Source organism: Ipomoea triloba, chromosome 12 (assembly GCF_003576645.1).
Source record: "Ipomoea triloba cultivar NCNSP0323 chromosome 12, ASM357664v1".
Taxonomy (NCBI): Eukaryota; Viridiplantae; Streptophyta; class Magnoliopsida; order Solanales; family Convolvulaceae; genus Ipomoea; species Ipomoea triloba.
The window spans coordinates 6025489-6094171 of NC_044927.1; the positions used below are offsets into that span (position 1 = coordinate 6025489).

The 68683-nt window shown below is 34.2% G+C and overlaps 9 protein-coding genes across 22 annotated transcripts in view; 7 read left to right on the top strand and 2 right to left on the bottom strand.

The window, feature by feature from the left end:
* The first annotated feature begins 2421 nt into the window (after positions 1-2421).
* LOC115999943 (DNA primase small subunit-like) lies at positions 2422-7231 on the top strand. 2 transcript variants are annotated; one of them, XM_031239914.1, is made up of 17 exons: positions 2422-2525; positions 2717-2828; positions 3215-3265; positions 3368-3543; positions 3700-3774; positions 3866-3977; positions 4530-4614; positions 4710-4761; positions 4843-4904; positions 4998-5113; positions 5213-5325; positions 5705-5773; positions 5935-5992; positions 6176-6249; positions 6642-6690; positions 6778-6857; positions 7000-7231. In XM_031239914.1, exons 2-17 carry the CDS (start codon positions 2747-2749, stop codon positions 7060-7062), a joined length of 1317 nt encoding a protein of 438 aa, XP_031095774.1. In that variant the 5' UTR covers positions 2422-2525; positions 2717-2746; the 3' UTR covers positions 7063-7231. The 2 variants fall into 2 exon arrangements, with proteins under 2 accessions (XP_031095774.1, XP_031095775.1); XM_031239915.1 differs by having other exon boundaries at positions 2438-2525; positions 2710-2828.
* Positions 7232-8865: 1634 nt separating this feature from the next.
* LOC115998699 (ABC transporter B family member 26, chloroplastic-like) lies at positions 8866-16506 on the top strand. Of its 3 annotated transcripts, XR_004093947.1 has the most exons (19): positions 8866-9396; positions 9626-9753; positions 10119-10206; positions 10332-10454; positions 10565-10668; positions 11490-11544; positions 11623-11693; positions 11846-11948; positions 12052-12262; positions 12543-12610; positions 13086-13142; positions 13250-13324; positions 13411-13485; positions 13570-13851; positions 14312-14385; positions 14476-14536; positions 14637-14811; positions 15878-15953; positions 16263-16506. XR_004093947.1 is itself a non-coding variant. In XM_031238334.1 (17 exons), the coding sequence occupies exons 1-17, from the start codon at positions 8935-8937 to the stop codon at positions 14715-14717; spliced, it is 2118 nt and encodes a 705-aa protein (XP_031094194.1). In that variant the 5' UTR covers positions 8866-8934; the 3' UTR covers positions 14718-14963. The 3 variants fall into 3 exon arrangements, 1 of the variants encoding a protein (XP_031094194.1); XR_004093946.1 differs by lacking the exon at positions 16263-16506 and having other exon boundaries at positions 15878-15996; XM_031238334.1 differs by lacking the exons at positions 15878-15953; positions 16263-16506 and having other exon boundaries at positions 14637-14963.
* Positions 16507-18814: 2308 nt separating this feature from the next.
* LOC116000190 (altered inheritance of mitochondria protein 32) lies at positions 18815-21195 on the top strand. Its single transcript, XM_031240221.1, has 5 exons — positions 18815-19192; positions 19367-19452; positions 19754-20056; positions 20215-20298; positions 20628-21195. Exons 1-5 carry the CDS (start codon positions 18941-18943, stop codon positions 20956-20958), a joined length of 1056 nt encoding a protein of 351 aa, XP_031096081.1. The 5' UTR covers positions 18815-18940; the 3' UTR covers positions 20959-21195.
* Positions 21196-23293: 2098 nt separating this feature from the next.
* LOC115998705 (pentatricopeptide repeat-containing protein At1g04840-like) lies at positions 23294-27494 on the bottom strand. 4 transcript variants are annotated; one of them, XM_031238343.1, is made up of 6 exons: positions 26221-27494; positions 25197-26135; positions 24856-25061; positions 24502-24565; positions 24108-24331; positions 23294-23554 (listed from the first exon to the last, which is right to left on the bottom strand). In XM_031238343.1, exons 1-2 carry the CDS (start codon positions 27419-27421, stop codon positions 25303-25305), a joined length of 2034 nt encoding a protein of 677 aa, XP_031094203.1. In that variant the 5' UTR covers positions 27422-27494; the 3' UTR covers positions 23294-23554; positions 24108-24331; positions 24502-24565; positions 24856-25061; positions 25197-25302. The 4 variants fall into 4 exon arrangements, with proteins under 4 accessions (XP_031094203.1, XP_031094205.1, XP_031094204.1 ...); XM_031238345.1 differs by lacking the exon at positions 23294-23554 and having other exon boundaries at positions 23673-24187; positions 24261-24331; XM_031238344.1 differs by lacking the exon at positions 23294-23554 and having other exon boundaries at positions 23673-24331; positions 24856-25010.
* Positions 27495-45222: 17728 nt separating this feature from the next.
* LOC115998508 (ribosomal RNA-processing protein 8) lies at positions 45223-47601 on the top strand. Its single transcript, XM_031238091.1, has 9 exons — positions 45223-45468; positions 45537-45598; positions 45776-45827; positions 46210-46324; positions 46447-46541; positions 46698-46804; positions 46882-46996; positions 47079-47123; positions 47251-47601. Exons 1-9 carry the CDS (start codon positions 45274-45276, stop codon positions 47320-47322), a joined length of 858 nt encoding a protein of 285 aa, XP_031093951.1. The 5' UTR covers positions 45223-45273; the 3' UTR covers positions 47323-47601.
* Positions 47602-48756: 1155 nt separating this feature from the next.
* Positions 48757-54376, bottom strand: LOC115998254 (probable lipid II flippase MurJ). Of its 7 annotated transcripts, XM_031237765.1 has the most exons (21): positions 54041-54376; positions 53878-53939; positions 53719-53783; positions 53544-53587; positions 53008-53050; positions 52628-52688; positions 52478-52545; positions 52125-52176; positions 51970-52034; positions 51803-51869; positions 51667-51712; positions 51528-51586; positions 51310-51390; positions 51015-51126; positions 50767-50855; positions 50616-50672; positions 50378-50501; positions 50104-50270; positions 49956-50028; positions 49553-49682; positions 48757-49468 (listed from the first exon to the last, which is right to left on the bottom strand). In XM_031237765.1, the coding sequence occupies exons 1-21, from the start codon at positions 54285-54287 to the stop codon at positions 49306-49308; spliced, it is 1875 nt and encodes a 624-aa protein (XP_031093625.1). In that variant the 5' UTR covers positions 54288-54376; the 3' UTR covers positions 48757-49305. The 7 variants fall into 7 exon arrangements, with proteins under 7 accessions (XP_031093625.1, XP_031093626.1, XP_031093623.1 ...); XM_031237766.1 differs by lacking the exon at positions 52478-52545 and having other exon boundaries at positions 52628-52677; positions 53544-53567; XM_031237763.1 differs by having other exon boundaries at positions 52478-52677; positions 53544-53567.
* Positions 54377-57775: 3399 nt separating this feature from the next.
* LOC115998897 lies at positions 57776-58203 on the top strand. The gene is made up of 2 exons (XM_031238567.1): positions 57776-57836; positions 57932-58203. The coding sequence occupies exons 1-2, from the start codon at positions 57776-57778 to the stop codon at positions 58201-58203; spliced, it is 333 nt and encodes a 110-aa protein (XP_031094427.1).
* Positions 58204-61922: 3719 nt separating this feature from the next.
* Positions 61923-65072, top strand: LOC116000341 (serine/threonine-protein kinase STY13-like). 2 transcript variants are annotated; one of them, XM_031240408.1, is made up of 6 exons: positions 61923-62509; positions 63171-63303; positions 63476-63671; positions 64154-64278; positions 64377-64535; positions 64663-65072. In XM_031240408.1, the coding sequence occupies exons 1-6, from the start codon at positions 62406-62408 to the stop codon at positions 64975-64977; spliced, it is 1032 nt and encodes a 343-aa protein (XP_031096268.1). In that variant the 5' UTR covers positions 61923-62405; the 3' UTR covers positions 64978-65072. The 2 variants fall into 2 exon arrangements, with proteins under 2 accessions (XP_031096268.1, XP_031096267.1); XM_031240407.1 differs by having other exon boundaries at positions 61927-62523.
* Positions 65073-66448: 1376 nt separating this feature from the next.
* LOC116000382 (glucuronokinase 1) overlaps positions 66449-68683 on the top strand; it is a 3877-nt gene continuing 1642 nt past the window's right edge. The window contains exons 1-4 of the mRNA XM_031240461.1: positions 66449-66896; positions 67903-68052; positions 68187-68375; positions 68480-68596. Of these exons, the coding sequence (XP_031096321.1) occupies positions 66690-66896; positions 67903-68052; positions 68187-68375; positions 68480-68596 (663 nt within the window). The 5' untranslated portion in view covers positions 66449-66689. The remainder of the gene's footprint in view (positions 66897-67902; positions 68053-68186; positions 68376-68479; positions 68597-68683) is intronic.

The window sequence follows — 68683 nt, forward strand, 5'->3', positions numbered from 1 at the left end:
AAAAATTAACCCCACAAATTGGAGGCCATGTGCCGTCGTCTTGACAGAACATGCTAGCCGGCTCTGTAGTTTTTTAAATGCACTACCACATTTTCTGATTGACCAATTGCATATTTACATTAACCAATCAAAGAGTTATGCATTAATTAAATTTTAAAATGTTATCATGACACATGCTCTCTGAATCTAGCATATTAGTCGCTCCATTGTGCACTTTGGGAGATCTTCATATTCACATCATCACTTATCTTATATGTTGTACTAATTTATTATTGTATATAGTTGAAGTTGTCACATGTTATATATCTCAACACTCTTCTTGGTTATTTTGTACTCAACTTTATAAAGCTTGGTTGTGCTAGATTAGTAATAAGTTAATACCATTTATATTATGGCCTTGCTTGGTAAATGGTCGTTAGTAGATTGAGTTAGAAAGTATGATTAGTTGATAACATTATCTGATTGTAGAAAGGTTTTTGGTAAATTAGTTGTTAGCTGATAGTTGTTTGATATAATTTCTTTTCTCAAAAAGCTAATTGAAAAAGTTGATTTGAGTAGCCTTTTGAATGTTAGTATTTTGGAGTTACAAAAAGCTTATTAACTAAATACTTATATTGATTTTTTAACCAAGTCAACAACTAATAGTGGTCAAATAAGTCAAAATTGACTGATATGCTGATTATTTACTAAACAAGCTAAGGCCAATATCTCATATCTACCACTCCGATCCTTGTAGTGTAAACACAAATGTTTATTTATCAATTTAAATTATGCTATCAATATCTACCGTCATATAAACTATATATAAACATGTAATCTTCCTTAACATATGATAATATTGATTAAAAATTTTAAGCACTTTGTATATATTAAGGTTACTTTACTTACTCAAACACATTATAAAATTTGATTATGGTTAGTTGTAAACGGTGGTCAATAATACATAAGTTATATATTATTGTAAGTTCGGCCTATTCTAGCTCTGTATTTCGGGATAGTAAATGGTAATGCCTTGATTGCAAGTTCGGCCTATTCTAGCTCTGTATTTCGGGATAGTAAATGGTAATGCCTTGATTGCAATGTTGTACGACCAAATAGTAAAATGTATGAAAGTAAATAATGGAGCGTGAAAGCAAAATGAGAAAAACTCAAGAGAGAAATGCTAGATCTCTATTTCATTGATAACTGTACTATATTTGTATACAACTGAATACTCTGTACATTCACTTGAAAATAGGGGAAAGTTGTTAAGTGGAATAATGGCCACCAAGTGCATTGATATTTAATTATGTATAACACCTCCTTTGGCCATTAACAAATCATATTCAGAACTCGTTAAAAACCCTACTAGAAAAACCTTGTGGGAAATACCTAGTCAGGAAAAAGAGTACACAAAATATGTAACATAATGTGTTACACCAGTCGCCTCATTACAAACCTTAGCCCCATTTTATATTCATTTTTAGTTGACTGCTAGTCCATGATACAAATTGCCAATTCTAATACCTTATTCCGTTCTCGGACTCTCAGCTTCTGCTTCTCCACGCCACAAACGACAATTCACCACTTTTCCCTCATCTTTCACCGCCTCTGCGCCTCACGCTCTCCACCCTCAACGACACTCCAATCAGGCGGTCACCCCCTCACGCCCTCCATCCTTCACCCTCATTTCTCAATCGTCACATCCTCATGCATACGGTCAGACCTCACTTCATTGACTCAGTCATCTCAATGGCGACTATATGGGACTCAGGAACTCATCGACTCTACGAACCTCGCCTTAGCCTTGCCCCTCAGCCAATCAACCCTCTTCGACTCAGCTTCACTAAGTCACTGTAAATCCCAGGCTCAAGGTAAATTTTTATTTTTACATATTAAAATTAAAAGGGATTTCATACATTATATGTTGTTCTTGCTGTGACTCTCTGGATTTCATATATTAAGTTTTTGCATATTTCACACAAAATTGTATTGTGCTCACTGGACTCTGTTGTTAGTGTTTAAAAATTAATTATGGAGTCTGGTCAGTGTGTTATTGTGTTTGAAAATTTTAAATTTTCTTTAATTGCTCATTAATATTTTAAGTAAATTTTTGAGAAATAACCAAATGAGTTATTCTGTTTATATCATTGTGTTTGAGAAAATTAATCATAGAGTCTCAAATATTGCACAATAAATATTTTAATTATTAATTATGGAATAATTATGGAATAATTTATCAATCTTTCGATTTTCCACAACCAACATAATGGATCAATTGGTTATAACATTTACTTAGGTGGTTATGACATTAAAACATTCTAATTGATTTTTCCGTTTACTGACAAGAATTTTACTCTATAAAAAATCCATTATCAGTTTTAATTATAAACTCAAATTATGTTCACTTAAAAGGTCCATTTCTGGCCCAAAATTTTCCCGCAAAAATGCAACAAGGATAAAATTGCCGCCATTTACATTTCCCGCCATTCCAATTAACGCCGAGTCGACCACCGCCCGCCGTCGAGAAGCTCTCCCCTTGCAGAGTAAGCTTGTTTGTTGTTTCCCCACTTATGCAAATATATACGACCTTTAACAGTTCTACTATTAGCTGTAAATACATAACTATATTTTGCCCGGAACTCAATTTTGATTTTCCCAGGTTTTCATGTAGCTAGGGTTTGTCGATCTGATAACCTAATTATCCATTTTTCATTAAATTTCTTTTAGAAAACAGGATACTTGTTGATTTGTGGAGTTCTTTAAGATGACAACTGAAGAAGTTGGATGTCAGCAAGATACTTCGTTCCCTGATGGCTTCAACGCTAATTATCTCAAAGTTTATTATGGTAATTTAGGTCATATTATTTAGTCAGCTATGAATTACTTGAAATTAGGATAAATTTATGTTTGAAGAAAATTTTTGAATTTTGTGGTTAGTGTTTATGAAACAAAGTATTTTACACCAACAATCCTATAAAATTTCAAAGGAAAAAGTTGACTAATTCAAAATTTGAGAGATGGAGAATTTCCGAGTAAACTAACTTTGTTACCTTATATTGGTGTGACCTTGATCCCCCTTCCCTTGGTTTTGGTATGTGTTGTTACTTCATTTTTATTTTTAAACCTTAATTCATCACTATTTAAACATTTGTACATTCTACATTTTTTTTTTCTTTTGCAATTTCTTTTCTATCTATCTTATATTACCCTCACTGTAGTTTTTGTATGGCAGGAAGGCTTTTTCCATATGTTGATATGTTTAAATGGTTGTCATATGGAAATGGTATTTTCTAATTTGCTTGAGCAGCATAGGCTATTCATACTCTATTATTCTTTCTTTTTTGTTTAATATACCTGACTGTTTGTCTTCTATGGAATTTTCTAGATGGAAAGCATCCTGGTTGTGACCAGTCCTATTTTGGACGTAGGGAATTTTCGTTCACTTTAGATAATAACATATATCTGCGGTTTCAATCGTTCAATAGTGCTTCTGACTTGGAAAATGCCATCAAGGAGAAGTGTCCATTCAAAATTGATATTGGAGCTGTTTATAACGTTGATGTATTATTTCTATACTTGTTTCTACTTGTAATAGGGTTTTTCTTCTATTCTTCTCTCTTTGTTACAAGAAAGGGGAATTCTTTTTAGTTATAACCCTCTGTGCTTGTAAAAATATAGGTCCTCTTTAACATATCTTCTTTTACTCCTGTATTGCAGCCTGCAAAAAGGCATGCCTACGCACAAGGTGATAACAATTTCACACCATTAGAGAGAGAGCTAGTTTTTGATATAGTAAGCTCTTTAAATGTCAATTGACAACCTCCTTATTACTATGTCAAGCCAATGGATTTTTCTTGATATCACATCCATCTTTTTACTGCAGGATATATCGGACTATGATGATGTTAGGTATTGTTGCTCAGGAGCTGATGTTTGCTCAAACTGCTGGCCACTTATGACAGTTGCTATTAAAGTCATTGATACTTCCCTAAGAGGTATGCATATATTTTATAAACTGAACACACTATATCTTACTGCAATTTGTTTCATTGAACCAAATGCTAAACTGAGAGGAAACGACTATTATGCCAAATCATGATTGTAGACCTTTATAAGTTGCAACATCTCATTCCTTGCAGTTTTCTTACATGCTCTTGTCGATAGCAATTGTTAAAATATACACTTTACCCGACATGTTCACAATAATTACGAAGTACAAACCATCCCCTGCTCACCAATCTTGTTGCTTTTTGTTGAGGACTTAAAGCTTTGTGCTTCTATTTAGTTGTGGTTTTCAATCAGATAAGAGTTATTATGTTTTAGTCTATATTGACAGCATTCATCTAACAGTGTAGAAGCTTCCTCATTGTTATTTTCAATGTCTTCAATTCATTTCATTTTCATTCTTGTAGATTAGTTGTGAACAAGAACTGAACTGTGTTTAAATTACCTGATAATATGGTCCAACGCTATTATGGCACAAGTTTTATTTGCAAGCACAATGATGCGCATAAATACAAATCTAGATTTATATGTTTTTTCTACAGAGGACTTTGGATTCAATCACATTCTCTGGGTGTACAGTGGCCGGCGTGGTGTCCATTGTTGGGTTTGTGATCTAAAAGCTAGAAGGTAATGCTGCTACATGGGGAACTCTAAATTTAATCATTATGATGCAATTTTCTGCAAATTTGGATGTGTAAACTTAACTGCTATTTTATGACCAGGTTGAATAATGAACAAAGGGCTGCTGTTGCTGATTACTTTCGTGTCTACAAGGTTCTTTAAATCTGTTTTAGATGGCAATGGTAAAATTTATGATACCATATGGAATTACAGAAAATTTTCTTGAAATTTCAGGGCAATGAGAATAGCAATCGAAAAGTTTCTCTCATGGGTCCTGCACTTCACCCTTTCCTAGTGTAAGAGTGATTATCTCTTTTTTTATGTTATATGCTTCTTCTTGATTTTAGGTTTAGCTCCATTCTCTTTTGACTCTCATTAAACCTATGCAGGAGATCATACACGGAAGTCTTAAGGGATTTTTTTGAGAACAAATTGCTTTTGAGTCAAAATTTGTTCTCAAGCCAGGAAAGATGCGAAAAGATACTGGAAATGATTCCTGATGAGCGTATGCATGTTTACCTTTTCACAAATCAATCTCAAGTTACAAAGAACTTTATAGCTACTTTTCATTTCTCTTTGAATAAATTGAAGGTGATTGTTGCAGATATTGTATCTGAGCTCCGGGCAAAGTGGCAGGAAAACAAACGTGTGAAAGATGACATTAATGTTTTTAGATGGGAACAACTAAAACATCTGCTGCAATCTGGTAAACACAAGGTATATACTTCAGGTCAACATTCTCTTTAAAATGACATGAACATATATCTTGTATTTTCTGACCTACTGTCAACATTTTTATTTTATTTTCCCACTCTTTAGTGTGACAATGTTACTGCTGCAGTCTACATAACTGTTTTTTTTTTTTTTTTTAATTATTATTTTTTAAATGCATTTATTGAACAAAATCTAGAGGCCGAAGCACTTACATAACTGTTGTTGAAAACACTTATTCTCTTTTAATCTCAATTTCTTCCTTGGACTTCACATTAGTCTTATATAAGCTCATCAAATTCAAGGTGTCACATTTTCTTTCGAGTTTCTATTATTCTCAGGTTGATTTCTGTTTTTCTGAATCTGCTGTAATTTAACATTTCAGGCCCAGGGAATTCGTAGATGTGTTGAAGAGATTGTGTTTTCTTTTACCTACCCTAGGCTTGATATGGAGGTTTATTTTCTCATCATTCGACTGCTTGATCTCTTTTTTCTACGTGCAATTGCAGGATATTAAGATATGATAATTTTTCCAAGCAATAAAATAGGATTGACTTATACTCTGTATCCTTTTGATATATTGGTACATAACCCTAACGTGCAAGCAACATCCAGGTTTCAAGACACTTGAATCATCTACTGAAAGCACCATTCTGTGTGCACCCCCAAACAGGTTCTCTATTTTGATTTTGATTTTTTATTTTTTTATTTCCTTCTGTTGATTTTCTTTTGCCATGAGCGTACAACATAAAAAAAGTGCAAAACTTGAATCCTTTGATCTTCCCTCATTTTCAGATTTTTTTTTGGTCTGTATAATCTTTTAGGTTGCATTTTGATTCTTTGCTTTTTTCTCTAGGCCGTGTCTGCATTCCCATTGACCCTAACGAATGTGAGGAATTTGATCCCTGTGATGCGCCAACTCTTTCCCGGGTATGTTTTGTTATTTTGATAGTATCTATTGCCACTTAGTATTGTAGATATAATCCTCATTGGATTCAATAAAAAAATTGGTTGGCCATTAGGGGGAGAACGCTAATCTGACTATTCAAAGAACACATAAAATAATGTGTTTTAACTTTCTCCTCCATTGGGAGTAAGCTTATTTACTTAGCTAACAAATTAGATTATGTACAAGAGAACTTCAATATCTTGCTGTAGCTTGACATGTTACTATGAAGGTTGGCCGCTACATTAGTACATTGTTAAGAAAAAAAATGCTACATGTGATTATAATATATCAAGATACAATGCCAGCTGCTACAAAAAATGTTATCTATCATTTGTGTTTTATATTCTTCAATGTCCCATTGTTCTATATGCAGCTTCTTGGAGAACTTAACATGGGAGGTTTTAGAGCCGATATGGATAGTGGTATGCCCCTTAATCTATATTATAAATTCAGTGCTCTATTCTAACCACTGAAATTTTGCCTTTACATTCTTGTGTTTCATATTCCAGAATGGGACGGAACCTCCCTTGGGAAATCTGTTAGATATTTCAGACAATCCTTCTTGCAACCACTGCTAAAATCCTGCAAGGTATATTCCTCTCTTCTTCACTAGTGGATCTAGAGATGTGTTGGTTTTGATGATTGACGTAGTTTCTTAAGGTGTGTGATCAAGCAAAAACAAACAGGTCGGTCTTATAGAAACACTACTAAACCAGTTTGTAACTGTGCAGGAGGATATAGAAAGTTGTTATAGCGCCAAAATTCAGCAGGGAAAGAACTCGCTAAGTTGGTAGTGATTTCTATCTGGCCTCCATCTTCTTTCTTCTCTTTTAGTGTAGGAATTTGCTGTAATGTTATAACGCCTGTCAGGTATCCATGTGCTCTAATATGTATGTAATGTCAAGAAGTCAAGAAATCTGTAATATGCCCTCAAATCACTGAATACGTTGGTTTTTTTCTTCACAGGTGCCAAAGCTTTAGGCCCATGTTATTGAGTGTGTTAGTGGTAATCAAATGGATTAGTTCTAAGCTAATTAATTATAAAGACTGACTTTTTGAGTGTAAAACCAGTGGTTTTATGCGTCTGCATTTGGCATCCACTTGCTGTATTTATAGATGCAGAGAATAAGGGAATTCCCTAATCTTTATCTTCATCAACTACTGTTTTACCTCCCTAACCTTATATTTCCGGAATTCACTTTGTGATGTTGATGACATTGTCAAACCTCTGAGGTGAATTATTGGGAAACTAATGATTGAAAATGCCAAATAATTGAATTAGGAAGTGGCTTCCGGGTAGTCAAAACACTTTGAAATGCATTGTTAAGTATTTCTAAAAGTATTCGTATGTGCAGCTTAACTGGTCACATGGATAAAATTTGGGATTAAAAATCAGGGATTGAGTTTCACCAACGACACTGTGGGGGCAACCTATCAAAGTGAGGGGCTCTTTGTGCCTTCATGTTCAGTTGATCATGCTTAGATGAGCAATATTGCCTCTCATGAGAAATATCAGGAGTGCACTACGTGTTAGTGTGCAGTGCACTTTGTATTGCACCACTCAATGGGTTTATTGAACTCACCGTGTTTTTTTACTTTTTGGTGCTGCACCATATCACTCATAACTCATAAGTGCATTAGAGAGACCTATAACTCTATAAGTGGACCTTACACCAGCATTTATGCATCATTCATCAACAATTAGTGCACCACCGAAATATACATAGTGCATATATTATAAAAATGTCTCTGTATTTTTTTCTTCATTTTGATTGATTTTCAACCACTTAGTGGTGCACCATAGAGTATCACATAATGTACCATAGAACACTCATAAGTGCACCACACATCAACACTTAGTGGACTACTAAAATATACATGGTTGACAAAATTATAAAGTTATCACCGCATTTTTTCTCCTCTTCATTGAGTTCCATCTGTATGATCTGAGTTTATCCTATGGTTCTGATGTCTGCATGGAAGAGCAACACCGTATATGAACCAAATTTTTAATATATATATAATAAAAAAGTGGTACCGAATAAAAAATAGTCACATTGAATTTTCACGTCATCCAAAATGGAGTTGGGCTCACAAATTAGAAAGGTATGGGCCACTATAAGGGGAAGGGGAGAAGGGTTGTAAATACCCTTATTTCTTACTCATTATTCTATGATCATAGTCCACACATTTGTATGAACTACAAATAAAAAGTATATTTTTAATATATTAAAAATATGTTATTTGTATACATAAAGTACATTATTTGAAAGTACATAATTTTTTATATATTATCAAATAATATACATTCAGTACATAATAATTTACTTTTAGTATATTAAAAATGTATATTACATTCATAGTCCATACAGCTATGTTGATCATGGTCCATACACCGCACAATAATTTACCCTTATTTCTATTTCCTCAGTATTTTTTTTTATTATTATTACTTAATGTGTTAAAAAAACAATAAATTATCTTCATCAGATTCTTAAAAAATATATCAATTGAGAAGCAGTAAAATAGTATGTTTCCGCTTACGAATTCACAAAGCATACCAACGTACAAAACTACAAACCAATAATGAACCTGATCAATGGGATCATAACACCTTCATCCCATCGTTTTGGCAAAAGCAAAGAGATCCAAAACACTTGTTGGAAATGGCCATTTCGATGCTCAATCTGTATACACGTACCTGTCGTCAACATTTCCAGAATAGTGTTTCTTTTCCAGTCATCTCCAAACCGTCAAACTTCAGCATCAAAACTGAACTCAGGTTCCCCTATTCCCTCACAATTCAAGATACTAGGATTAGGTTTCGCGGCTTCATTTGTAGTTCAAATTCTACTCTAGAGAACGACATCTTGGTCCCAACCGGACACGGGAACACCTGGAAAAGTGAAAATGAGATTCTTGGCAGTTTGCGGAGGTGGGCCGATTTTATCAATTCCGTGTTGCCGGGAGGATGTTGGTGGAGTTTAAGCGATTGCAAAGAAGAAGATGATTATCCGAATGCGGAAAAGCCGATTACTGGTTTGAATGCTGTTTGTAGAATGTGGGAATTTATAGCGGATGATAAATGGGCAATATACACGGGGTTTGGTGCTTTAACTGTTGCTGCGGTACGTACATTATTCTGCTGATAGTACATCTATGATTTTTGTCCACCCGGTTTAAATAAAGTTGAGGCTCTTTGTCACATTAGTTCTCTGATTGGGTTTATTTAGGTTTTCCAAATGAATCTCAGGTTTTTCTACTGTATTTGCTGTCTGCATGGAAACATAATTGAATGATAGTTTGGGTTTTGGAATCCTCTGTATTTCCTTGTAATAATTTCTATCCATCTCTCAGCTTGCAGAAATCAGAATTCCAAGTGTATTGGCAGCATCCATCTTTTCGGCACAGAGAGGCGAAACTATGTTGTTGTACAGAAACTTGAAGCTCTTGGTTTTGCTATCTTTAATCTCAGGAATATGCAGGTTGCTCATTTCCTTTCCTCTATTTAGTATACCATGTTGAATTGAAAATTTTCTGTCAAAGTTCTTTCGGCTTTGTGCATATTATGTCATGCTGGTTATTCAACCCAATTAAATGCTGGAAAATGATAATGGGCTAACCATAAGAGGGGAGTGAAAATTTTCTTTTTGCTATATGCTTTCTGAGTTTCTGTAACTCAGTATGAGGATGCAGTATGTTGCTTGTTCCATTACAATGTATCTCAGTTATTACTTCTAGCTATATTCTTTTTCTTCATCAAGATTTTTGGTTGAGAATAGCCTTTTGATGAGACAATTGATGTAGTTCAGATTTAACATATCTTCACTGACTTTTATCTGAATTTTAGTGGGTTGCGGCGTGGCTCCTTGGGATATGCGAATACTGCAATGCTTAAGAATCTAAGAAAAAGGTTGTTTGGTTCTGTTCTTTCTCAGGTTTGAGTCTTGTAACTTGAGTTTTGATATCAAAATTGTGGATCTTAATATCTTATATTACCACCTATTCAAACAAATTTCTTTGATGTTCGTTCGTTTAGATAGTGATCTTGTCTTTCTTGCAGGATATATCCTTTTTTGACAGACGGCCGGTCGGTGAATTGACAAGCAGGCTTGGAACAGATTGCCAACGACTATCAAACACTATTGGAAACGATATACATATGATGGTGAGAAGTGCAATTCAGGTAGGCAATATAGTTAATCCATCTTTAAGTCTACACCTTATATTACAAAGTTTGTGACATGGTTTACTTGTTATGTATGTCTAACCTCCTTTTTGGAGTACAAATTTCAGGGAACAGGTGCATTGATCCACTTAATGACTTTGTCATTGCCACTTGCCTTATCAACAATAATTATATGCTTTGTCCTATCAACCATCTTTCTTGTCTATAGCCGGTATGTTTCAATACTTGTTTTGCTTTACTAAACTAAAAAACTTTCCTTTTATTGTGATCTTTTTGTGGCGTCATTCACTTGCAAGTCTAGCATTGTGGCAGTAGGGTCAATTGACCCATTGATTTTAACTGCAAGTTTTTTTATATTGAATGGGGTGAAAATGTCAAATTGCATTATGCATATGAAGCTCAAGGATTTCAATGTTCATTTCAATAAAATGAATAATTAGACTACTTTTTTGTATCAAATTTTCAATCAATTCATCTATTACATCATGGATTTGTTATTAACTGAGAACTTTTGTTTCAAATGGAACTTCTAGTCTTGCAAAATAATTTGTGTAAACAAGATTACAAGAAAGAACATTTTGTATCATCTTGTATATTGAATTGTGAAGTTGGTATTAATATCACAATTGCAACTGCAGCAATTGTAAGTCAACTTTCTTATATCCGTTTCATTAAGAACAGATTGCACAACAAAATGGGACATCAATGGCTAAATGATAGATTGATTTCCTTGTAAAGTGTATTGAGAAACAAGTCCTTAACAACTTCAGCAACAAAACTATTATTCAGTGGTTACAAAATATGAAAAAAGAAAAAAGAAAAAAGAAATTTTGTTGACATTTGTAAAAACTCCTGTCTTAATTTTAGTACAGAAATAAATCAAACTTCACTTTTTCTAATTTCAAAAAATATATATATCAATGTATGCAGTGACCGAGTGATGATTGTAAGATTTTGACCCTACTAAACCAAAATTCTGCAGTTTTCACCAGTGCCATTAAACTATTTTCAACATTTATAAAACTCCTGTAGGTACCAAAAGAAAGCAGCAAAGGTTACACAAGAATTCACTGCTCTTACTGTTGAGGTAAGCTTTAGATCTTTGCACTTTATTTTTTGTATTCTTTTGTTAGTGTGTGATTCTTATCTTCCCCGAATAATCTAGGTTGCTCAAGAAGCATTTTCTTTGGTGAGAACAATCCGTACTTATGGAATGGAAAGAGAGGAGGAACAAAGGTATTGATTTTAAAATAAAATTTCCTGTTTGGTTTCTATAACTCCATAAATATCCATTACTTGCAATACTTAAGCATAAGAAGCTAGAAATTGCTTTCACTTTTGTTGACAGGTAATCATTTCTTATTAAGTTATATCACCTTTTTTATTAGGTTTAAGCATTGCCTACAGAGCCTAGCTTCTGTTGGGATGAGAGAAAGTGTTGCATATGGATTTTGGAATCTCAGTTTCAATGGTTTATACCGCTCAACACAGGTAAGCTATTTCCGAATCTGGCGTCTACCACATACATGCCCCATACGTCATGAAGTTGCCCAATATTTAGTTTTCTGTATTTATCTTAGATGATATTTTTTAGGTTTTTGCAGTCATGTTGGGAGGAATGTTTATAATGACCGGTCACATTTCAGCTGAGCAACTTACAAAATATGTTTTGTACTGTGAATGGTTAATTTTTGCTGCTTGGAGGGTCCAGGACAACATGTCATCGTTTCTCCAGTCCGTTGGAGCCTGTGAAAAGGTTTTTCAGTTGTTGGATCTCTTTCCAAGTGATCAACACCTGTCTCAAGGCAAGTACTCCATGTCTCCATCCCACCTCGCTCTGTCTGATAAGTGGTAATGGTGGTTGAATTGAGATATTATAGTAAAATGAGCTTCTCCTGGATACACATGCAAAATTTTGGATAATTGCATTATTGTGATAAATTACCCTTTGGACTTGACCTAGTTAGTTTGCATATTATTTTTCAATCACTAGTTATAACAGAATATTTCTCTAACGATATTTTCTCTTTAGTTTGTGCTTTGTTGACAAAGGGCCGTTATCAATGGTGTTACTGTGTTTTGCAGTAGTGAAAAGGCTAACAAGAAGTATACAGTTTGTGAATGTGTCCTTTCAGTACCCCTCCAGAAAAATGGTACATCTTCTGTTACTTCTCATAATGATGTCAAGAAGCATTTCTCCACAATTTTGTGTAGCTTTGGCCCAAGTTACTGTCAACAGAAAGTCCATACCTAGATATAAGTGCTTGTTTCTGTAACTTAAATATTGTGTAGTATAGGATTATGCAAATGTGACTTGAAAGTGTTCTGGTAACAATGTTGAAGAAGGCGCTAGTCGGGTGCCTAGGCCTAGGCGGGCTAGTAACAATAATTAGAAAAACACAGCAGTGTACACATTGCACACCTAAAAAAAAAAATCACTCGGCCGAGTTTGGCCGACTCAGACGCCAAGTTTCCCAACTCGAGCGCCTAGGCTGCCTAGTCGGCCGACTAATATCCGCCTAAGGGTAAAATCCCCTCGGCCTTGAGGTGTCTAAGTAGCTGCCTAGGCCGATTTTTACAACACTGTCTGGTAGTTCTTCAATGTTAATCTTCTAAACATTTGGACAGGTGCCCTGCCTGAAAAATGTCAGTTTCTCAATTCAAGCTAATGAAGTAACTGCAATTGTAAGAAACTTAGCTCCTACCAACAATTATGTAACAATGCTGAATTTAGAAGCATTTCATTTTCAAGATAATTGTAGTAATGGCAAATCCTTGAATTTGTTGCAAAGGTTGGTGCCAGTGGTAGTGGGAAAAGTACGTTAATCAACCTTTTGCTTCGCCTCTATGAACCAACTGATGGCCAAGTAAGCTATTCTTCTATTGTGTGCAATAACTCTAGGATGGACTTCTTTCCTTGTTCTTAAATTTATGGTTGCCTTGTGGATAATAGATCATGATTGATGATTTTGCGCTTAGAGAGCTGGACATAAACTGGCTGAGAAGAAACATTGGATATGTTGGACAGGTTAGTTTGATTTGAGAGAGATATGGGATGATTGAAAGCGAGAAGCTAAGGAAGTTTTGATATCTGAAAAATGTATATTAGCAGGAGCCTCACCTTTTCCATTTGGATATCAAGTCAAACATAAGTTATGGGTGCTCCAAATCTGCAACTCGGGAAGACATAGAACAGGCTGCAAAGCAGGCATACGCACATGAATTCATATGTTCACTTCCCCATGGCTATGACACAATTGTGGATGATCATCTGTTAAGTGGAGGCCAAAAGCAACGCATTGTCCTTGCCAGGGCCATTCTTAGAGACCCTGCTATTTTGATCCTTGATGAGGCTACTAGTGCACTGGATGCAGAAAGTGAATACTACATCAAGGTATATCTTTTGTTTTGTAATTCTCTAAAGGAAGGAGGGGCTTATTGGGCTATACATAAACAAAAGGAAAAAAAGTTCAAATTATTCACCTAATTACACACAAAAATGCAATTGGATCATCCAACTAAAAAACAGTGCAAAAGTACAGTGCAATTAGATTCTTGAACTGTCCAAAGTTATACAATTCGACAAAATTTGACCTGTTGCTTAGATAATTGTTGATGTGGCGGTCATCTTGTAAAAAAAGAAATTTTTTTTAATAGGATTTTACTTCGGCGATGACTTGACGAACATGTCAAATTTGGTCGAATTGCATAATGTTGGATAATTCAGGGACATAATTATACTTGGATGGCCTAATTGCACTTTTGTGTGTAGTTGGGTGACTAATTTGAATTGCACTTTTGTGTTCCTAAACAAAATGAGAATAGTAGTGTTATGATTGTGGGAATTGTTTCAGGAATTTCTTCATGCTCTTAAACATGATAATGATGATGGTAATGCAAGTAGAAGTGTGATTGTGATAGCAAACAGGTGAGTGAGTTTTCCACCCCTTTTGCTACTAGTTATTCCATAGTGGTTGTGATTTTCATTTGGTTCTTGTGAGTGACCCCACCTTGGCAGGTTGTCTATGATAGAAGTTGCTGATAAAGTAGTGGTTTTGGATAGGGGAGAAATTGTTGAGGTAAAACATACACTAGCTTGTTCACATACAGTATAAAAGATTACATGGATATCATAGCTGATGTTTAAAAGTAAAAACAAATTTGATTTGGTGTGTGCAGCTGGGTACCCACTCTGATCTGGTTAGGCAGAATGGGATGTATGCTAAGCTTGTAAAGATGCAAACCGATATGCTGCCTTAACAAACAACTGTATTATCTATCACTCTAAGCAGCAAAGCCATTAAAACTGCAGAACCAAACAAAAGTGGTACAAGCAAGAGAGAAGCATTTGAAGGTAGATTATATGGTTGTGGGATTGATTGATTGTTACAGTTTCTTCTCCAGGGCTTCAGTGTTGAAGTCATTTGGCTGTGGAAGCTGTTGGTGAGGGAGGAGTTTGATTTCCTTCCCTGCTTTCTTGTTATTGTTGCTGCTTTCATCTGTCCACTTGCGCCCTTCATCATCTTTTGCCTTCACTTCCCCTTCCCCATTGCCTATCTTCTTCTCCTCCTTGCTTTCCATGTCTATGTTTGCTGTAACGGCCTGCCTGCATGCCTGCCTATATTAATACCAGTTGGGGTTATCGGATAACCATCACCTGACCTACCTTTCATTTTCTCTATCTACCTCACCCCCAACCCGCATCGGGTGGACTTTTTTCCCCACCCCACCGGGTGCGGGTGCCCATCACTTATCTAACTTATTATTTTTTCAAAAAATAATATCAAAATTACTTACACATAATTAAACAACAAAATTCATTAGTTATACTAAAACATAAAATAATAAGAATATTATAATATAATAATTAAATTGTTAATTTTTAAAAATAAATTTAGTTGTTTAGATATAAAAATAGTAAAAAGTTATCCAAAGTTATTGAAACTTTTATAATTAACTATATACTAGTACTACTTATTTTACTATTATATATATGTATGCACACATGGTGGGTCGGGTGGGGTGCTAGGCCGGTTTTGTACATAAAACCTAAATCCAACCCGACCCACTGCGGGTTTACATTTTTAAGACCCACCACCCACTATCACCCAAAAAAACTCGACCCATACGGGGTGGATATCTGCGGGGCGGATTGAAATTGCCATCCCTAAGTTATCCGAATATAGTAGCACCATCACGTTGAGGTCTTCCGAGTATAGTGGCATTGTTGTCACGAGTAATCCTAAATTTAAGGACCGTGACTTGTTAAATTTGGACCATAAATAATTAAATTAAAAATTTAGAATTAAACATGAAGATGTCACTAGAAGTCTCCAACTGAAATTATCATATATTTAACACTATTTCTTTTCTCTTTTTCTTCTTTTCTCTTTTTCTTGTATGTATGCGTTGCAATCTAGCTACCTTCCACGCGGCGCGGCATGGCAATTGGCAAGGCAAGACTAACATGCGGCCTTTGCCACGAGGTGGCATCTGGTACTGTATGACATCCCGGTTTTAGTTAGTTTTGATTTCTAACTTCCTATCTCATATATTTAAGGAATTTTTCAAATATCAGTATGTATATATATATATATATATATATATATATATATATATATATTATTTTTATTTTTATTTTTAAAAAGTATATTTTGGTCGCATATATTTATTTAGTACTCTATAATGTTTTAACCACTTCGAATGTTTTTATCCACATTTGTTTAGGTGAACGTTCTCTTCTCAATTTCAAATGATTTAGACAAATTTTTTTTTTTTTTTGGTATTGTTTATGTGAACTGCCAGAATAAAGATCATAAGCAATGTGAAGCATGCAGTCTTGAAACTTTGTGAATACACTTCCATAGCACGAGTACTAGCATGCCTTGTACTTGCGTAACTTGCCCAGCCATGCTAAGCCGCTTTTATTTTTATTTTTTATTTTCTAGTTTATCTGCAATCATTATATTATGTAGTATGGTTTATCTTAAGGTGAATTACTGACATAATATTTATTTTTAAATGTTCATTTTTAATACATAGAATAAACTTTTAGGGCCTGTTTACTTTATGAAACTATTTTATATTTTTAAAATTTTCACATTTCATTTTCTATTTAGAAAACTTGTTTATTAACATTCATTTTTTGGATATATTTGGTTTAAATGGAATAAATATTAATTTTTACTTTTAAGTCTAATATATGTAAGATTTTCCATTTGATATCCGAACTAAATATATTCGTATATAACATAACTAAAAACGTATCCAAATGAATGTCATTGTATTTAACGACATTTCAACAATTTTATTGATGGGGGATCATAAATTGTCATGCCACAATAAAACTAGGACCAAATGTGGATGTTCTGATAAAAAAAGACTAAAAGTGGACTGCCATCTATAAATCTAGGACCAAAAGTGGAATTAACTCTTTATATAAGTAAATGCGAGTAGAAAAGATAGAAAATGGTGACATGTAAAAAAAAAAAGATGATAATTTGGTAGACATGTCCATCTGATTGACAAATCAGATCAGTTATCAATTCGACAAATACATTGATCAGTAATTTTATTCAAGTAGATAATACTATAATATTGACTCTAACACACCTGAGATAGATTTGCCATCTACTTTTGAATTAGTGTAACATAGATTTGATCGACCAACAAAAATTCAGAATAATTGTCTGTTCGATAAAATAATCAGAGATCCAATGACCTTAATCTTCTGCCATCCCCCAGTCTTAGACCGCAACTTATGCTCAATGAAAGCTAAGACATTTTGCTTGTTCTAGCCAATAAATGATGAGAAACTTAGGTAACGACCAAAATCTTCCGCACAAACTACTAAAAAAATCATCAACCCACTATTGCATTTTACCATCTGTGTTACGGCTAAAAACCATGCTAGATTTATTATAGTTAAGGGCTTTGACAAACACCCTCTCATAAGTTTCAAGGCAAAATTTGACAATATCAGCTTCATGTTCATTAGCCTTAAAGAACAACAGGATGTCATCTACAAATAACAAGTGTGTAATTGCGGGGGTGCCTCATGCCACAGGACAACCATACAAATCACCTTTCCATTCCATCTCATGAAGTAAGATTGATAGACCATCCGCACAAATAATGAATAGGTAAGGGAAAGCGAACCCCCTGTCTAATGTCTCTAGTAGGAATAATAGGTTCCACCCAATCATCATTTACTTGAACTCTATAGCGAATTGTAGACATACACAATATGACAAGCTCAACCCACCTCTCCGCAAATCCTAGCCTTTTTCGCATGCCCTATAGGAAATCCCACTCCATACGCTTGTAAACTTTAGCCATGTTTAACTTCAACGCAACCCGCCCTATTCTACCATGCCTTTTCCTGCATAGAAAATGTCTCACCTTTGAAGCAATTAAAATGTTGCATGCAATTAGTCTATTTGAAACGAAAGCACTTTGGGTGTTAAATATAATGACCTTTAAGAGGTCCTTCATCCGGTTAGCCACCATCTTGCCATGATTTTGTAGGTGAAATTACATTGGGAAATAGCCCAAAGGTCTGCAACTCCTTCATGGGTACTCTTCTTTGGTATCAACATTATATTTACATCATTAACGCTAGTAGGGAACTCAACATTGTTTAGGTAGTGTAGAATGAAAGAAGATACATCATCGCCAATGTTAGGTAAAAAATGTTGAAAATGCCCAAATTCAGGCCGTTTAGACCCAATGCCTTATGTCGGTACATCTCGAAAATAGCATCCTTGACTTCATAGCTTCAAAATGGCGAAGAAGAACTTCATTATGCTCCGTGGAGATTTTAGCCTTAACTTTATTAAGATTGCCTCTCTCTCATAACTCGCGGAAGAGAAAATAGAATAAAAATATGTCTGGATCACCACGTGCATGTCAACCCCTTCAAGCCAAGCCTTAGCTTGATTTCTATACCGAGCGATGATTCTACTGCCTACGGGTCGTGACAAACTGGGGAAAGAACCTAGTATTTATCCATGTATATTTGTTCTACCTCACTTATGAAATAAATAATAATCTTAAGTGACTCGGATATCAAAATAACCTACTAAATTTTAAACTAATTCCTTTGGACTTTGGACCACTAGACTTATCAAAACTACTTTTCATTAAACTAATTTTTTTTTATCCTAAACTATAAAATATTTTGATTTTAACCCTAAAATATTTTGATTTCATCATGTCAACCCATCAATTTCAAATCAATTAGTGAGGCGTATTCGCAACTCCCATGTCCATTCTCTACAAACGAGCTTCCCAAAAGCGTGGGAGACACGCACAATCAGTCACAGTCAATGTCCATGATCTCTATGCATTCCAGGAAACTTGCAATTGCGTATTCTTCACTTGCGACGTTCTCTCTCAATCATATTTCTCTTGCCCCGCTTACCACAAAAATCTCCCCATTAAATAAACCCTCTTTCTACTCTCCACGAACCCTAGCTTCCACCATGGCCGGAGAATCGGAGAGCTTTACCGAAGCTACTGCCGTCAGCGATGACGTCAAGTTTGGGTTCGAGAGGTCCGAAATGTACCAGAGCAACCTCGCCGGTACTGTTGAACCGCCTTTCGATCGCCACGTGTTCCTCACCTACCAATCTCACCAAACTTGGCCTTCTCGCGTTGAGGACTCGGACTCCGATCTGCTTCCCAAGCTACTCTCTGCTGCTATCAAAGCTCGTAAGAACGATATTATAATCAAGGTCAGTGTTAGCTCAGAATTTTGGTAGTAGCTTCTTATTATGACTATGGAGTGGTTAATGCATTAATGATCATGTAATTTGTCTGCTATAATATAGGATATGGTGTTAATGCTTGGATATGTAACTTAATTTGAGATTTAATGTATTCTCTGCTTCGGTGATTTTGTGTGGTAGACTCGATTGACAGTCTGTGAAGGAGGTGAGGACGTGAACTTATCAGATGGTGATGTTCTGATTTTCCCTGATATGGTCAAGTACAGGTAATTCCGTGGATTTGTTTGGATGTTTCAACTGTTGATCTTCACATGGATTTGTAATTCTCAAATTTCATTCATTATTCTGTAAAAAACAGCCTATAGTTTGAACTTTCCTTTTGGATATACCTAATTAGTCTTCTAAAGAATCTTCTAATATTAGCAAAGATCTTGTTCTGGATAGCCTTTTCTCTGCCCTGTTGAGTGTTGAACTTTGTTATGAGTGCATTTTGTGTATCAACTAACTATTGGATATTTAAAATTGCTTCCATGCCTTAATTGTTTGCAAATTTTTTTTTTTGTATAGTGGCGTGAAGGAATCTGAAGTGGATGGTTTTGTTGAGGATGTGCTTGTGAGTGGCAAGCCCTGGGCTTCTGGAGAGCAGGGGTCACTAGATGGTGCATATGTATTTGTCTGTGCCCATAATAATCGAGATAGGAGGTGTGGTGTTTGTGGACCTCCTCTGATTGAGAAATTTAAGGAGGAGATTGAGGCCAAGGGCTTGAAAGAACAAGTTTTTGTAGCTGCTTGTTCTCATATTGGAGGCCACAAGTATGCTGGTAATGTTATCATCTTCAGTGAAGTTGAAGGAAAAGTTGCTGGCCATTGGTAATACCTGAATCCTTGGTGTCATTTTTAATGTTCTTAGGCATTATTTTGTGTATGTGTCAATAATGAAAATAATGCAGGGATAGCTATCTTTAGTATAACTAGCCATGGTAAGGATATTGTATGTAATAGTCATAATATCTATTCTTGTAATTCAGGTATGGTTATGTTACCCCAAATGATGTGCCTACTTTACTTGATCAGCATATCGGAGAGGGTAAAGTCATCGAACGGATCTGGAGGTGTGAACTAATTTTTCTTTGTTTCTTCTTTTACTTTCTCTTTGTACTATGAATTCCTGCCTTGGTTAATATCTCAGAAAGTGGATGGACAGACTGACAGAGCATTATTGTATATATAATGCTCTTTGGACTTGGATGCAGCTTTGCTTTTGAGAAAATATTTACCTTTGGAAAAATTGCATTTTTTATTGAATTTTCTATGAAGAGTTTGATGTCTTGAATATGCGGTTCTACAGTGTCTTGAAAATATGAATATATGTGCACTCACTTATCAATGGTGCTTATTGTGTGACTAAGGAATAATACATTATGCGCCATGGTCACTGCAGGGGCCAAATGGGATTACATACTGAGAAAGCTGCTGACAAGACAGATGAGCAGAAGGTTCCTAATGGAACCAACGTGGACAACAAAGAAAACAAACCCCAAGAAACTCGTACTGAAGAGAGCAAAGGAAGTTTCATGAGCTGCTGCCAAGGTGCTAATGGAGTTTCTTGCTGCAGAGATGCGAGTGCCGAGGAAGTAGAGAGCAAGAAGGCACAGGGAGGCCTTTTGAAGTTTGGGAAATGGGAGCAGCATGAGATTCTTACAGCTGTTGGTGTGGTTGCAGCTGTGTCGGTCGTTGCCGTGGCTTATGGCTTTTACAAAAGAGCCAGGTAAAACATGCTTGGCAGACTTCATCTAAAGTTTTCAGCCCAATGTTTTTTGTAGACATATAAACTTACATATGTGCAATAATTGCATAACATATTTATCCGGTGATCTGTTGAGTGAAAATAATATAGAAAAAAGAACTGAAATTATTAAGGCAATGCTACTCTTAACTGCATATGTTTGGTAAAAGTCAGCTGAATACCTGGCAGTGGCTGTGATTAGTACCTGACCACTTTATATGGATGTTGTTCAGATTCACTTGTGCTATATACATATGAACATAGCTTAGAGTAACAACAATAGTGGTATTTTTTGGGTGGCTTTTTGTGAGGTGGAAGAAAAACAATAGAGGAGAGGGAAGGTGAGGGTGAACTCTAAGACTCTTAAGAGTTTTTTTTTTTTTTTTGGTTGGGAAAAAAAAAGCAGGTGGGCTGGTGCGGGGTGCTTGAAGTATTTTTTGTTTGTTTGTTTCTTTTTTATCTTTTTCTTTCTCCTAATGTTTTTTTCCTTTTTTTTTTTTTTTGGTTGGGAAAAAAAAAGCAGGTGGGCTGGTGCGGGGTGCTTGAAGTATTTTTTGTTTGTTTGTTTCTTTTTTATCTTTTTCTTTCTCCTAATGTTTTTTTCCTTTTTTTTTTTTTTTGGTTGGGAAAAAAAAAGCAGGTGGGCTGGTGCGGGGTGCTTGAAGTATTTTTTGTTTGTTTGTTTCTTTTTTATCTTTTTCTTTCTCCTAATGTTTTTTTCCTTTTTTTTTTTTTTTGGTTGGGAAAAAAAAAGCAGGTGGGCTGGTGCGGGGTGCTTGAAGTATTTTTTGTTTGTTTGTTTCTTTTTTATCTTTTTCTTTCTCCTAATGTTTTTTTCCTTTTTTTTTTTTTTTGGTTGGGAAAAAAAAAGCAGGTGGGCTGGTGCGGGGTGCTTGAAGTATTTTTTGTTTGTTTGTTTCTTTTTTATCTTTTTCTTTCTCCTAATGTTTTTTTCCTTTTTTTTTTTTTTTGGTTGGGAAAAAAAAAGCAGGTGGGCTGGTGCGGGGTGCTTGAAGTATTTTTTGTTTGTTTGTTTCTTTTTTATCTTTTTCTTTCTCCTAATGTTTTTTTCCTTTTTTTTTTTTTTTGGTTGGGAAAAAAAAAGCAGGTGGGCTGGTGCGGGGTGCTTGAAGTATTTTTTGTTTGTTTGTTTCTTTTTTATCTTTTTCTTTCTCCTAATGTTTTTTTCCTTTTTTTTTTTTTTTGGTTGGGAAAAAAAAAGCAGGTGGGCTGGTGCGGGGTGCTTGAAGTATTTTTTGTTTGTTTGTTTCTTTTTTATCTTTTTCTTTCTCCTAATGTTTTTTTCCTTTTTTTTTTTTTTTGGTTGGGAAAAAAAAAGCAGGTGGGCTGGTGCGGGGTGCTTGAAGTATTTTTTGTTTGTTTGTTTCTTTTTTATCTTTTTCTTTCTCCTAATGTTTTTTTCCTTTTTTTTTTTTTTTGGTTGGGAAAAAAAAAGCAGGTGGGCTGGTGCGGGGTGCTTGAAGTATTTTTTGTTTGTTTGTTTCTTTTTTATCTTTTTCTTTCTCCTAATGTTTTTTTCCTTTTTTTTTTTTTTTGGTTGGGAAAAAAAAAGCAGGTGGGCTGGTGCGGGGTGCTTGAAGTATTTTTTGTTTGTTTGTTTCTTTTTTATCTTTTTCTTTCTCCTAATGTTTTTTTCCTTTTTTTTTTTTTTTTTTTTTTTGTTTTTTCCTTTTTGACCTACAAAGTTAAATTTTGAGTTGCCCATTTCATCTCTCAACTACGGAGATTTCATTGATTTGCTCTTCGACTTCTAATCTTATGCAATAAAATTCTTAACTATGTAATTTTTACCCAATTAGTCCTTTGTTTACTCTTATTTTTCCATTGAAAATAAGAGTAAGAATGTAATTTTGTTGTGGACTTTAATATGGAGTAGTTATCTTCACTCCCCATCAACAAGATTGATCATTATACCAAAAATCCCAAACGTCACTCAATGGCAAAGACAAACATCTCACTCATGGCTAGATGTACTCAAGAAGCAAACAGGCAAACGTGAACATTAACCCAAATCGAGGGTTATTACTTCGTATTATCCCTTTTTTTTTTTCTATCCTTGTTTTCTTTTCTATGAAATCCATGAATGTCAGAGAGATGTTAAGAGGGCTTTCGAGTTTAAGAGGGTTGGGTGATAAAGACTTATAAAAAGTGTGGACACATTCACACCCTTTATCTTGATAAATCAAATTTTAGGATTTTACTATTAATAAATTTTTAAAATTTTAAATTTGCAATAATTATAAAATGAATCCCGCTCTTTTATAAAATTGATCCCTTTTTTTTACTAAAATTTTCAACCATTAATGAATCATGATGGGCGATTGAGATCAATTCTCAGTTTTTATAGAATGACCACGTTCATCTCACCCAATTCAAACTCATGTAGTAAGAGTGAGCAGTAAACAACAAAAGCCATTAACTACAACCAAATACTTCACTTGCTTTATGCTCACCTGACTCACAGGATTGCTGAGTCTAACTTTATGGAACTTCACATTTGAATTTGTTGCAAAAGTTAGCAGTGTAGGCAGTCTTCGCTTTGGCTTTATCATCCTCCTATACTAGTCTCTCCGTCAAACAAAAATTAAGCAAGTAAATGCAGCATTAGCTCCATTGAGAAGTAAATTCATGCTGAAAGAAAAGCATTGTTTGCAATTGACTCATAGACTGATATACACAACTAAAGGCAAAAGAAGCACTTGGCGAGCCCTCCCCATTAACATCTCTTTTAGAGGTCTATTCCTCTTTGTACTAGACTATTAATGGCCCAACCACAAGTCAGAAGACAATGAATCACCAAGAAAATAGATGAAAACAGGACAAATTATTTTCGCCATATCACACCAAGTACCAAGGGAAAAAGGGAGAACAAAGGAATAAAAAATATCTATACAATTAAAACAGTTATCTTAAGAGTCCAGGTTACAGTAATGTCAAAACTGAGACGGTAAAGCTCAAAAACACCAAAACAATCCAAAATGAACAGTTAGTTATACTGACTTGAACTGGCTATTTTCATTTTCATCTGACGTAACTAAATAGAAATACATCCGTATTCATTGACCTACAATAATTTTCACATTAAAACAAAACAACTTTAACATAGGCACCAACCTTATCCTCTTCCAACTTCTAAGGAAAATATTTCCTTGGCTCTCTCTTCCTCTTTCTCTGCCTTATGCAAGGTTATCAAACTGAAATGGTAGTGTTGACTAAACAAATATTATCAGAAAGCAAATAATACAGTAAAGTGAATACTAGACCAACCATGTTTCTTTCATTTTCTTCCTCTATCTGCGCTTTACTTCAAGAATTTCATCAACAATTCAGATTCTTTCCTGAAGCCAAATGTGAAATAATTTGTCATGCGCTATAAATTGATGGAGGAATAGCTAAAGATAATAATGGATGGAGATTTAAAGAACACAGAAGACACACAAATCCAACTCTAAAAGAAAAGTGACAGATTTATAGAGGGGAGTGGTAACCAAGTTATGCGAGGGTGTACCTTCTCTCTCTCTCTCTCTTTGTTCTCTTCCTCTTCTTTCACGTTCAATTTACAAGCATGCTCCCTACAAATCATTACAGACATGGATATAAGAAAACAAAAGTCAACATAAATTTTTCTTCACTGGTTCAACACCTTAAATTTACACAAGCATTGTTATTAAGCTCTGCAAATTAAATGGACCATAAAGCAAAAGAAAAGTTAGAGACAATAAAGAAGACGGCCGCACTGTAAAAGAATAATGCATGTCACCATGTGCATGTGCATGTGCATATCAATTATCAAAAGAATTTTCACTAAACAACAACTTATGTCGTACAAATTCAACAATATAACTTAGAAGTTATCACTTACCTAATAAAAAATATTCAAAGAACTGCGAAAAATGAGCTAAGAAGTTGATTGATGCGTTATACTTTTCAGTATTGATGTTGGATGGCAATAGCAAACACCATTAATGTGAAGGAGCTTCGCTTGCTTTTGTTGTGGCAAACTTAAGAGTTATCTCCCTGAAATTTACTTCAGTCTTACTCAAATCCATTAAGAGTTACTCTATTAGTCTGAGAAAATAAAATTTTAACAAATAAATAAATGTGAGAAAAAGATGAACCAATCAAGATTCAAGAAAAAAATTTACTAAATTTTTTTTTAAATGATTTAAAATGAATGGGAGGGTAGGTTACACAAGGTTGTACCTGGTTCTGGAGTAATCAGATTTCCTAGGAATCATATTCAAATACAAAGGAAGATTTGGAGGAACTAAGGAAGCAGGTGTCTGTTGTTGAACCCTGGATGTTACAGCTACCAGTAATCATGGCATGAGCAAACACCATCTTTAAAATGATGGAATCTCTTCATATCTCTCAGAACAATCTCTCTTTGGTTCATCTTACTGACATGTTTCATCAGAGAATGGCAATCCCCACAGACTCTCAGGTTCTTGACAATCCTAATGACTGTACTATGACCAGTACTGATAAGCCCAAAAGCAAGTGCCAACTTTTCGCTATGACTTCCTAAGGCATCTTCCTTTTCTTCCTCCTCAATGTTATGAAGGACCCATTCAGTTTCAGGCACGTAACCTTGTTGTCTAGCACCTGCTGTTATGTCCTCTAATTTTGCATATATCTCACAGGCTAGGCTGTGAGCACGATCGCCAGCTACAAAGGTATGCACTTGACCATCCACCTCCATTGAACTCCATCCAGGATCTTTCTCTACATCTTTACTCTTCATCGAAGTTCTTACCCTTTCAACATCATCCCATTTGCCCACACCAGCATAAACATTTGAAAGAAAGATATAGCTGCCAGGATGTTTTGGCTTAAGCTTCAGGAGTTTATCTGTGGCATATTTTGCCATTTCAATATTTTTACAAGCTCTGCAAGCACAAAAGAGTGCCCCCCAAATGATGTGGTCAGGCTCCAATGGCATTCTTTCAACAAATCTCAAAGCCTCATCCAGCTGGCCTGCCCGGCCATATAGATCAACTATCACAGCATAATGTTTCATGGTTGGCACCATAGAGTACTTAACCTTCATGCTATTAAAAATGTTGAGACCCTGATCCACCCTTCCAGCGTGTGAGCATGCAGTTAAAACAGACAGAAAAACAACTTCATCAGGCCTGATTCCTGCATTACATGAAATCAATGTTACAATTTGGCAAATAATCTTCCAAATAAGCCAACTTAGAAACAAGTGATACTCTGAATGAACCTGACAAGATCATCATTTCAAAGCACTGAATGGCCTTATCAGCACATCCATGGATTGCCCAACCCCAAATCATAACACTCCAAGTGCGTATATCTTTCACTTTCATCCCATTAAACACCTGACTAGCAGACTCAATATCCCCACATTTTGCATACATATCCAGCAAAGCATTTCCAACGGCAGCATTCATCCTGAACCCGTGGCTCAACATGTTATTATGGATTCTTACCCCTGCCTCAAGTGCCCCAATTTTTGCACAGGCAGAAAGGGCAGAAACGATAGTCAAATCATTGGGCTTGACACCTATGTCCACCATCTTAAAGAACAACTCCAGAGCCTTCTCATGAAGCCCATTCAGCATCAACCCATGAATCACAGTAGTCCAAGAAACAACGTTCTTCTCGTCCATCCCATCAAAAAACTCAATTGCCTTGTACACTTCCCCACTTCTCATCAACCCATTTATCAAACTATTCCACGAGCCAGTGTTCCTCTCCGGCATTTCCTCGAATAACTGGACTGCCTTACTCAGCTTCCCACCCTTGCAACACCCATCGATTACCACATTCCACAATAGCACACTCTCAACCTTATTCTTCTCAGGACTTTCGTTGAACAGCTGCAAGGCAGAATCCAACAACCCAATTTTCACGTACATATCGGCCAAAGAAACCCTCACAAACGAGTCACAATCAAGCCCCATTTTAAAAATCCCGCAATGGAACACAGCCCCACATCGTTTCCCACGCAAACCCATCACCGACTTCAGCACAAACGGAAACGTAAGCCGGTCAGGCCGCACACCAAGCCTCAACATGAGCTTAAAATGCTCGATGGAGCTCTCGAAACACGAATTTTCGCAAAGTCCCCTGATGATTGCATTGAAAATGAACAAGTTCCGATAGCAAGAAGAGCGGAAAATGGAGAGGGCGTAATTTATCGACCCGTGCTGAGAAGAGGCGGAGATGAGCTGGGTGGTGATTCTAGAGTTGGCTATGTGGAGGCAACGGCGGAGGACTTGGGCGTGGATGGATTTGAGGTGGGGAGTGGATTTGGAGGAGTGGATGAGTGATATGAAATGGGTTTCGGCGAGATTTGGATGATCATGGCGAGAAGAAATGGGATTTGGAGCCTGTTGGGTGGCAAAACTGGTGGTTTTAGATGGAAAGTAAGCCTTCTTCGCTTTTGTGATAGCGTTCATTGTCTTGAACAAATGAATTGTATCCTTGAAAGTTATGATATACGGGACAACATTCAATCCTTGAAGATACCCAGCTCCCTTCCCGCCAAAAGATAACAATTTCTATTTCTATATAAGAAAAAATTGCTTCTTTCAAAATATATATATATGAAAAAATTGCACTTTTGATCCTATGACTAAAAAACTTCTGTTAATTGCAATACTTGACTTTTAAAACTAACGAATTAATCCTTTTAACCCATTTCAAATTACAAAATAGCGAGGGCATAACCGTCATTCTCTATTTAAAAAAAGGGGGAAATCGATTGCTCCAATTGTCGAATTCTCTATTTGTCAAATTCTGGCCAAAATGCAACCCTAATTTGGCTTAACTCAATTTGCTCCGATTCTAAAACCATACAAATTAAACAACGAAATCGTGGAGGGCTACTTCGTCTGGGCAGGAGCAAAGAAGAAGGGAGAAAGCTAGGGAATCTGTCTCATACTCTGGGCACCAACTCTTGTCGAGGGGTAGTTCGTCTTCTGCAACTGGGCCTCCACTCTACAATGCGGAAATCATCAGCAGTGACTAGAACGAGTTCCGACCAAAATACAATACAACTAATAAGTAAGTAATAGTTTGTTAAATGTTGAAATTATATGAAATTAATAGTATTTGCTGTTTGTGTTGAGTGTTGTGTGTAGAGTAGAATGATAGTAAAGCATATCTAGGGTTTGGTGTGTGGTTTATATATGAATAAAGAATGGCAGTAAAGCATACATGTGGGCCAATATGTTGATTATTGTTTATTGTGGGATGTAGATGCGTATATTTTCTGTGGGGACCATTTTTGTCATGTGCATATTTAGTGTGTTCTGGGTGCGATCACTTTGTTTTAACTTTTGTGATAATGTCATGTGCATATACTGGGATTAGGAAGCATTGATGTATAACTTTATTGTTTTTGTTCTATGGGGACCAGTATGTTGAATGTTGCATGTTAATTGTTGCTTTACAAGAGATGGAGTTGGTCCATTTTCAGTTCTGCTTTTCCATAATGGGATAATAAATAGGGTTGGTGAAGTGAAATATTTGGGTGGTGATTATGAAATATATGAGAGAATGGAAGCTAAGGAAGTATGTCTAAATGGGTTGAAGGATATGATAAAGCAGTTAGGGTATTATGATGTAGGAGTACTCATTTATTGTTTTTGGAATGAAAGACTGAAGTTACTACAATAAGACAATGATGTAATATCAATAATGAATGAGGATAACCCGGGAAAGCACTTGGAGCTTTGGGTAGAAACACTAGATGAATTAGACTTGATTGATGCAGAAATGGAAGTAGTTAACCCAGATAGTGATTGTGAAAGGGAGGTTGAAGTTGAATTTATGGGGGTAGATGATGAGGTTGATACACTAATAGACCAAGAAAGGGAGACTACAGTACAAACATTAGCTGGAGCAAAGACCATCACTAAGAATTTTGATGAAATCAACTATTTTGATGAGTCACTAGTGGATTCTAAGAGTGATGGTGAGGGTAAGTGGCCTATATTTAGACCTGCAACATACATGAAAGACCCTATTTCACTTTAGGCATGACATTTACATCAAAAAAATCAGTTTAGAGAAGTTGTGCAGAATTATGCTTTCAATAATGGCAAAGAAATTAAAACTGTGAAAAATGACAAGTGTAGGGTCATTGTTAAGTGTACACATGAGGGTTGCCCAGGGAGAATAGGACTAAGGAAAGTAGTTAACTCACTGTCATGGATGATTTTGAACATGACAGATGAACATGAAGGATGTTTTTGGGTTTGGGAAAATAAAATGGTGAAATCTACTGTTGTTGCTAAGAGGTGGGCAACTGAATTAAAAGACTACCCAGATTGGATGATGAGGAAGTTCAAGAATAATGTGTGCAGTAAAGAGGGATTTTATGTCAGTGATCAACAAGCATATAGGGCAATCTGGAAGGCACGGAAGTTAAGAGTGAGCAATGAGGAAGACAATTTTAAGAGGATATAGAGTTACTGTGCAGAAATTTCAAGAACAAACCTTAGGACAACATGTGTTGTGAAGCTAAGTGACTTGGTTGATCAAAGTGGTTATGAAAGATTTCTGAGAATGTATGTTTGTTGGGAAGCTTGCAAGTAGGGATTCAAAAACTGTAGGAGACTGATATGTGTAGATGGCTGTCACTTTAGAGGTGCAACTAGTGGGATGTTATTGACTGTTGTAAGTATAGATGCAAATGACAGTTTATTTCCAATAGCATATGTTATTGTGGAAGGAGAGAAAAAGGAGTATTGGAGTTGGTTCCTACAACTTTTGAAAGAGGATTTGGAGATCACACCAACTATGGAGAATGAAATATGTTTCATAAGTGACAAACAGAAGGGGTTAATTCCAGTCTTTCAGGATGTGCTACTAGGGGTTGAGCACCGCTTTTGTATTAGACACTTGCATGCAAATATAAAGGTAGCAGAGTAGGCCACTTGAGGATTCTCTATGGGCTTGTGTTAGGGCAACCACTGTAAATACATTCAATGAAGCTATAAGCAAGCTGAGGGGATTAGATGAAGATGCATACCAATGGTTAGGTGATAAGAGTCCAACAGAATCGTCTAGATCACACTTCTCTCCAACATAATTGTTTCTGCGTGTTCTTTTTTCATGCGTTTTTGCTCCAAATTGATTAACTTTTGTTTCCTTTTCCGTTTTCCTTTCCATGAAAGTGCATTTGGATAATTCTGAGCATAAAACACGACTTTTAGTTCTAAAACCAAAATAAACACCTTAAAATAAGCTTTAAAATAGGTTAAAATATGGTGAAATATGATATAAAATAAGAGTTATCAACTCCCCCACACTTAAATTGTTGTTTATCATCAAGCAACTATACTAAGGACAACAACAAAAATGGAATCAACAAATAACCAATTAAAAGTTGTACTAAGGCAACAAATTGTATATACAAATGTTCAAGCAAAGAATTTAAAGAATTTTAAGATACCTTAAGTATGTCCACAGGTTAAGTAGGTATAGAAAAAAAACTCTTTTTAATTAATAACTCTATGAGGAAGCACACTCTCAAAAGATAAAACTTACACACTCCATTTTTTTTATGTACAATTTGGGATCTCACCACACAGTCTTAAATATGCGATAAAGGTCAAAAGGGCTTGAAAGAAAAAGGCATGAGACAAATGGTCAAAATGGGATCCAAAATCCTAAGAAAACTCAAGCATAGTGCAAGTCCTTATCAACCAATCATACCACGGTTCCATTGTCCTTATTAATGAAGCAAGGATTGGCATAAGCATCTCTATTCACACATTTGCAAGGTTTTTTCTCTATCAAAATTATTATTTTTTAACTTCTAGAGTAATGCCATCAAAGATAAAGTTAATGATTTGGAAGTAATCTGAAACTCCATGCATCTCCTTAAAGAGTTGAACTACCCCATCAAAGATAGAGTTTAAGATTTGGAAGTAATTCAATGCTCTGCTCCTACGAAGTTCGTCTCACCCTCTCACAACTTTTAGAACTCCAATTCACCTTAGAGAACCGAATTACCCCATCAAGGATATAATTAATGATTTGGAAGTAATTCAGAATTCCGCTCCTACGGAATTGAACTCAAGAACAAAAGGGGATTTCAATGACTTTTTAGTCCGAGAATTTATTCACCTAACTCCTTTTTATCCCTCAATTGTCTTTTTCCAGGGTTGCTTCTACAATTCTACATGCTCTTTTTTCATGCGTTTTTGCTCCAAATTGATTTACTTTTATTTTCTTTTCTATTTTCCTTCCTTTAAAGTGCATTTGGGTAATTTTGAGCACAAAACACAACTTTTAGTTCTAAAACCTAAATAAACACCTTAAAATAAGCATAAAAATATATTAAGAATGGCATGAAATATCTATAATCTACAAACGTAATAAGAGCCTAGGCTCTAACCGGAACTAAAAAATGGTGGTGTAATTATTTATTGAAATGAATGGTTCATATTATTTTGATTTCAGTATTTATTTTATTTTTCCTACTTTACCATCTATTATATGATTTACTTCTCATAAATACTCATGCATTTCGTCAGTATAAACTTTAGTAACAGAATATTCCATTGATTATTTATTATTCTTAACTTACTCATTGATTTTCATAAAGAAGGCCTTAGGTTCGAACCACATCCCAATCAAAATTGACATAATTGTTAAACATATGCTATGAATATGTTAGAGTGTATTTAAAAATACAATATAAAATTTAACATTAACTTTGGTCAACTAATTAGAATCACACATTGGTCATTGATGAAACAGTACACCTAATTTACAGTATATATTCAACACAGATGAGAAACTATGCATATCATTATTGTCTTTTTGGGAAGGAGAATTTAGTTATGTTTTTGAAGGTCCATTGCGTCAAGACACTAAAATTGCAATGAAGCACACTAGAGGACTAGATTAAATCAAGAATTCATTTCTTGACGGGAGTGGCAACAAAAGGAAGCATGGATCACGCCAATTAATGGGTTTTGTGTGTTACAAAAATTATGATTGGGTATTATCCAGTGAAAATGTTTCCCTCTAAAACTGCTATTGCACTAATTAATTTTATGAAAAATTATGTCACAAGTCATAGTTATGCATTTTTGAAATATTTACTTTAATGAAAAATTTGATAATCTTGCATTGATATACGCTAGGATACTAAATGATACTTTGATAAATTCTGAAACATTAATTTGAAAATACATACTCCCTCTGTCCCATTTTACTTGTTTTACTTTCATTTTTAATTTGTCCCAAAATGTTGTCATCTTTCCAAAATTGAACATCACCATCATTCTACTTTTCTCAATTTACCCTTATGACTTTTGCTTTATTTATTGCTTTTATATCCAAAAAGTGAAAAAGTTGGAGGTATAATAGGAAAGCACATCACATTTACTTTAATTTCTTAAAAAACGTGCAAAAAGCAAATGAGACAATCAATTTGGAACGAAAGGAGTATTAGACATTGTACTATTTGCGCAATGCACGTGTGGTCACTAGTGATATAAAATAAGAGTTATCAAATACCAATATATAGTAACATTGTAACAATTGTCTTCCAAAATTTTATTGACTCGTGGCACGACATGAACATCTTTATTTTGAATCACTGCAGACACTTGGGCTGTACTCAAAATATTTGTTGTCACTGACGTGACATGAAGACGTGGAAACAAGTTATTGGATGTTGCCTTTGATGCACAATACCAAATACAAAAGAAATGTACGTGGCATTACAATGGCACTAGTACCTACGCCCAAATGACAATGACACAAACATCATCAGAGTATCCGATGATATATGAACAACGCCACTCAATTGGGATCCCATGACTCAAGGGATGATTCATAGATTTGTTTGTTTTTTGTTGTTTCGATTGAACCTTAGCTTCCCATATAGTCAAAATTAATGGACAGGAGACACCTTATATCCAATTTGTTTTTTGGGACCACGAATAAGTCATATTAAATCTTATATTTATATTTAGGTTTCATGCTGTTTAATTAGTAGATATTTTCTTACTGTATGCTTATTATTTTTTTTTGAAAAAAATTTCTTTTCAGGTAAAGACATTTATCTTGTACATTTTGAGAGTAATTTATTGATAAATTATTACAGCATGTCAACTATGATAATTCTAATCCATTTATTTTACTCATTCAATTTTGTCGTGCAAAACTACAAATATATACAATAGTAAGTTGTTCATTTCTATTCTCATTTTTTAGAGTAAATACTCAAAGTGGTCCCTCGATTATAGTAATTCACAAATAAGTCATCGACTACCAAGTTTAGCAAATTAAGTTTTCAACTATTCAATACTTACTCAATAAGGTCCCCAATTATTCAATTCTTATTCAACAAGGTCCTCAACGAATGATTGATTTGTAAATTATTGAGTAAGAATTGAATAGCTGAGGATTTAATTGGTAAAATTGATAGTCGATGACTAATTTGTGAATTATGGCATAGTCGAATGACCATTTTGCGTATTTACTCCATTTTTTATTATCTAATATTTTTGGCGTATAGTATTAGATAATGCGTAGTTTTTCTTGTTTGGCACTAGTTATTCTAATACTCTAGAGACGAGAAAATAAAGAATTCAAAAAAAGAAAGTCTTTCGATTAAAAATTTAGGAAGACATTTTACGCTAAATTTGACCCTTTTTTCTCTTGATCAAAATGAATATTTTCATTTGACTGTATTTTCTTTTTAAATACCCAAACAAGGAAAAATCCTCAAAATAACCTCCAAAAATTATTTTTCTAGTTTTACAAACGGACCCTTGAATTAATCTATAGCGATGTATGTGATTTTAAATCAATACAAATGTGAAGTGGTAATAAATATTTTATTACCTCTATCAACGATAGCATACGATATTGCTATGTGTATTTGCTTAAGAGCAAAAGTGAAGACATTAATAATTACATTCTTTATAAGAATGAAGAAGAAAAACCAACTTAATTGGAAAATTGAGGTAGTTAGAAGTAATTGAGGAGGTGAGTATGAAACACCAATTGGTAATTACTATGTGCAAAACGGTATCGTACATGAGTATACAACATTGTATTCACCCCAATTGAAAGGTGTGGCTGAACGTAAACATTGCACATTGAAAGAGATTATGAATGTGATGTTTTGATAAGTTTAGGTTTACCCTAAAATATGTGGGGTGAAGTTATTTTGTCAAGTAACTACCTTTTAAATGAGGTTCCCCTTCCTCAAAAAAAAAAAAAAATGAGGTTCCCCACAATAAACTCGATAGATGAGTTGTGGAAAAATAGGAGACTTTCCTATCAATATTTGAAAGTGTGGGGTGTATTACAAAAGGTAACAACGCCAAGTGCCAACACTAAAGAAAATAAAAATAAGTCATAAAGTGGTGGACTGCACTTTTATTGGCTACGCACATAACAATAGTGATTATCAATTTTTAGTTTACGAGTCTCATAATGTAACGCCCTCATTTCCCAAAACCAAGGATACTTTGAAAAACACTTTTTTTTTTTAGTTTTATTTCGAAAATCCAATATAGTTGTAGCAAAAACAAAACCAAAGGGAAAAGGAGTGCTACCGCTTGGATAACTACCTATATCCAAACGCAAGGCTAAACCAAAACCCAAAACAACTCAAAGATTTAAGGCTCAAAAATATATTTATTGAAAACAATAGCCAAGTTAGGTATTAATACAAAAATAATTAACAATCAAATCTAAATGAACTAAAGATCCAACTAACTAATAAACAATAAAATACTAGGCGGTTCGCTCTCTTGCCAATGCTCATGCAACATCACTTGCAAAAAGAATTAAGAGAATAGAACACAAACAAACACACAAAATTAGCATAATGTTAAGTAAGGTTCACTTCACCCCGTAAAACATTTTTGCACATAGCACATAAGACAAATAATTGGCACGTAATATAACCCCTTAAAACATATTTTTATTTTTTATTTTTTTACATGCCTGATATGAAACTAGACATGCTAAATATATGCCATGTATGCAAATACACCATCATATAAAGTTATTGCTCAACATTAACATGATACATATCACACATGAGAACATTCTACTGATTACACTACTAACAACATGTAACACGTATTGAGCAATTAAAAGTACAAAACACATTTTTCGCAAATAGTCATATAGTCATACCGCATAAGTATATCACTCTCACCAAAATAAGATTTTATAAAACATAAGTTTATAACTCACACCTAAATAGATTTTTGAAAAACATATTTTATGAAAATACTCATATTTTACCACCAAGGCAAGGAGGAATGAAAATATTCTTCACGAAGTCTCTATTTTGAGTCCCTCAAAACCAAAACCAACCAGACGCACCCCAGTTGGCCTAAGTCTAATTCCTTAAGTATGCATACCTCAATTGAGACCCCCAATGAGTAGAAAAGGACTGGGGAGTTTGTGGATTAACTACCCGACCTACACCGGTATGTAGTAGACTCCAAATCCAAAACCAAGCCTTGATATACATATTCATTTTAGTATATTAAATGTTCATATTTAGTATACTACATGTTCAGTTTTTGAAGATTCATTTTTAATATAATATACTATTTAAAAATTAATCCATAGTACATTAAAAATGAACATTCAATATACTAATAATCAATACTTTTCAGTGTTACACCTTACAATATGAATCATTCTCCATAAACCCAATGGGGTAGCTCAAGTGGCAAGTGAACTCTCTTTGAGAGGAGGAATTTCGGGAGAACCCGGGTTCAATTCCCACAAGTGACGATTTCCCTTGGGCAAGCTCCCATGCCTCTCGGAGCTCCACTGTCCTGATTAACACTCCCACATGGATGATGGGAGTGGTTTTGAGCCTCAGCAGAGTCAACTTTTGACTCTTTGTGATTCAATAGGTTGAGAAAGTAAAAAAAATCATTTATCCCCTCTTCTCGGAGCAAGTATATTACTATTTTAATGCAATGTGTGGTTGTCCAATTTAAGATAACCAATGAATAAAAAGAATTTTATTACCATGTCAATGATATAACAATTTTAATACCTATCCAAATAGTTAATACTTAAATAGTATTAAATTATTTCTAAAAATATAAATTAGTTGAAATTGTAGTCAAAGTTAGTACAAATATAAATGGGGTATTTGGTCCTAGATTTATATGTGACAGTCCATTTTTATTCCATTTTTATTAGAACATCCTCATTTGATCATAGTATTATTGTGGCATTACCATTTTTAGTCTTGAATCAACAAAATCGTTAAAATTTTGTTAAATACAAAGACATTTCAATCTTTCTAATACAAAGTAGGTTGAACCACAATATTTTTTATGTTTATTTTTTATTTTTTAAAATCCATAATTGAACACCAAAATGTCATTGTATTTAACGATATTTAAACTGTTTTATTGATAAAAGACCAAAAATGGTCATGTCAAAATAATACTAGGACCAACAGTAGATGTACTGATAAAAAGCGACTAAAAGCGGACTGTCACTTATAAATCTAGGACAAAAAATGGAATAAACTCAATGACTTATTACATTAGCTTAGTGGGACAATAAGCAAAAATCTAAAATGTTAAGAATAGTATAGTTTTTGGTTAGTCGATTGGTCTTAATTAAGAAATGATCATTTTACTATTGTCATCCCCAACATTTATATCTCTATTGTTGTAGTTCATTTGCCTTGTCCCTTTTTTCTTTTTATTTAATATGTGAATAAATAAATAAATAAAATTGTAAAAGTAATTTAAGAGTTAATAAATTAGCACATTAAGTTTATGTCCTTATAAGTCATTTTACATATAACCAATTAAAAGTAAACAACTAATATACCAAATATTTTTTTACAATAAACTAATGCTATATCTAGTCAAACTAACTAACCCAATTAATTATCCGCTATCCACTATTAGCTACCATCCATTTGCCAAACAACCCCAAAAATTAAAAAAATTATAGTTAAATATTAAAATATTTTATTATTTTACTTTTTATTGAAATGTATTAAAATACTTCCTCCGTCTTATTTTATGTGTCTGGTTTGATTAACTAGGCTTGAATGAAGTTATTTTTAATTTAACTTTTCATAATATTAAGTTTAGTACTAGTATACAACATTTATACATTTAGAAACTACACTAAAAGTACTATTAATCATTAAAAAAAATTAAATTTAAAAAAAAATTTAATTCCATTTTTTATCCTAAATTTATAGGTGACATTCCACTTTTAGTCATTTTTTATTAGAACATCCACATTTGGTCCTAGTATTATTGTGACATGATCATTTTTAGTTCTCATTCAACAAAATCGTTAAAATGTTGTTAAATACAAAGATTTTGATCATTTTTATAGAAAGTGAGTTGATCACGCTATATTTTTATGTTTATTTTTATGAAAAAATTTGTAATAGAAGACCGAAATGTCTTTGTATTTAACGATGTTAAAATTGTTTTGTTGATAAATGACCGATGCAAAAATGGTCATGTCACAATAATATTAGAACCAAATGTGGATGTTCTGGTAAAATAAAAAAAAATTAAAAGTAGATTGTCACCTATAAATCTAGAACAAAAAATAGAATTAACTCAATTTAAAAAATAAATAAAAAAATGTTAAAGAAAATAAATAAAAAATAAAGAATTAATTTAATCAATAAATAGTAATAGCACAGATGAGACTTAAAAGATTTTTTTTTTTGAACAAATCAGACTTAAAAGATAACATCCAAATAATTTAGTCGTTTCTCTTTCCATCTGTAATGCATAAACATGCAGTATAAATATGTTCAGGCCGTTCCAATAAAAATTGGGGTCCTATGCAAATCTTAAATTGGGCCCCTTTTTCAAGTAATTAGTATATATAAATAATAGTTGTTCAACAAATTGTGTCAAAAATTTAAAATATAAATATTGTATAAAAATAGATCTAAATTTCATTTAAATAGTGACATGCGACGTGCACATATATTTAGACACAAAATTATCTAACAAACTTTTGATATCAACTTCTTTCAAAATCTCATTTTCAATAGAGATTAAAGCTAATCATTGAGTCAATAAAAGCGAATCATTTTGTTTATTATTGTGACCAATATCATCTAAACAACTATCAACATTTTTATTATTTTCATTGTCATAATAATATCTATCATCGTTGTGCACACTATCATTTAATTTTTTTTTCAATCTCACAATAATCTTGATATTCTATATGAGGATTAGCATCTAACAATTTTTCCTTGACATCATCTTTTTGCACATCTATTTGATCGAGTTTCTTTTATAATGAATTTTTCAAAAGCTCCCTTTTGAGAATGAATTAGTTGCTCAATTCTTGTTTCCTTTTTACGCTTCTCAAACCCAGATGAATAGTTTCTAGAAGACATAATTATAAAATCCTAAAGAACAAATAAGAATTTATTTAGAAACTCTATGAATAAATAATTAATCAAGAAACAAATTCTTTGAATATATTTTTTTTGAAATCGGAATTATTAAGTCATGTAAATAAAACAAAAAGAATTGTGAAATATTTAGTAATTTTAATTACCGAGAATTGAAGAACTTGAGAATTTGTGACTTTGTATGATCAAGAAGAATTGAAAAATTTTGTCGAGCTGCGTCTATCATCTGCGGTTTGCATCAATTATGTATTCACATACTATTGCCTGTCGAGATTTGGCGATTGGCGTCTATTTGTCGCTAATTTTTGTGAATTGTGAAATTTTTGTAATGTATGAACTCAAGCACATGCTGAATTGCGCCGATTTTCCGCCGAATGAAAAGCCAAGGAAAAAAAGGTTTTGCCTAAGGAGTTAAAGGTTATTTGCTAATGATGTTTAATTGATTCGCCCTTATATACAGTATACATAATACCTATAATGTTTTTTTTTATTAAGGGGCCCCCATAAATTGGGGGCCCTGTGCATAGGCCCTGGGCAGACCTGCCCAGGGCTGGCCGTGTTATAGTAATATTATATATTAGCCATATCTTATTAATTATATGGTGAAATGATGACAAAAATTTAAATGAATTACTAATTGTGGCAATCAAATAAAGTCAATATTGTAATTTGACAAAAATTAAAGAATATAACTAAAAGTAGATTTTTGCTCCATCTTTTGATTTATATATAATTTTATTTTGGTTTAAACACTAATCACTATCATAATAAAAATAGTCATTTTCCATATATAATTTTCGGGAAAAAAAAAATTCTTGTTTTCAAATCAACCCAAAATCAATTTAATATATTGGATGAAGAAGCTATATAATCATAGTTTAAATTTTAGAAGAAATAAATTGAAACTTATTTGTCAAATTGAAAAATTTTAAAGATAGCATACACTTATCGTCGGTATTTTGATGGTAGATTGAATTTTGTGAGGTAGTTTGTTATATATGTGTGTGTAGTGTGCGTGTGTATATGCTAAAGAAAATAAGGGGGAAAAAAAAGATTTGAATAAGGCAGAGGAGTAATAACTAGTAACTTTAAATTGATAGGTTGTACATTGAATATTGATTACTTAGTTTTCCCGCTACGAATGTTCTTTCTTTTGATATTTCAAATATAATAAAATGCAATCATATATTAGCTGCAATTGGTACAATTGCAAGCCACAGGCGTAAAGGCACAAGTGCCAGGAGGCTTGCCAGGAAGGTTGCATTTGAGAGCATAACAACACGGCACATTGCTGCAGGCGTTGGGATTGGATGCCTTACAGCATGAGCATGTTTGACAGTAACTGTTAGCATCCCCAAAGGCATCACCGATATCTCTAAACTCCACTGTTGTTCCCATAGCCGGAACTAGCTCTTCTTCTTGCTCTTCTACCAATGATAAATTATATAAAAATGAGCCAGGCTCATTTTTCCCACCCAAACTCACGAGCATTTTTGTAATATCAAACATTTGGACGATATAATTTTTTTATATTAATTGTTAATTCCTATAAATTTTTGTATGAATATTACATTTTTGGTATTAATTGATAATTCCTATAAATTTTTGTATGAATTTTACCTTTCTTGAGAGATCCGTTACCATTTTATAATTTCAATACTGCACTCATTTAATATCATCCATTGTTAGAGCCGTCAAAACGGGCTTAGCCCGCCGGGCTAGCCCGTCCCGCCCCGCCAAAAGGGCGGGGCGGGCTCTAATTTTTTGAGCCCGTTTAAAGGCGGGCTTTTTAGCCCGCTCCCGCCTAACCCGCGGGCTTGGCGGGGCGGGCTTGGCAGGCCGGCGGGGGCCCGCCAAATGTATAATAAAAAGTTATTAAAATAAATAAATACTACAATAGTAAATCTATAACATTTAATATGTCTTTTCATCTTGATTATATTACTAACATTAGTGTGTGTGTAATATATATATACACCCTTTTATATAATTAATGTAATAGTAATTGAATTTTGGTTTACAGTGTAAACTGTAAATCAAAATTCAATATATAATTACATTGAATTTTATAAACTAATTATATAATTATATAATTATATAATTATATTAGTTTTCAATCTATAAATTAATACACTAATTATAATATACGGAGTATAAACTGTAAACTAACACTATATAATTATAATATATAGCTAACTGTACTGTAAACTAATACAATAATTAATATATATATATGTATAATCAAGTTCAAAACATTAGTAAATTATATAAATGATTTGTTATTAACTTATGGATTAACACTTATTTATTAGTCATTATTGTGTTTAAAAAATTACAAATACATTACTATATGTTTAAATTATCCAAATTATTTTAGTATACACTTACTACATTTTTATATTAATTTTTATTTAAATTTAAAACTTTTAAAATTTGGCGGGCCCCCGCCAAGGCCCGCGGGCTTAAGGCGGGGCGGGGCGGGTTGCCTCTACTTAGGCCCGCTTNCCGCCACAAAGGCGGGCTTTGACGGGCTTTGGCGGGGCGGGGCCCGCCAGCCCACATTGACAGCTCTATCCATTGTGTATAAATACACTCTATGGAAGGCATTAGGCATAACAATATCAAGGATGTTCGCCATCCGGTAATTCTACCGGGTTGATGAGTTTTGTTTTAGCTTTGTTAGTACAATGTAATATATGCCGTTTATCTTGAATTATTTTAATATTTAGTTTGCTTCTATTTCTTTGTTGGTGGATAGTTTTAGCCCCCCTCTCTCTCTCTATATATCCCGTATATACGCAGATCGGCTGATGCATGCATGTAGTGTTGTTTGTTTTGATGGATTTTTGTCATGGTGTCAAAGGAGAATCTCTTTCTTCTTAGCTTAAGATAGTGCTATTTTGTAGGCCTGTGCATCGGACGGGTTCGGGCGGATCGGATTTCTCATCCGCCAACCCGTTCGGATTTCGGTTTCATTTTGCTATATCCTATCCGTGATTTTTTAACTATATTACCGTCGGATATTTTTAATTTCGGGTTCGGACGTGTTCGGGCGGATATTGTCGGATTTCAGATTAAATTATGTTTGGGAAAATAATTTTAAAAAATAATGCAAAACTGTAAACTAAAATCACTAAATTAGTAAAATTTTGAAGCAAAATACAACTTCGAAAACTAATTATGGTACAAAACTCAAAAAATATAAACTAAGAGTCTAAAATCACTAAATTAGCTAATTAATTATGTTACAAACATTTGCACAAATACTAAATTAGCTAATTAACTGTTAAGAAATACAAAATGGTGAAATAAAACCATTTTCCTCATCTACATGTTAAGAAATGCAAAATAGTGAAATAACACAAGTTTAATATATGTTAATATGTTATACTAAATAAGTTATCATTCAAATATTATTTAAAACAAAAAGTAATCATTCAAATGGCTTTAAGCTTCCTGATAAGAAAATAAGAAATGCAAAATGGTGAAATAACACCATTTTACTCATCTTCAACAATCATTCAAATATTCCCCATCTTCCTGTTAAGAAATGCAAAATGATAAAATAACACAAGTTTAATATATGTTATACTAAATAAGTAATAATGCAAAATGGTAAAATAACACAAGTTTAAAAACTAAGAGAGTAATAGTCTAACATGTGGGCATGTGGCTCAGATGGTTAAGTTTTGAAATCAAGATAGAATTGGGAGAAAATTTCCACTTGAGTTTTGGAAGAAAACTCAAAACTCAAAGCAACATACCAACCCAAAATCTTTTGATTCAGACAAAGGTGGAAGCATCATCATAGCAAATGAAAAGAATTGAAAAAATAAAAAGTAAATGTGTAAGGGTTGGCCGGGATGAACCAACACTCTTAACTCTAGTTGTCCCAGTTGCCAACTCTAAAAAAAAAAAAGTATTCAATTAAAAATACAAAGTAATTCAAAATGAACTGAATTTAAAACACAAAATAAATAAAAGAAATGACTATACCTTTTTCAAGTCTTCCACACTGTATACATTTTCAGTAGCATATTTTCATCATTTTTGTGCTCAAAAAATCATATAAAGCTTAGAAACATTCAATTTTTGTGCTCAAAAAATCATATAAAGCTTAGAAACATTCATATAAAGCTCATACATAGGGACAAAAGCATATTTTCATCTCATATAAAGCTCATACATAGGGACAAAAGCATATTTTCATCATTTTTGTGCTCAAGAAATCATATAAAGCTTACAAGCATTCATATAAAGCTCATACAGAGGGACAGTAGCATACTTCCACCATTTTTGTGCTCAAACAATCATATAAAGCTCATACATAGGGACAACAACATATTTTCACCATTCTTAGGAACATTCATATAAAGCTCATACATAGGGACAGTAGCATATTTTCATCATTTTTTGTGCTCAAGAAATCGTATAAAGCTTAGAAACATTCATATAAAGCTCATACAGAGGGACGGTAGCATACTTCCACCATTTGTGTGCTCAAATAATCATATAAAGCTCATACATAGGGACAACAACATATTTTCACCATTTTTGTGCTAAAGAAATCATATAAAGCTTAGAAACATTCATATAAAGCTCATACAGAGGGACGGTAGCATACTTCCACCATTGTTATGCTCAAACAATCATATAAAGCTTACAAGCATTCATATAAAGCTCGTACAGAGGGACAATAGCATACTTCCACCATTTTTGTGCTCAAATAATCATATAAAGCTCATACATAGGGACAACAACATATTTTCACCATTTTTGTGCTCAAGAAATCACAAAAATCTTAGGAACATTCATATAAAGCTCATACATAGGGACAGTAGCATATTTTCATCATTTTTGTGCTCAAGAAATCGTATAAAGCTTACAAACATTCATATAACACTTATACAAAGGGACAGTAGCATACTTCCACCATTTTTGTTCTCAAACAATCGTATAAAGCTCATACATAGGGACAACAACATATTTTCACCATTTTTGTGCTCAAGAAATCATAAAAAGCTTAGAAGCATTCATATAATGTTCAGACAGATGGACAGATCGGACAATAGCATACTTCCACAATTTTTATGCTCAAGAAATCATATAAAGCTCAAAAGCATTCGCATCAAGCTTAGACAGAGACACAGAGTGACGGTATCACAATATATCAAATAGCAACTCTGAACTCTCATCTTTAAGCACGGAAAATAAGAATACAACTTTAGAATCAGAATATATTTCACACAATCAGAATATGAATCACACAGCTTCCACCATATATTCATAAATCATAACATACCAAAACAGAATGAATAAATCGCAAATATAGAAGTAATAAAATTAGGGTTTCGAAGTTACTTCATTTCTCCCAAATATTCCCTGGAGAACAAGGGCTTCAAGCCTTCAACAATCAACACTCACGAGTCACAATAGTCACCAGTTCACCACCGTCAAGTCGACCAAGCTAGGGCTTCCACCGTCTACCGCCTCACGAGTTCACCACCATCGAGACATCGACCAAGCTACGACTTCCACTGCCACCGCCTCACCAGTTCACCACCGTCGAGTCATCGACCAATCTAGGGCTTCCACCGTCCACCGGTAAGTCTGGTCTCGTTGAGACTTGAGACTGAAAGTTTGAGAGAATCAAAGGAGCCAAGGACTCACGGGAGACTAGCGAAGACAGGAGAGTGAGGACTGAGGAAGTAGGGAAGAAAATCAAGAGAGAACGAAGAAGACTTTGAAGAGAGAACTTAGAGAAGTCGAGAGGAGAGAAGAGAGAATCAGAGAAATGGCGAGATGCGAATCAGTGGAGTGACTGCGCTGGCTACATATGTGTATATATATAAACATCACTAAACGACGTCGTATGGAATCCTTCAAAACCCTAACCCTATTGTATTTCGGATTTTCGGGCGGGTCGGGTGACCAAATCCCATACCCTACCCGAAAAATAAATACCCTCACTTATAGGCGGACCGGGTCGGATGCTTCAATTCGGGTGCGGGGCGGATCGGTTTTCTCCTTTCCGGTTGGCGGGTCGGGCGGGGCAGACGGGTAGTTCGGATCCTGCACAGGCCTACTATTTTGCTTGTAGATTTGATGGAATATATATATATATATATATATATATATATATATATATATATATATAGTTTTTACAATTTTTGAGATTCCTTACCATTTTATAATTTCAATACTGCACTCCTTTAATCTCATCCATTGTGTATAAATACACTCTATGGAAGCAGTAGCCATAACAATATCAAGGATGTTCACGGTAAAATAATTCTACAGGGTTGATGAGCTTTGTTTTAGCTTTAATTTGTTACTATCATGTAATATATGCAGTTTATCTTGAATTTTTTTAATATTTAGTTTGCTTCTATTTCTTTGTTGGGTAGATAGTTTTAGCCCCTCTCTCTCTCTCAAATTTAACAATCTAATAAATTTTGACAATTAACTCAAAAGAACCTAGAAATACCCATTTGGGAGTTTTGAATCGTTCTAATCCCTTTTTCCACAATGTTCTTTTATGTTTTACTGTAACTATAGTTCAAAATATTTATTATGACTCTCATTTTCTTAGCAATACTTTTTAAATTTGTTAGAGTGATAATTATGAGTCAAATATATTTATTTATTAATTAAATTAAATGTACATAATATATTCAGCACTGGTATATAATTTAGACAAGGCGTAACCGCGTCATGGTCCATAATATAACAATTGATAATTTGTGGGTCACAATATTATTCTTTGAGGAATTATGCAGTCCATTACAAGGGTAGTGGGCCGAAGAAAGGACCAAAAATTACCCATTTGTACTACCTAAGAGAGTCACTCGGCCGAAATCGGAGAGGAGCAGACGAGCAATGATGAAGGAAGACAGACGGAATCGTAAAAGGAAGAGAGGGAAGCGGGGCCAAAAACCCGCCGCCTCTCCTCCGCCTCCTAGCGGAGATGATGCTTCTTTTGCTAAGCACAAATCCGGCAATTCATCCTCGGTTTCTGCCTTGCAGAGCAAAACCATCTCTAAACCCAACAAAACTTCATCTTTTATTGATAAGGTTCGATCCTCCCTCTATCTATCTTTCGATAATATGAGGAATTGGTAATTATTGGTGTGATTGTGCAGATGAGGGCGAGATTGTCAGGGGGACACTTCCGTATGATTAATGAGAAGCTTTACACATGCTCGTAAGTTTCCCTGCTTTTGATGCGGCGATGACTGAACCTAATTCGTAACGGTTTATCTCCTGTTTCTAGGCTATTATAACGAATAGCTTCTTATTTATGTAACAGCCTAGCATGAAAGTTAAGCATTTTTGCTGAAATTATCTGATGAAAATTTTGTTTTGTGTCCCTTTAATTCAGTGGAGATGAGGCACTGAACTATTTCAAACAAGATCCGCAGTTGTTTAGTGTGGTAAGTTTGCTTCTATGTAAATAAATCCAAAACATATAATAATCTCACTGTGGCCCAAGCGCTAATTAGCATTATCATCATGCTTGCTAAGTAATTACATCCTTGTTGATGGGAGCACTCCTGTGTTCTCAGTACTGAAGAAAAACAGTATAAAGTATTATTTGCTTTTCAACCACTCCTTGATTTTCTTTTTAGTTTTTATATCGAATGCTAGTCCTTGTGCATGTACTTCAGTCCTCAATGTATGTCATTGCAAATGAGTAATCCTATCTGAATTTCCTTTATTTTCACATGTTTTAGATATGGAAATTTTCTTTTCTCAGTTCATCCTCCAGTGTATCTATTGGCTTTCTACTTAACTTATGTTTACTTACCTGGCCAGTATCATGCAGGGTACCAAGAACAGATGTCGCATTGGCCTGATCAGCCAGTTAACATAATGATAAAGTGGCTCAAAGATCACGACCCGTCTTTTGTAGTGGCAGACTTTGGCTGTGGTAAGAATTGAGAAGCATGGTCGTAACCCTATGTGTATATATAATGCATTCTTTGATAGTTTAGTTTCACCAAATTGTGACTTCTACTGCTGCCAATATTGTTTGTTCTCCTATCATTTCAGGAGATGCACGGCTCTCAAGAAGTGTGAAGAATAAAGTTTTCTCTATTGATCTTGTGTCAAATGATCCTTCGGTTATAGCCTGTGATATGTCAGATGTATGTGCTTTTAGTGGACATTGAAGTTTATCTGAATGCACCTCGGATTATCTGCTTGAATACATTGAAATGCTAAGTGTCTAGAATAAGCTGGGAGTTTGGTCTTTATCTGAATTTGGCCAGGCTTCCTTTTAAATTTCCCAATTTTCATTTCAGACTCCTCTGGGTTCCTCATCTGTGGACGTTGCTGTGTTTTGCCTTTCACTGATGGGAATCAACTATCCAAGCTATCTTCAAGAAGCGCATCGAGTTCTTAAGCCTGGGTATGCAAACTACTCTGAAATCTTGAGGTGTCTTGATTTTATAGCTTCTTACATTATTTGTGGATGACTGTATGCAGTGGGTGGCTACTGATAGCCGAGGTAAAGAGCAGACTTGACCCAAATACTGGGGGAGCAGACCCAGTGAAGTTTGTGAAAGCTGTATGTGAACTTGGATATACATCTGTGCTGAAGGTATGTATGTTTTCTCCAGATTGTTGTTCTCGTTATAAATGGTAATCTACAAATCACTTCTAAGTACCAATTCGGTGTGCAGGATTTCTCCAATAAGATGTTTGTACTCCTCCACTTTAAGAAAAAGGTGATACGATTTAAATTATTGATTTGATAGAGTTATATTCTTCGGCTCGTTCCAGGTTTCACAGGAGTCTAATTGTGTTTCTTTGTAAAATGAGTGCCTGTATTTAGTTGGTTCCTTTTGATTGCAGGATAAGCAAAAGTTGCAGGGAAGGGAAATTGATTGGCCTGAGCTCAAGCCTTGCATATACAAACGTCGTTAAGTTGACCAAGTTTGCGCCATCAATCATGTCGAGCTTTCTTGGCGTTAGTACTTTTGAGTTTCCATGTCTTAGGATCTAGAATCTAGATACTTTTGAGTTTCCATGTCTTAGGATCTAGAATCTAGATACTGCATTGTAATAGAGTCAGTAGTATTCAAACAAAAAAAGGATCTAGAATCTAGATGAGCAACAAATTGACAATATTCTTACAGTCTTGAAAAATTTTACTAATATTTTTATAGCATCTATATTCTGTATTTCGTTATATTGTTGAGGAAATCTGTTTGGTGCACATTTAAACCCCCCTGTATATGGTGAAGTGGTAAACCATAGTGATGTTGTTTCGATGGTTAGTAATTTGGAAGAAAGGTGAGAAAATTGGGGCAAAAGACAGTAATGGAATAAAAAACAAAATAATTGTCAAAACTATGATATTTTTAAATTTGGGATAAAAATGGGAAAAAATCCTTTTCCAAATGCATTCCTTATCATAACCGATGAGACTTGCATATTTCGAAAAATGCGTTACTTTTTTTTTTTTAATTTAAATTTTAAAATTTTATTTTGGCCTCTGACGACCAAATATGTCGCCAGCTTCGCCGGCTTGTCCTCTCCTTATTCTTTCTCCTCTCTCCTAGTTGTGACTGACAAAAACCTCCAAAAAAATCAAACTATTGAGCTTGTTCTTACACAAGTCAAAATTTGTAAAATGATTTTAACAAAATGAGTTTGAAGCTATTTGAGAATTAAATGTAAAATTAAAATAATCTATATATTAAATATATTAAAATTTCTTATTTAATGCATGGACAATGATCTTTTTATTTTTTTTCTCTTATTTTGATTCATTGTTCAAAAATAGAGGAATAAAAGGACAATGAGTTTTGTAATTACTAAAGGATTTGATTCCAATAGTAGGATAATAAAAATAGGCAAACAAACACGGTAATAGCTATCAAAACCCATAGTAAAGTGCAAAAATTCCCAAGCAAACACCACCTAAATTTTTAGGTTAGGGACAAGAATATATACCAAAATAAAAAAATAAAAAAATCAATACAAGACTAGCCAAAAATCAAACAATTGACATCCCTAACTACAAGACAATTTGGAGTTGAAAGACTAGCCAAAAATCAAACAATTGACATCCCTAACTACAAGACAATTTGGAGTTGCCCACAATATGACAATGTAGTTTTATTGAAGAAAAAAAATAAAAGGATTAAAAATTGTGACTCTTTTTCCTGAATTAAGGAGAACATACCATTTCAAAAAGAAGTAAAAATGAAATAAAAAGTAGAAAGAAATACATGTAATATCACTCTTTATTTGTTGTTTTAGTTTTTATTTAAAAGATGAATCCACACAGCGAAGAATAATATTTTTGACTCAATTCACCCCTCCCATAGTCCCATTTGCATCCAACAAAGACACTATTTAAGGTTGACTTGCATATCCAATTAGTGTTTTAAACAGCAGACAGCCAATTCTATGGCTATTAAAGTGTTTGGGAAACGACAGCTATATGTTGACTAAAGAATGGGACAAAGAATGCTCATTCTCTAATTAAACCTACAATATATCTTGTGAGCCATTCGAATATATCTCCCCAATGAACAGTCAAGGAAAAAAAAAATTGTTTTGTTTGTGTATGAGCTATATCTACTTCAAAGTCTCCACATTACCATCCACTAGTACAGAACAACTAATCCACGACTGTTGTAAAGGACGTTTCGCAACTGTTGTACAACAGTCGCAGATACTAGGGTCGCAGAAAGCCTTGGACTTTTCGAGACTGTTGTTAAAAGTCAGTGTTCTTTGTTCAATTTTGTACTAGTGATCAAAGATCATTGCATGCTTGAACAAGTACCTTGGGTTTGATTTCCACAAACTTTCTCAAGAGGAAACTTGTAATCAGCCTTTTTCCAAGGATGACAAACTTGATAATCCAGGGCTTTCTGTTTTTGGCATATTGCAAGAGAATTAAGGAACAGTTTCTGGTTTATTGGTTAACCATCCCAGCAGCCCTGATAAACCAGGCATCTTAAATCCTGAAAAATAAACCAATATAACTGGAACAAAGAAGCTGATGATTCCAGTAGCACTGGCCAAACAAATGGAGAAAGCTTCTGCCACCCTACCTAACCTGAAAAAGACAGTGAGGGATTTTTGGTTAAAAGAAATTGCATATCTTAAAAGGACTTTGCTGGAAAATTGATGAGGGGCAAACCTCTTCCTGCAGATTGAGGTCAACATTTGGACCAATAAATCATGAGTGATGGAAGTAGTAAGGCTTGAGACGAGGCAACAAATGCTTAGAAGCAAAGCAGGATATATAAGTTCAGCATAATGGAATACTCCTGCAAAAGTTTACACCAAAAACATAAAATGAAACTAGAAACAAATTGGATAAATGTGGACACAGTTGAGAAAGAGAAATATTTTGTATTTCTGGGATACCGCATTAGACACAATCAGCAATTGAAAAATAGTTTATGTGTATATTCATGATAGGTTGAGATGCATATTCATGCCCTATCATTCACGGGGTTGTCGGGGTATCCTAGCAATACCCAATCCTCTCTCTTATAAACAAAGAAATATCTGCAGACAAACAATTTTCAAGAATTTACCTGCTAGCTTCTTCTGAAGAAGAAGGATCAGAATAACAACTGAAAGTGCAGCTGTGGCTGACGTTGAAAGTGCCTTTATGTAAAATAAGTCAATGTCAAAACCTTTCTTTTACTTTCTTCCATCCAGCGGCTAAATAAAGAACCTTACCAGCCCTTGTCCTCCAAGGAAATATCTGCAGACCAAAAACCAGTCCAGTATGGCATTTAGAGCAATGGCACTGATGCTAACCAGAAAAGGCCTCTGTCCATCTCCAAGGGAATAAAAGACTGCAACTAACAGTTCTCTAACAATGAAGAATGGTGTGCCAATAGAATCTGCATAACAAAAAATTCTTTCAATAAGTTATATGTGTATCAGGATTCTGGAGAGCATTCATAAAAATTATATGCTCCTTGCAAAAATTTCCACTGAACATACTTACAACAAATAAAAAGTGAAGCTACTAGAGAAGTTGCAGAGGAATTAAATGCTAAACGCTCAAACAAGACTCTGATTATTGGTTCTGCTAAGGTGGACACAGTTGACAAGATGGGTAATAGAACCACCTGCACCAAAACAGAAAAGAATGCCCAAGATTATCAGAATTCAGGCAGTTGTATACATAAGCAAACCAGGGAGCCAGAAAGGGTCTACTACTTATTTCCCAGTGAAAGACCTACCATGCATAGCAGAATAGCACTTCTTAGCTTTTCTGCGAGGTCTGTCCAGGATGCACTCTGACAGGGAAAAAAATAAAAATTTAAAATTTAAAATTAAATAAGCTATCATTGCATAACCAAATTACAATTGGAAGATGCATCACATGAGCACCTTTGCCAGTTTGGAGAAAGTAGGCAAAAGTGGCAGTAAAATTGTGCTTGAAAGTAATCCAAGTGGTGCAGTCACCAAAAGATTTGCATCTGAAACTCAAGTTTGTTAGATAGTGAAATACTCCATAATATCATAAAATTCAAATTAAAAACTTAAAAGAGTTGTGCAAAATTGAGAGAATGGAATCATGATTAATAGACATTAGACAATGGTTGAGTGGTTTCAAACATCACTTAACTGGAACTTACATGAGAGACCTGCCACTGCACCAGGTACACGTGAGGCAAAATATAGGTCAGTGAATGATGCAATATGCTCCAAGCCGGAACTAAATGTTGCTGGCAGAAGCAATGAGAAAAACTATGCACAAAAAGTGATAGCATAATTAGAAAAAAGTAGCAACCAAATGGCTCAATTAGTATAAAATTTCTATGCAAATGATTTTAGGCACTGTGCACAAAAATTAGAGTAAAATGAGAGAAAGTGGCAACCAACTGGTTCAATAAGCATAACATTTCTAGGCAAAGGACATTAGGCATTTACCTTGCTGACATCATAGCTGGCTAATGTATCAATCTGCAGATATGGAACATTGATATGCCATGCTCCCTTAAGCACTAGAGCCTGAAACCCAAGGATGACACATCCATATAAGTGAGAGAGATACCCAATATACACGAACGAAAAAAAATGTGCTTAACCTTACAAACCTAGAAAGGGAAAGGGATGTGGGAGTGGAAGAGGAGAAAGGGGAGGGATACCTGCGTTACCCACTGCAAAAATAAGCCAAATGCAGCTCCAAAAGACAAAAGAACCCCTCCTGCATAATGTATTTCAGATGGATATAACTATCAGTTACATGGAATCTGGATATAGTACATAAATAAAATCCTTCATTACCATAGTAAGGAGCATTTCCTTGTCCACAGAAAGTATAAAAGATGCACTGCAATAAACATAAAAGTGGATTTATCTCCCAATTGAGTTGGCAGAAAATGGTGGACAAGAGCACTAAAAATTATAAGGTGAAACTCACACTGGCAATCAGGATCAGGCTAGAAAATGTGGGGAAAATAGCAGGAAGGACATTTTTACCCTTTGTACTGGTTTCAAGCAACCACAAAATCACAAATGGGCAAGCAGAAGAGATTGTTAGGTGCACAAATAATTATTGCAATGAACTACTGAAATTACAATAAGTACCTCATAAATGCATAGCCAAGTCCGATAGGTCCAGCAACAGCTATGCAGGAACTCATTACTTTCAACTGAAAAGAGATGAATGATAGAGGAACATCAGACTTTAGAAAATGAAGCAACAAAACCAAATGAGCAGTGCTTCTATAATACAGAATTACCTGCTTAATAGCTATTTCTCTAGTTGCTTCACCTTCTACCAAGGTCCATAAACTGAATAAAAAATAGTAAAAGGAAAAGAAAAATACATATAATCATCAGGAACATACATGGCTCTAAACATGCTTTAATAGGTCAGCCCCAAATGATAAATTAATTTCATTTAAAATTTCCATATAGTTTAGGTAATCAGATAAATCCAGAAAAGTACAGTTTAAAAGTAGAAGTCATATGCAGCTTTGTATTTTGTTAGTCACATATGTTATGAATGGTAGGCTAAGTTAGTCACTCAGCAATGCTAAATCCCACAAATTTATTCTTATTTCTATTACCAAAAAGCTCTCTTCAAGCTTACCCAGGTGCATAAGCATGAATTATAAACTCAGCAAATATGAATACTAGAGCAGCAAAAACACTTCCTCCCTGTGTAGCACCATTATTTGTTAGATCATAATTATGAGTAGCAGAAGATGGAATGATAAAAGTGCTTAATTTGCTTGCATACCAGGAACAAGATGATACTTGTATGCTGAAATAGCTTCTTTTGACGCTCCTCTGGAAGTTTACTGATGAGTGAATCAGAAGCTTGAAATGAAAAATTAAGATAACCCAGAAGAACATTGACAGGGAAAGTAAAATAAAACTACTATTTAGGAACTTGGCTAAATTGTTTAAGACTTTTCACTGAGTTCCATACATTATCAATATGCGGTAATCACTTAACCTAATGCAACACTGGTTGCTAAGACTCTATCTCCTGTACTACAGTGGTATATCAGTATATGTAAGAGAGTGCTATACTTAGTATTTATTCTAGTAAATTTTAATGACAATGAATCAATAACAACTTCAGTTGTTAGGAGAGAGTGAGAGACAATGCATAACCTTAGAGTTGTAGTCATTGTAATATGGATTGGACCATTTACACCTGCACGAAATAGAAAGGCAGTGATAAAGCAGCTGTACTTGTTTTCAACTAAACTGACAAAGTACCATACACTCCGTAATATGTTTATCTAGTAAACACCACCCTAGAAACTCTACAAAATTGATTCAGAGGAGACCAATTTTAGTTAACATCAGAGAGAGAGAGATTGTAAATTAGATTGGCTTTCCTCATCCGTCTGCATTCTCTCTATTGGAATGTTTTGAATAATACATTATGATATGAGGTAACAACAGGTTGGAACCTCTTAACAAATTGAAAGAAGTACATGAATCTCAGTATGCAATATATTGGATAATAAAGGCATTTTATACAAGTATACAAACACATATTAGAAAGATGGGTTTTCAAAGTTTTATGCAAACACTCCCTCAGAGGACCAAAAAAGAAACCAAAATTAATCATGGCTCACTTGCAGAATATACAATTTAAAACAAACAGTTGAAATAATGTTGCTTCAATCTCGGGAACTCACCACCAAGGACGGATGCAGCAAATCCTGGCAGCACCCAAGCATATCTAAAATTGAGCTCACACTCAACCATAAATTTGGCTCAAATACTAAAATCAACTTCCTCAAGAAAGCATGCAACATACACAACCAAAACGAAGTATTCAAAACAATTATATTCTACAGAAGATAAATGTACCTAAATGCAATTGCTACTGGCCCAATCCCGAAAACCGAAGCCATTACAATTTCCCGCAGTAATCCCTTCATAGGCAATAGGCATAGATACAAATTCCACCTTTCTTATGAGGAGGGAAAAAAAAAAGAGAATAAAGACGGATAGCAAAACAAAGATCACCATGATTTTGCTAGTAATAGTAGCGAGACCAATCCACGAGGCGTTTTCCAAGAACTGCTTGCCTACACAAATTTGATTCATTTTGAGAAATAATAACATATTTAGTTATTTATTTAACTAATACTCCGTGCGAATTTAGTAATAAGATTAACGAATGACGAACCAGAAGGCAATGTGGTGTGATTGAGAGTTGAATCGTCTCCGCCATTTTCCGGAGAATCTGTGGGAAAATTAGAAAAGGAAGTTGTAGAAGAAGTGATGGGAATTCGGGTGAATCGAGTTGGAGAAAGGATTTGTGGGTGCAGAAGAGGGAAGGAAGAGTGAAGCAGAGGGCGAAGCTGTGGTAAAGATCTGGGATTGGGCGAGCGTGGGAACTCGTATATCGATGGACGGAGATTCAGCGCATACATTTCCCAACGGCTCGCTGATCGCTCCCGCCGTCCCAAGTCCCAACACACAAGAAACAAAGAAAGCGGAGAGACTTTAGTCAATTTCCACGGTATAACGATTGGATGAGCTGAGCCAACGGGTTAAATTGAAGAGTCCATAAGCCATACTAAACAAAACAGACTTTGAGCAATCGTTATACCACGGACCACAGTGCACATAGCAACGTGCACCACGTACGTAAACGACGTCGTTTCGATACTAGTGGACGTAAACGCGAATGACTCCAAGAAATTCATTATATATAATACACATAATTATTATTGACACATCACAACCTGTGTTAATAACATGAATACACAGAATATTGACACAAAATACACAGAACTCATCCTCCTAAATATTCGAATGCACAAACGCATCACAACATATGTTACTAACATGAATACACAGAGCTGTTGCCTATAATACACAGAATGATTGCCTGGAATACACAAAATATTAACATAAATACAGAGACCGGCCGAACCGAAAAACGTGATTTCCAAAAAAACGAACGGTTAGTTTAAAATGTTCAAAACGACGTCGTTTACGTACGTGGTACACATTACTATGTGCACCGTGGTGCATTGTATAATTTGCCCAGCTCATCGGTATGGGCTCGTCATGTTAAGAAAAATATTCATCATTTGAAAGATTTAAAACTAATATTTGGATGGTAGATTATATATATAAAGTAACTCGCCATATATTTTTGAAATTTGCTATTTTTTTCATGAGATTAATTGTAATACTAAATTAAAAAATGTATTTCGTTCAATTTCAACTAAAACTTTAAACTAATGGTTGAACTAAATATTTATGATTTATTACATATACACACATATGTGCATATATGTAAATCTAAAAAGATAATAAGTGTGAATGAAGGTTATACCATTCATTTATGTCCGTTTTTTTCGTTAAATTTTTTTTTGTACATTATGCTATAAAAGTTGTACTTTACAATATATTAGACAAATATACTCCTACCGTTATAACTTCCGTTATCTTTTCCACTATTGTTACCATGCACATATATCTGCTATATATTTTCTTATTTTCTCCAATAATAATAATAATAATAATAATAATAATAATAATAGTATATACACATTATATATTGGAGTTATATGTTAGTTATCCTAAAATATAAATATAAAATGTATAAAAATATTTTACATTATTATTATTATTTATAATAATTTAAATATCTAAAATCTAAATAAATTTAAAGTTGTAATATAAAATATTAATATTGGGCACCTATTTTTTGCGCATCGCGCATAAGAAAACTATATATATGGAGGAAGGGGTTCGGTGAGATAAAAGTCACAAGTAAGAAGTGAGATAGAATTCCAACGCTAGATAAAAAAAAAAATTCACCACCTACGAACTTCAACAATGTGCATTGTAAGGCATAACAATATGTACTGAAAGAATGAAAAATGTGCACTAGAAGACAAAAAATAAGTATGAGAGGCACAAAAATGTGAAACAATTATTGAAAAAATTGAATTTGATATAGGATCTTCAACACAAATCATAAACGACCATAAATAATAAACAAAAAAAAAACAATATTCAACTCAAATTAGTAATTAGTGATCAAGATTAATTAATGGAATAAGGTTCAAATTGGCCACTGAACATATTATGAAAGTGCAATTAAGCCACTGAACACTCCAAATGTATGCAATTTTACATGATAGCAGGTTATCATCAATTTCATCAAGTTACTAGCTTATGTGGACGGTGAGTTGACATTTTAAAATATTTTTTATTAATAAACTATTCAAATAAAAAGATAAAATTGCATTTTTGGTCCTATAACTATAGAACCCTTGTTAATTGCAACACTTGACTTTAAAAACTAACGAATTAGTACTTTAACTATGCTTTTTTTAACAGATTTGGTCCTCTCGGTCAAATCACCGGACAATTATTGCTTGAGTGTTGTATGAGTTTGTACAACTACAAAAACATGAATGCAAGTATAACAATTCTAAGCAACAAAAGGTAAGGTTTGCAAATAGGGATTTGTAAAAAATAAATGGAACAAACGTATGATGAAGCCGATGCGCACCAATAGTGTGTTGGTGTGTGCTTAACATCTAGAAACTGATTTCGCACATGAGAACAGTAAAACCATGCACAATAAAATAAAAAATAAAAAATAAAAGGTTATCAAATTCACCCATACACCGTTCATTACCTTTAGTCCATCCGTATAGCAATCAGTGAGTTACACATACTTTGCTGCGTAATTGTACACACCTACAAAACACATTAACGTGAACCGCACATCTAACTATGTACACGCTTAGTAAAGCATTTATTCCAAATTAGTTTCTTTTGGGTTTTTCGAGTCTTACCTTAGATAAAACTTCTATAAAAATTGAAAAAATTGGTTGGCAATTAAAATCCCATTAAAATGAAATAAAATTACTATGCCACCCTTACCTATTTAATTATACGTTTCTAAATTTGATTTCATAAAAAAATGTTTAGTTTGTTGAATGAAAATTGCTGAGAAAATGCATATGCAATCTCATTATTTTACACACCTATAAAACCAACATTTTTCAACATAAATGCATGATGCTTTGAGCTCTTTTATGTTTCAAACTTATCATAAAAAATACAAACTCCAATTAAAATAATTATATTTTTTGAATATTATTGACTCGACCTCTCATTTGAAAAGTCACAACTATGCCGCTCAACCATACGGCCTTAGGAATAGGATGCTCAACTTCGAATGCTATATATGAAATATTCGTTTAAACAAATAATTCCATGAACATTTATTTTTCACGTTAGAGCCCTAAGTTTATTGGCTTTTATTATATTTATTATTTATTATTTATTATATTATATAGTAAATATAGTAAAGTAGTAACTCTTACTACAACAATATATAGTACCGTTACTATAATATCCCTATAATAGTAATAAAGAAAAAGTAATTGTTACTATTACTATAGTAGATCACACTCAATTATGATATGCTGGCCTATTATAGTAATAAAATCGTCATATATAATAATAATAATAATAATAATAATAATATATAGTAAAGTAGTAACTGTTAATATAATAATATATAGTAATAAAATTGTCATATATAATAATAATACATAGTAAAGTAGTAACGGTTAATATAATAATATATAGTAACGGTTGCTATAATATGCCTATTATTATTGTAATAAAAAAAAAGTAACTGTTACTATTAGTATAGTAATTTGTCATATATCGTAATGAATATATATAGAGTACTAATATATATAGTAATATATTATTATATTTAAAGAAAAAAAATTATTTAAGAAATTTAAAAATAATATCTTTTGAGAAATAAGGCATGAATCGGCCACAAAACATCTATAAATATAGATTATTTCACACATACCACCCTCACTACACTATCGTCTAGACTTCTTAGTTTTTTTCTAGGATATAGGCAACCATGAATCTAGCAACATCGACATCCATGTTGGTTTTAATTTTCTCCATGATTATTGCTGCAGGTAAGCATGGTTATTATTTCATTTACAGAAATTATTAATTATAATAGGAGAAGTTATAATATTATATTCATATAATTGTGGCATAATGCATGCAGGTGCTGAAGCGGTGGATAATTTATCATTGGTAGAAGAGCAAGAAGAAGAGCTAGTTCCGGCTATGGGAACAACGGTGGAGTTTAGAGATATCGGTGATGCCTTTGGGGATGCTAACAGTTATTGTCAAACATGCTCATGCTGTAAGGCATCCAATCCCAACGCCTGCAGCAATGTGCCGTGCTGTTATGCTCTCAAATGCAACCTTCCTGGCAAGCCTCCTGGCACTTGTGCCTTTACGCCTGTGGCTTGCAATTGTAACAATTGCAGCTAATATATCATTGCATTTTATTATCTTTGAAATATCAAAAGAAATAACATTTGTAGTGGTGAAACAAAGTATTCAATATTCAATGTACAACCTATCAATTTAAAGTTACTAGTTATTACTCCTCTACCTCATTCAAATTTTTTTTTTCCCTTATTTTCTTTAGCATACACACACGCACACTACACACATATATATAACAAACTACCTCACAAAAATCAATCTACCATCAAGATACCGACGATAAGTGTATACTATCTTTAAAATTTTTCAATTGGACAAATAAGTTTCAATTTATTCATTCTAAAATTTAAACTATGATTAGATAGATTCTTCATCCAATAAATTACATTGATTTCGGGTTGATTTGAAAACAAGAAATATTTTTATTCGAAAATGATATATGGAAAATGATTATTTTTATAATTATTAATTATTTATTAATGATAATAATTAGTGTTTAAACCAAAATAGAATTATATATAAATCAAAAGATAGAGCAAAAATCCACTTTTAGTTATATTCTTTAATTTTTGTCATATTACAATATTGACTTTTATTTTCTTGCCACAATAAGTCATTCATTTAAATTTTTGTCATCATTTCACCATATAATATGATATGGCTAATATGTAATATTACTTTAACACCCCAATTTTCCAAAACCAAAATATTTTATAAAAAGGAATTTATTTGATTAAAAGTCATTTTTAGTTGCGGAAATAAATTTTTAAAAAAAAACAAGGAAAAAGGGATGCTATCGCCAAATTTAGATAACCACCTATATCTGAACGCACAAGATAAAAACAACACTACAAGAAACAACCCAACTAATACGAGTAATTATATACATGTCTAAAAAAAAAACCTAGATTATCTAATAAAATAGAAACTACAAAACAATTAGCTAGTCTAGAGAAAAAAATGTGAATCGCTCTCATAATCCATACTCATGCAGATACACCTGAAAATACTTAAAGAGTACCTAAAGTTAGTATAAAGCTAAGTAAGATTGAATTTACTCTTTAAAATAACTATTTACACATAGCATATAGATTAGCAATTACTTGCAGAAAATAGTGTGTGTGTGTCTCTCTCTCTCTCTCTCTCTCTCTATATATATATATATATATATATATATATATATATATATATGGCAAAAACTTGTGTGAGACCGTCTCATCATGAGGCGGGTCGGGTCGGGTCGGGTCAAGATGCAAATGTAATACTTATATACACAAATGTCATACTTATATGCTCAAATGTAATACTAATTAAGAATAAAATTTTTATTACTTATAAGGGTAAATGTAATACTTTTAAGGGAAAATACAATACTTTTACATTTCGATTTAAATGTATTACATTTTTCCTCAAAAGTATTATATTTTTCCTTATGAATATGGGGCACTTGTCAACATTACTTATTATGAAAAATATATTACTTTTTCTCTTATAAGTAACAAAAATTGTATTTTTGATTAGTATTATATTTGAGCATATAAGTATAACATTTGCACATATAAGTATAGCATTTGCATGTTGTTTTGACCCGACCTGGTCCGTCTCACGAATAAGGATCCGTGAGACGGTCTCACACAAGTTTGACCCTATATACACACACACACACACACACACACACACACACACACACACACAACAATTGCCTTAGGTAAGAAATAGGATGAAATTATATCCATAGATTGAGTCCAGATCAAGGGTCCAAATTGGAGATTTTTTTTTTAAATGCGGTGGCGTTATTGTAATTTTGTGTAAGTAAGTTAATTTTTTTTGCCTTTCAGTGCACATTTTTATGTCATACAGTGCACATTATTCATTCTTCCAGTACACATTGTTATGCCATACAGTGCATATTGTTCCTTCTTCCAGTGCACATTGTCATGTCATACAGTGCACATTGTTTATTCTTCCAGTGCACATTATTCCTTCTACCAGAGCACTTTGTTGTGCCTTCTTCAAATGCACATGTTCCTTCTTTCAGTGCACATTTTTCCTTCTTCCAATGCACATTGTTTTGTCATACAGTGCACATTATTCCTTCTTCCAATGCACATTGTTCCTTCTAAACAGAGCACATTGTTGTGTCATACTATGCACATTGTTCCTTTTTCTAGTGCATATTTTTATGCCATACACTATACATTGTTGTGCATTCCAGAGATTTTTATTTTAAATTGTAAATGACGAACTTTTTTTTTTTAAAGATCAATTAATCTTTATCACTAATTACTAATTTGAGTTGAATATTGTTTGTTGGTTTATTATTTATGGACGTTTATGATTTCTGTTGAAGATCCTATATTAAATTTAAATTTTTTCAATAATTGTTTCACATCTTTGTACCTCCAGTGCGCATTTTTTGCCTTCTTGTGCACATTTTCCCTTCTTCCAATCCATATTTTTATGTCTTACAGTTCACATTGTTGAAGTTCGTAGGTGGCGAATGTTTTTTTATCTAGGCTGAGATTCTATCTCACCTCTCACCTGCGACTTTTATCTCACCCGAACCCCTTCATATATATATATATGGATTGCATCGTAACTATTACGTGATTGCACTACAACGGTTCTTAGGCATGCTTGGAGGACCTTTACAGTGCAACTGTATTCAATGTGCGGTGCAATCATGTAGTAACTGCGATGCAATATTTCAGTAGTTCACAGGTTTACACGTTAAGGTCAGTTCGCACCTAATTATATACGTAATATATGTTGAACAAGAGTTATTTACTCATTTCATATTTAGAAGGTTATAGATTGAAATTAAACAAAATCTCTAACTGAATAGTTGCACATCTGTTTTAAATTTACAGTGAAATTTGTACAACTTTCAAACTTGCTTTTATCTCTTTGTTCGTTCATGCCAACAAATCTATGATTAACATTTCTTTGAACCTTGATTAATTTTGAGTTTGAAAAGTTTTAATGTCAAAATCTATTATTTCATCATTATCATTTTCATAGGTTCTAGGTTACCCGGCCAGACACCAACAGGTAGCATTGATAATCAAGTGTGAGAGTGATGTCCCCCAATTGCAACTGCAACTGCGGGAGGGATGAGGATCCACCTCCATGTGCATGTGCAACTACAATAGTTTTTTTTTTTTTTTTTTTTTTTTCGCATAGATTTAATTCAGTAATTTAATAAGCAATATTTGATTGAATTGACAAAAGTTTGAAACGCTGCTACTGATATTTGATCATGTCTATTGAATTACTGAATTGTCGTAATTTAACTCTTTTCACATGTTCTGTTAAGCCGGAACTTATGGACTCTTAGAATTGAGGATTTAACCATTTGAGAGAAATTTTTCTTTCTTTTAATTCCCAATTAACAACGTTGTATGACGAGCATATATAAATATAGAATAATGCTAGATACCTCTCATATTTTTTCCATCCAAACTATACCTCATGATGTGTGATGTGTCATTAGTTAATTGGTTACTATTTTTTTAAAAAAAAAATATTATGATGAATTTGTCCGTTCATGACACCCAATAAATTGAAGTTGCATTACGACAAAAATTTAGGAAGTGAAATTCAAGAGGGGTAAGAAGCATTTTTTTTTTATAAATACACCATCTTTTTTTCTCCTTGTCTTTCCCATTCTGCCCTTCAATGTCCTCTACCCACCCACCCACCACTCTATTTTGGACGCCTTAAAATAATTTGAAAAGACAAAATAATCGACGCCCACAACCCACTGTTCCTTCCTCGGCCTTTATCTGCTACAAGTAACACTTCCCCTTTCGCTCAGCAGATCAGGAACACACACACACACACTCTACCTCTAAGTAAAACCACTCCGCCGTTCTTCGTATTTTCTTTCTTCTTTCTATTTTCTGTGTTTTTTTTTTTTTTTTTTTTAACGTACGGAATAGGTATTTCCTTGATTGTTTAATAGTGGCAATCTTCTGATTCCCATACCATTGATCTGCTTTGCTGCTGACCCAGACTTTTTTGCTATTTTTTTATACGCTTTTTACTTCTTTTTGGTTATTCCTGAAGAATTGGGTTACCTTTGCTTGGTGTCTCTATGAGCCTGTGGGGTTTGGTTCTTTGGTGCCCAGATATAGGGGAGAATTAGGATTCACTGATCTCGGGCAGGGTGTAGGGATTTTTGAGGTTTAGAGTTGGATAAATGTGGTAGGATTGGTTTGGGCGTGCGGAAATGGGATCTGCAAATGAGTTCTACTCAGGGGAGGAGTTCAATCTGGACTCCAAGTGGTTGGTTGATCCGAAGCTTCTTTTCGTTGGGCCCAAGATCGGCGAGGGAGCTCATGCCAAGGTATACGAGGGAAAGTAAGTTGACTTTCTGCTCTTTCTTTCTTTCTTTCTTTCTATCATGCTTCTTTCAACCCAACACTCTCTGAATTTCAAAATTAAAATGAGTATGCTTTCAACTGAAGTTCTGGACTTTCCTTTTTTGAAGCATTGTGTAAAAACATTAATATAAAGAAATGTTAAAGATCAATGCTTTATTATTATTATTATTACTATTATTATTTTGATTGATCTAGAAAAGCTTGGCCAGTTAGCATATCCTATCCTCCATTTTTTTTTCAACATAGTGTTGTGATTCACCAATAGCTTTGTTGCTTACTTCTGGTGCTGAGATTATTTGCCCCCGTTTGCCCCCGTCTGATTGGGTAAACCCCATCTTGTTACCCTAGCCACAAAGAACCAACCACTAGGAGCTAAACAAGCCTAGGTTTTCATAGCTGATCGGCTCAAACCAAGAAGGTTGGGATTTGAACTCGTGATCTTGTGGTTAGAGGGGATGTGCTACAATTTGCTATCCATAGTTTCCCATATTTGATCTTATTCTTGAATCTTGGTAGAGGGGATGTGCTAGAATTTGCTAAGATTTGTTGATAAGAGTTGCCTGAACTTCTGCTTTTGATACAATTGTGTAATCTTTTAAACGTATCTCCCCGAGTTCCTTTCAGATACAAAAACCAGAATGTAGCCATCAAAATTGTTCATAGAGGAGAGACGCCAGAGGAGATTGCTAAGCGGGAAGCCCGGTTTGCAAGAGAGGTTGCAATGTTATCCAGAGTTCAGCACAAGAACTTAGTGAAGGTGGTTTTACATTTTAATATCAAGCGCTGTATTCCAGCAAAAATTACATTGTTGCAAATTGACTGCTAAATGCTAATTCCATTGCTCGGATTCGATAAAATTGCGAAATTAATTTTCAATATGAAGAATGATGAGTTGGCAGTGTCTCATATTCAAACTTTAATGTCTACAGTTTATTGGAGCTTGCAAGGAGCCTATTATGGTCATTGTAACTGAACTACTGCTTGGTGGCACACTTCGCAAGTACTTGCTGAACTTGCGGCCCAGATGCTTAGATATGCGTGTTGCTATTGGATTTGCACTTGATATTGCTCGTGCAATGGAATGCTTACACTCTCATGGGATCATCCACCGTGACTTGAAACCTGGTAATAGTTACATTTACGTGTAATTGTCAATTCCTTAAGAAGTGCCATAGTTGACCATGTGGCATCGTTTGGATCTAGAGCCTTCTGGTATGGCAACATAGCGTCTGTAGCCTCCTACTGTTTTCATAGAAATAATACCATGACATAGAGTAGGAAAAATCTCTCAAACAGAAGCAAAGAACGAAAAAAAAGGAAATGACTAATTTACAATGGTAGTTGTTAATGTTCCCACCTTGCATATTTTGGGCTCATCCTTGAATATGTTTCTTTGTTGACTGATATCTTTGAGAAGTAAGAAAACTGCCTTTTTGTTTCGAGGATAGATAATATAAAACTGGCTTGCTGTTTAGGTCCTGACTTCTGACACTACCATTTAATGTTTAGTGATGTACCGTGACCTTCAATTGTTAAGACTTGTATGGTTTATAATACATATTGAATGTTGTTTTCGAAGTTATCTTTCATATGCTCTTTGCCTTCAGAGAACTTGCTCTTAACAGCAGACCACAAAATGGTTAAGCTTGCGGATTTTGGTTTGGCAAGGGAAGAGTCGTTGACAGAGATGATGACGGCTGAGACTGGAACGTATCGCTGGATGGCTCCAGAGGTAGATAAAAATGACCATTTCATCTTTTTTTTTTTTTTTTTTTTTTTTTTTTGCTTGGCTTTAGAGCTGAAATGGTACTGGTTTTGCTATGGTGGCAGCTCTACAGCACTGTTACGCTAAGGCATGGAGAGAAAAAGCATTACAATCACAAGGTTGATGCCTACAGTTTTGCCATTGTATTATGGGAGCTCATACATAATAAGTTACCATTTGAGGGCATGTCAAATCTGCAGGCTGCCTATGCCGCTGCTTTTAAAGTAATTCTCTTTATTTTTTTGGTTATTAGTTACAAATTGGTTTTGCTAAGTGCTAACCCATGCCATTTCTCTGAGCAGCATTAGTTAAATTTTTTAAAACTGGTTTCTTGCTTATTTGCTTCTCTAGAACGTAAGACCAAGTGCAGATGACCTCCCCGAGGATTTGGCTGCAATTGTGACTTCATGTTGGAGAGAGGATCCAAACACCCGCCCTAACTTCACTCAGATAATACATATGCTTCTGCATTTTCTCTCGGCAATTTCACCTCCAGAACCCGCAATACCACAAAGGATTTTCACGTCAGAGAACGCTGTCTTACCGCCAGAATCTCCCGGTACGAGCTCTTTAATGCCAAAGAGGGATGACTCGGGGGATACACCGAAAACCCCAATCGAGCATGAACAGAGGGGTTTCTTCTTCTGTTTTAACCCGTGCTGCTGATCAGCGAAAGGGAGCTTAGTAATTATATATTTTCCCCGGAATTAAGAAAATTCAACTACCTTTATTATGAAATGCAAGGAACTTTTGACTGCAGATATTACTAGTTCTTCTGCATTCATTCCACACAGGAAGTTGTTGATTTGATTACATCTTAGTTGTGATAGTAGGCCTTGTAACTTGAATGGAGTTGGGGGGGGGGGGGGGGGATACCAATTAATCACATCTGACTAAAAATGAGAAGGAGCTTGAACTCTAGATACTGCAGTACAGCTGTTGCTGCTGTGATGTACATTATCTTGTTAAATAAGGTCCATCTAAAACTAAGAAGGCCTCTGATGCAATATCTGCACTGCTAGTCAACAGCAAGTTATGAATAAGGTCCATCTTTATGGTTGTATTGATAAGGTTAGTTATGAATGATATTTTGATAGAATGAAAATCAGTTGTCCTATATTAAAGTGATTAATGGATGAGATAATTTTTAGATGCATTTATAAAAGAATAAATTGGTTTTCAAGTTCTAGGGTTGGTGCAAGTTTAGTACTGTCTAATTATTATGATTGAGTTACAAGTTTGGGTGGCCAAATTATACCGTGGACCATGGTGGCAGGTTTACCTTGCTTTGTGAACTCTGGTCTAAAATGACATTCATATTATATGTTTGCAATTAACTTATTATGTGTTTGTGGTTAACAGATTATGCACTTGTATTATAAATAAATTAAAAGCACATAATATGTTAACTGCGGATACATAGTTTATTAAATTAACTACAAGTACATAATATGTTAGATGTGTAATAAATATATAATTTATTAACTGAAAGTAGGCATATAAATTGGTTGATTGTAAAGTTTAAAATTAAAAATGACAAAATCAGTATAGTTAGAAGATTAAAAATGACATTAACTCAAGTAAGTACTCCCTTGATCCCATTTCATATATTAGTTTATTATTCGTTGAGAGAAGATCTTCAATCTTTGCAAAGAAAGATTAATGTTTGTCTTTAGAAGACTACCAACCAAAATCTTGATGGTTTTTAAAGATTTGAAGAATTTCGAATGACTTTTAGCTCACACGTAAATGTCAACAAAATTAGGTTAATCAAAATTTTTATTGTTCAAACTAAATCTTTTTTTCTTATATTCTTTAATATTTTTTATTTTCAAATTTAATTTTTTTTGGGTTAATAATATTTTAAATGCAGTTTTAATTTTAAATATATAATTTTTATATACTAATACTAAAATTAATATTATAAAAAAGTAAATTATAAACAAACTATTAATCAATATAGACACATCAAATATGACAAAAAAGTATTAAATGGTAAATTTTGTAAAATACGGAGTAATAAAGATATTGACTCAATAGGGTATCTTATAAAGTGAGAATAATTTATACACATAAATATGAACAATGATACAAACTTAGAGTTTGAATATCAAATTTTCTAGATTGAACTGGAAACTATGATCACAGACGAGATTTGGTGACAGTTTGAGTCAATAGGGTATCAGCGTGACGTGGGGATCCTGTCAGGATAACGCCCAAATTAAGTAAACCAATCTTTCAGTATCGAAGGATAAAGTTGAGCTGATTCAGTTGACGTCTGCAATTGAACTGTTTACTCATACACTCTCATGTGCTTAAGAGTTGATTGAATAGAGCGTTTGATCAATTTGGTGTGGCAGCATTTGGGGAGAGCAGCAATGGAGAGTAGCGGTGAAGTGATCGAGCACAAGGCGTACGCGAGAGTGGGTCTGTTGGGGAACCCCAGCGATGTGTATTACGGCAACACCATATCTTTCAGCCTCGGCAACTTCTGGGCTTCCGTGCGTTTGGAGCCTTCGCCAGATCTGCTCATCTCCCCCCATCCTACTCACGATCTCGTCCAGTTCAATTCCCTAACCAATCTGGTCTCTCTCCCTCTCTCTCTCTGTGTCTATTTTGTTTTTCCATGCTATTGATTTGGAATGTGCTTGATCTGATTCGTGTGTTTTGACTATTAACTTATTCTCTCTGCACTTGCCTGGTGAATTGTGTAATCGTCTACTCTTATTGCTATGCATCTTTTTTTATTTTGGTTTAAGTGCCATAATTTTATTCTGTTATAGTGCTGAGTTATCTATGTATAAATTGATTGGCCCTTTTCTTCCTTTGTGTAAATCCTTTATTTTAGTTATATGTTCCGAATATTCTTTGCCTTTCTTTTGTTTTCTTTTTGTTTTTAGCATTTTCACATTATCTTATACAGTGTTAGATGAGTAATGGTTTTATCTTATTCTTTTTTTCCCTTTGTGTTTGATACTGAGTATTGTATTAGATTGTTTATAGGTTTAAACCCTAAATCTGAGGGTCCACACCCTCCTCACTCTCATTGCGGGATGTGCCTAAGTAAATAAGTGATGCAGGGTTTGAGTGTTTTTTTTTTCTTCGGGTTGAGATCCTCTCCCATTGAGGATTCGAACCCGGATAATTGCTCACACTTAGGCTTTTGACCACTGAGCTATGCTCCTGGGGCATATTAGATTCTTTATGATAATGCCTACTGCTTAGGAAGTTCTTTGGTAATAATTGGTAGATGAAAGTGTCACTTTATGATTGGATTACCTCAAACTAGTAAGGTCCATTCTGCTTGTGATTTGAGCATGGTTTTGTTTGGCGTCTTCTTTCCTGAAAATTTGATAATTTTAAAGTTTTCTGCTAAAATGCTAGCAAACACACAGCCAGGCATGCATGGAGGAGGCCAATGAATCCATTCACACCCACACACACAACATATCTGAGTATAAATATGCTCTGATGCTTCAAAAGTAGGCACAGAAAATTTGTTAAAATATGCTCCCACTTTGGTATTCTTATGTTTTTTTTTTTTTCTTTGGATCTATGTAAACTCATCTAAAGTATTTTTTTGACTCTTAGGTGAACCGCCTGCAAAGTGAAGGTTATTATGGAGGTGTGCGATTGCTTATGGCAATTTGTAAGGTGTTTCACAATTACTGCAAGGATAATAACATCAGTCTACATGAACGAAATTTCAAGCTTTCATATGATACTAACATCCCCCGCCAGGTGCTGACTACTTCCAGTCTACTACAATTTGAACTTTGGCCTTTGTTGATTTATAACTTGCATAGACAGTTATATTATTGGACTGTCTAATATTTCAAAGCAGAACTGAAAAATCAATACTTTTTGCATCTCAGACAGGGCTTTCAGGCTCTAGTGCTATTGTATGTGCGGCATTAAGTTGCCTCCTTGACTTTTACAACGTTAGGCATCTGATTAAAGTTGAGGTCAGACCAAACCTTATCCTCAATGCAGAGAAGGAACTTGGGATTGTGGCTGGTTTGCAAGATAGGGTGGCACAGGTCTACGGCGGTGTTGTATACATGGTATGCAATGATTGCAATCTTTCCATACTCCTAATACACAAAATTAATCTTGTCATAGTGATGACGTAAACTCGTCTTGAATAATTGTACTTCCTCTTCTTCAGGATTTTGGCAAGAAGCATATGGATGAGTTAGGTCATGGAATATATACACCCATGGATATTGATCTTCTCCCTCCCTTGCATCTAATCTATGCTGAGAATCCCAGTGATTCTGGAAAGGTCAGTGTTATAACTCACTTCTGCTTCTTTATTTGAAGGTTTGAAAGTAGGGAGATAAATGAAATGGGAGAGAACATAGGAGGGAAA

Excerpts from the sequence above, each read along its gene's own strand:
- LOC115999943 (XM_031239914.1), top strand. The coding sequence starts at position 2,747 with ATGACAACTGAAGAAGTTGGATGTCAGCAAGATACTTCGTTCCCTGAT. Across the intron at positions 3,266-3,367 it reads ATGGTTGTCATATGGAAATG|ATGGAAAGCATCCTGGTTGT; the intron begins GTATTTTCTAAT and ends GGAATTTTCTAG. Across the intron at positions 4,762-4,842 it reads ATTACTTTCGTGTCTACAAG|GGCAATGAGAATAGCAATCG; the intron begins GTTCTTTAAATC and ends TTGAAATTTCAG.
- LOC115998254 (XM_031237763.1), bottom strand. The coding sequence starts at position 54,287 with ATGTATGCGCTGAATCTCCGTCCATCGATATACGAGTTCCCACGCTCG. Across the intron at positions 51,870-51,969 it reads CTTGGCTATGCATTTATGAG|TACAAAGGGTAAAAATGTCC; the intron begins GTACTTATTGTA and ends GCTTGAAACCAG. Across the intron at positions 50,502-50,615 it reads GTGCTATTCTGCTATGCATG|GTGGTTCTATTACCCATCTT; the intron begins GTAGGTCTTTCA and ends GTTTTGGTGCAG.
- LOC116000190 (XM_031240221.1), top strand. The coding sequence starts at position 18,941 with ATGGCCGGAGAATCGGAGAGCTTTACCGAAGCTACTGCCGTCAGCGAT. Across the intron at positions 19,193-19,366 it reads AGAACGATATTATAATCAAG|ACTCGATTGACAGTCTGTGA; the intron begins GTCAGTGTTAGC and ends TTTGTGTGGTAG. Across the intron at positions 19,453-19,753 it reads CCTGATATGGTCAAGTACAG|TGGCGTGAAGGAATCTGAAG; the intron begins GTAATTCCGTGG and ends TTTTTTGTATAG.
- LOC115998508 (XM_031238091.1), top strand. The coding sequence starts at position 45,274 with ATGATGAAGGAAGACAGACGGAATCGTAAAAGGAAGAGAGGGAAGCGG. Across the intron at positions 46,325-46,446 it reads AGTGGCAGACTTTGGCTGTG|GAGATGCACGGCTCTCAAGA; the intron begins GTAAGAATTGAG and ends CTATCATTTCAG. Across the intron at positions 46,805-46,881 it reads CATCGAGTTCTTAAGCCTGG|TGGGTGGCTACTGATAGCCG; the intron begins GTATGCAAACTA and ends GACTGTATGCAG.
- LOC115998705 (XM_031238343.1), bottom strand. The coding sequence starts at position 27,421 with ATGAACGCTATCACAAAAGCGAAGAAGGCTTACTTTCCATCTAAAACC. Across the intron at positions 26,136-26,220 it reads TGAAATGATGATCTTGTCAG|GAATCAGGCCTGATGAAGTT; the intron begins GTTCATTCAGAG and ends CATGTAATGCAG.
- LOC116000341 (XM_031240407.1), top strand. The coding sequence starts at position 62,393 with ATGGGATCTGCAAATGAGTTCTACTCAGGGGAGGAGTTCAATCTGGAC. Across the intron at positions 63,672-64,153 it reads CCACCGTGACTTGAAACCTG|AGAACTTGCTCTTAACAGCA; the intron begins GTAATAGTTACA and ends CTTTGCCTTCAG. Across the intron at positions 64,536-64,662 it reads CCTATGCCGCTGCTTTTAAA|AACGTAAGACCAAGTGCAGA; the intron begins GTAATTCTCTTT and ends TTGCTTCTCTAG.
- LOC115998897 (XM_031238567.1), top strand. The coding sequence starts at position 57,776 with ATGAATCTAGCAACATCGACATCCATGTTGGTTTTAATTTTCTCCATG. Across the intron at positions 57,837-57,931 it reads CTCCATGATTATTGCTGCAG|GTGCTGAAGCGGTGGATAAT; the intron begins GTAAGCATGGTT and ends TAATGCATGCAG.
- LOC115998699 (XM_031238334.1), top strand. The coding sequence starts at position 8,935 with ATGGCCATTTCGATGCTCAATCTGTATACACGTACCTGTCGTCAACAT. Across the intron at positions 11,545-11,622 it reads TCACTGCTCTTACTGTTGAG|GTTGCTCAAGAAGCATTTTC; the intron begins GTAAGCTTTAGA and ends CGAATAATCTAG. Across the intron at positions 13,852-14,311 it reads AAAGTGAATACTACATCAAG|GAATTTCTTCATGCTCTTAA; the intron begins GTATATCTTTTG and ends GAATTGTTTCAG.